Consider the following 72,089-nt stretch of genomic DNA (forward strand, 5'->3'; position numbering starts at 1 on the left):
CCATGGGGAATATTTATAGTCCCCTAGCACCACCTTCTGCCACATTAACATAATTATTTTTTATAATAAGGTGGCCCAAGGAGGCCAAAATCCCCATGCCGTATTTACAGAGTGGTGCAATGCATGCATTGTGCCACTCTGTAACCCTTTGTGCTACGTTATGCCTGCGCCAGGCATAATTTATGCAAAGGGGGCGTTACCCCATTATGTGAGCCAGAAAAATGGTGCAAGGAAATCTATGAGATTTCCTTGCACCATTTTTTACACCACTTTTAACGCCTGCTCAGGAACAGGCGTTAAACAGGAGGCTTCCATTCTTTAGAATGGGCCCCTATCTACACCGCAGGAGTAGCACCAATATTTTGGCGCTACTCCTGCAGAGTACATCACTAGCGTCATGAAAAATAACGCCATTGCCCCTGCCCTGTGCCATGGTGCGCCGTATTTTAAATACAGCACACACATGGTGGCAGTAGGGGGGTGCTAAGGGGCGCAGGGAAAGTGGCACTGCCTTTCCATAAATCTGGCCCCATGTTCTCTTTTTCTTCATCTGTTTATCTTTTACAAAGATATTCATTTTATATTTCTAATTTATTGTTATTAGTAGAATCATATAGTCTGTGATGGAGCCACTATAGGCTATTTGGTTTTTGCTTGCCACCACAACATTGGCCACATACAGTACATTCCAGATCAATCATCCATCAATCTTAAGGGAATGCACATTGAGTTTTCCTAAATCAGCTGATATGTCCACTGTGTACTGGTTGAATAGTTGTGGTGCAAGCACACAAACCTGTTTTAAACCAGTAGTATTGGAAATGTCTAATGAGACGTGGCATCCATTGCTGGTTCTAACTCTCATCCAGGTGTCCTACATCACACCGCAAGTCAAGGAGGTTCCCTGGCTCCACATTCACAACGGCTGCTAGTTCAAACTTCTCACGCACACATACAAAGCCTTACACAAAATTAAACAAGCATTTCTGAACAGCCGCTTACACTTTACACCACATTGCCAGAAACTACGCTTTGTCTAACAATTGCTTACACATACACACACACCACATTCACAAAAGCAGAGCAGAAGGCCTCTCATCAGCCACACCCCATCCTTTCGGGCTGAGGGACCACACCCCCTCACTTGTTGCCCCTCTTGAGGAGTGCCTGTTAGGCTGAGCCTGACAGACACTCTTAATTTTCAGATCAGGCAGCCAGGAGCTAGACATGCACGATTTGCGCAGGCTTCTGGCTGCCTGAGCTGAACTTTGCTGGGCTGAGCTCCCATGGGTGTGACCTTCTCAGCAAAGGTGTCTCGAGGGCCCCCACTCGGTGATGAGGGAAGCGTCACCCATTGACTCTGACCTGGGCGCTTCAGGTTTAAGACCTGAAGCGACCTGGGCGAGTGTCAATCAGTGACACCTTGTCACAGGGTGGGGTCAGCAGTCTCACTGACCCCATCCCACTCTGTGACGAAGTTGGGACTGCTGCCTTCCCTCATTGGCTAGTCCCAACCCTCCTGGGACCTTAGAAGCTGAGCTGAAGGTAAGTGTGTGTGTTTTTTAAATGAATGGTGCGTGCATGTATGTTTGAATGTTTGATAATGAGTGATGTGAATAGATATGCGTGTGCGCGTGTGTGTGAATGAATGAGTGTGAGTGTATATGTGCGTCCCGCACATCCCGTCCCCCATAAAATTACTGGCTGCCACTACCACCCATTCTCCTACATTGCACCCAAAACATGAAACAACCTCCCACAGCCTTCTCGTCACTTCATGATTTCCAAAAGAATCTGAAGACCTGGCTCTTCAAATATTCTGTATGTTTTACATGCTTAAACAGCTGCTCACGTGCCTGGATACCCTTATGGGTGATTAGTGCACCATGCGATTCTCCATAACATAGCATAAAATAACATAACATAACAGAACATGCTAACTGTATTTGTTGCCTTCCATCTTTTCCTCTCGGGGGCAACCTGACTTGGGCTTAGGCCTCAGTCATTTCAATTACTTCTTTAAAAAACACATTGCAAGTTCATGTTTTTCTTTCCTCTGCATGTGCCTTATCGAGGAGGGCTCATTAGTAAGAGGGAGATCATTGTTTATTTTAGAGAACTATGAGATTTAGCTTGGCTAAATACATTTGTCTGTGGTTATGTTGCAAGTAGGTATGAGAAAGGGCCTCCTGTAGCAGGCTGATCAAACTGTTGCTAACTTGAATACCGCACAGCTGTACATTCTTTGTGCAATGCTGGAAACTTGGGGAGTCTACCTGCTGCTAGAGAAGCTTGTGTTCTCATTGGACTGTCTGGAGGGAGCTGGAGGGAGGGAGCTTCTAGAACCTTCTACTGTGTATTAATGAGCGCATCTTCGAATAGTTGAGCAGATTCTGTCCTTACTTCACTGAGAGAAGACCTTTCACAACTCTGCAGATTCCTCTAGCTGAGGGTGTTGATCTTTATGCTTGAATAAGCATTTCATTCCCTGGAACCTTAATTTGGTTCTTCTGATGCAGACACCTTCTCTTTTCACTTCCCCTTGCTACTTTCAAAGATTTATGTAGATTATGGAAGTTCCTTTATGGAACCAACTTACTTTATATTATGGGCTTTGTATCTTGTTAAATTTTGCATCTTCATCATTATGATATACAAATTCAGACTGTACAATCACATGGATATGTACTGCTTTTGGGTACATTGATTTTACTAAAAGATGGTTGTATGTAACCTAGCTACATTTTGCTAATAACCCTTTATGGTCCAGACAGCATCCTCTTTTTTGATATTGTGGAGCTCAAGTGGTTCCACTATTATTCAAATGTGTTGCTGATGCTTGCTCCTTTCATACTCTTTCAGTCGACAACCATAGGTCCATACAACCAGTGGAGGACCCTGTACGATGACCAAATAAGGAAACTTGGGTACAGGAAAATCTGCCCCATCAAGTGGAAGGAGAGGATAGTTTGTCAAGGAGGTGTAGGAAGCTCTAGCAGTCTGTACAGATCTATAACTTGCCCCATTTCAGCCCATGTCCTTAAAATCCATGACTCAGGTTGGAGTAGTGGCGGTGTTTCAGTACTTTTATAGGTGGTTGTGGAGCCCAAAAAGTGAGTAGTAATAGAGTTGAGTACTGCAGATTATGTATGTCAAGCTTGTGATAATTGTGTTGAAATTGTATGTTTTGCATTGTAGCATCTACTAGATACCTGAGAAGGCTGAGAAGCTGGATGGAAAGCTAATGTGCTTCTTCATGTAAACTGCTTGCTTGTCTAAATGCATATGCACTTGGTGGTGAGCTGATGAAGTACTTATCAGACTCGCCATAGTCTAAAATCCTGGGATAGATAAAGTATATTGTACTTCAAATTGTCTGCTAAGGTGTGTAGTGCTGGTCCACCATCTGCCGCACAATTGAGAAAGTGAATAGGAATTGTAACTTGTGAGAGTACTAATAGTGATGGGTGTTAGTAGATCCTGCTGCGCAGAGAAGACGCTCCACTAGTCAGGGTCAATTCCCGCTGCTCAAGATTTCACTTGTGTGAATGACAGCGTTGGAAAGTGTTATCCCCTGTATAACCCTCTTGAGTGAGTGATAACTTTGAATTCTTTAGTGGACAGACAGGAATTATTTGTTATTTGTGCTTGCTTTGGCATCTTTGTAAAAGTTTCACTTGCACAAAAGAAACTGTAAACGAGGGAGAGCCACTGCGAGGTGCTGCAACCTATGTCATCAAGTATTGCGCTGGTATTGGTTGGTTAAAGTATGTGCCATCCAGGTATTGGTCATTATGTCATCAAGTGCCACGCTGTGAAAGGCTCACATTGTAGGTGCCGCGCTGAGACTGGACATTAGTATTATTATTACTCATTGCACTGTGATTGGTTGGGGATTGCTGTTTGTTTACATTGGAAATTATTCATTCTTGACTGTTGGAAACACTGCTCTAACTAAATGTTTTAGAAAATTGAGAGATTTGGTGATGGGAGATGTGAGGGTTCCAGTCCAAGAAGGCAAGGAAGTGACTCTGAAAGGCATTGCAGGTCATTACGTGGCCATCAGTGCCGGGCTGCAAACATGTATTTGGCTTAATCAATGTGTAAGACTTTTCCTTGGTGTGGTCTCCCTTAACTTTTTGCCTCTGTTTCCCAGGTTGTTGATGTCTGCTGGACTCTGATTTTGCTGTTTTTGTTACTCTGAGCACTTTACCACTGCAAACCCATGCTAAAGTGAAAGTGCTCCTTTACAAAATGTGTATGTAATTGGCTTATCCACGATTGGCATATTTGATTTACTAGTAAGTCCCTAATAAAGGGCACTAGAGGTGCCAAGGGCCTGTAAACCAAATGCTACTAGTGGGCCTGCAGCACTGGTTGTGCCACCAACATGAGTATCCCTGTAATTATGTCTCAGACCTGCCACTGCAGTGTCTGTGTGTGCAGTTTAAAACTGTAAATTTGACTTGGCAAGTGTACCCACTTGCCAGGCCTATACTTTCCCTTTTCTTACATGTAAGGCATCCCTAAGGTAGGACCTAGGTAGCCCCAAGGGCAGGGTACAGTGTATGGTTAAGGTAGGACATATAGTAATGTGTTTTATATGTCCTGGCAGTGAAATATTGCTACATTCGTTTTTCACTGTTGCAAGGCCTGTCCCTCTCATAGGTTAACATGGGGACTACCTTTAAATATGATTAAAGTGTAGATTCCTTTTGGGAGCGGAAGGACATGTGGTGTTTGGGGTCTCTGAGCTCACAATTTAAAAATACATCTTTTAGTAAAGTTGATTTTAAGATTGTGTGTTTGAAAATGCCACATTTAGAAAGTGAGCATTTTCTTGCTTATACCATTTCGGTGACTCTGCCTATTTGTGGATTCCCTGTCTGGGTCAGTTTGACAGTTGGGCTGGTTGCACCTCACACTAGACAGTGACACAAAGGGAGCTGGGGTGTAGTCTGCATTCCCTGATAAGCCATATGTGCTAGGAGAGAGGAGAGAAGTGGTCACTCATACCTGAAAGGGCTGTGCCTGCCCTCACACAATGCAGTCTCCAACCCCATGGTGCGTGTCTGGGGCCTGGCCTGGGCAAGGCAGGATTTCACAATCAAGAGAGACTTTGCTTTGAAGTAGGCCTACTTCAAAGGAGAAAATGGGTATAAGAAGGACACCCAAAATCACAGACTTCAGAACACTCCTGGAAACCAAGAGAAACCTCTGCCTGGAGAAGAGCTGAAGAGCTGAGTAAGAAGAGCTGCCCTGCCTGTGACTGTGCTTTGTGGAGCTATCCTGGAGTTGCTGTTTCCGCCTGTGCTAAGAGGACAAAGACTGGACTTTGTGTTGCCTTCCTTCTTGTGAAGATCTCCAAGGGCTTTATTTAGAGCTTGCCTCCTGTTGTTTGAAGTCTCATGGACAGCAAAGACTTCTCTCTGCCAGCACCTGGAGTCTCACTTCACGGCTGAAAATCAACACTCGCCTGCAACGCGACCCGAAGATTGAGGCCCGGGACCGAAGAAATGATGCACAGCATCGCTGACGGAGGCTGGTGAGATTGCAACCCGCGCTGCGTGGTTTTTGGATCATGGTGCGGCTGGATTTCCGACTCAAACACTGCTGGGAATTAAGAAAAATATCAGAGTAAATCTAAGAGACCAGTTAGATAGATGTTATGTGAGATGCAGAACAGCAGGTACGGAGAGGAGACATGATTGAGAGAGCTAAATTATAGCCCATGTAAACAAATGAGAGGCGAAAGACAAGAAAAGAAAGGCACAGGGAGAGAAAGATACTTGTACCCAGAATAAATCCAGTATTGCTAGTGATTTTAGTGACAATTTCATGGAGGATTTAATGGCCTCCCAACCACTTTTCTTTGATGTAGTTCAGCCCAATAAGGAAAACACCCGGGGTAACAGTAATCATGCAGCTTCACTTGTTGATCCCATCTTAATGCAGACAGGAGGACTGTCAACTACTCTGACAGCCTCAGTTGTGGATGTCCCGACTTAGATAAGCCCCATAGCAACAATTCTTATTGTTAATGCCCCTGTAGACCTATCTGAGCAATGACTACTGTTATTATAACAACTCAGGCAGTGGCTGTTCCTGTGGTGGCCACTCCAGTTGTCACAGCCTTCATCCCTGTGTCTATAGGTGATCACAGGAGAATGTGTTACTGCTACTATTCCCATGACTCAAAACTCACAAGTAGTAGTCTGGAATCCTAAACCTTTTGCTGGAGCTGTGGCCTCTGATCCGACTCTTGCATTCACAATACCAACTGCTCAGGGTGCTACTGCGTTTTTCAATCTAGGAGCACAGCCCAGAGGAAGGGCTGTATCTCTGGGAATTGGAGAAACAGAAGAGATGAATCACATTCCCTTAGCTACAATGACATTAAGACCTTTAGACAATCCCAGATTGAATTGGAATTGGATGAGCTTAATAGCTTAATAAAGGAAATTTAGATGTGCCCCTCTTAGATAACTATCAGAAAGATGAGCTTCAATGTTTGAGCAAAGGAATTACACAATATGGTATGAATGCATATGAGAGGTTGTTGCGATTGGCGAATGAGCATAATATTTATATATCCAAGAGTCCTGCATTGACAAGGAGTTTTTGGGTTCATATTTTGATAAGGAAATGATCACTACTATGAGGGTTTCTGTGCAAAAGGTACATACTAGGAAGCTGTTTGTAAGTTTAAGGAAATGGAGCAATTTAGACAAAGTAAGAGACAGATGGGTCAGAAAGGAACAAAAGACAAAGCAAAATGATACTGGGGGACTAAGAAAGTCACTACCTCAGGGAGTACTGAGACACGTATTGTTCCCTCTAAGTGAAGTACACGTAAGAGGATATGTGTGTGTGCCCTGTAGTTAAGGCAATTTTGCTCTATTTACAAATCAGTTCCCAAAGTTGAAGAATAAGCTTAACTTGTGGTACTCAGGTTGATCGATTTCTGACAGTATTGAAAGTTTTATGGAAAGATTTGAACACCTTTTTCGACATTGTGGTTCCCAGTGACTTATGAGCTGAATGTAAGGTCTTGGTACAGTGGCCAAATGTTGTGCTGCCAAGAGTGACTCAGATGAACGCACCCTCCCCTGAGGTGAAGCAAAGGTATAAACAGGTAATTACTTTTTTGAAGGAAAAGGTCCTATAGAAAGAGATTGTCTGGCCGAAGATAATTGGTATGTCCCAGGATGCTTCCCATGAGCGGTTGTTTTGGGTGTTTAGACAACACAGCGGTATCAACAACTCTGAAAGGGTAGATCTGGGCAAATTTTTTGTCTTAGTTTGTTTTCGTGTTTCATCCGTAGACCAGTTGGTATAGTCAGCAGAATGTTATTTGTTGTCAAAATAAGCCACTAGATGAGATACTTTGATATGGTAAGCATTGCAGTGAAGAGCAGCAGACAAAAAAGAAGTTTATGCTGGTTCAGACTATGTTTGCCCAGAAGGGATTTTAGAACAGCCCTTATGTGGCAAATAGTGTTGGTGGTGGATTGCAAGGTGAGGTCAGATGATGAAAGGTGGAAATGGTGTTCCATAAGGTAAGGTATAGACCATGGTGTTCCAAGTATTCCAAATACCTTAATAGATGTGGTCACTTTGAAACTGTTTAATCTATGGCATTATTGGCACAAGTATGGCCCTGGAAGGGACAGTGCCGACTTAACCTAAACCGAATGTCAGATGATTATCAAATACAAAATGTAAACCCAATGCACTTGCATAATGTATAGGTGCAAAGACCACATTATCCCAATATGTCACAAGGTTCAATGAGGCAATTTCTCCAAGCCCTGGTGGTCCCACATATTACAGGAAGCCCAAGAGGCAATGCGAACCAGATTTCAAGAGTTAATCCAAATCCTTTTACGAATCAAGCCAGTTTCCAACAATTCCCGATCTTTGATACTTCTGGTGATGAGGTGTCAGATGATGACTGGGCCTGACGGTTGAGGAAGATTGCATACCTGGCACCGTCTTGTATTTACACCAAAGAGGTCCATTTGAGGAAGGAGAGGTGAATGGCCGCGAAGTGTCCTTTTTGACTGATCTTGTTGGTACCCATTCCACTGTTATAACAGTGGAACTCTCAAACCTCGCTCTCCCTGGAAAACAGATCCAAGTTGTAGGTGTTGCATATAAACAAATTGTAAATCCTGTGTCAGAGAAAGTTCAATTTAAAATAGGTTTCTTTGAAGAAGACCATTTATTCATAATATCTGACTCGAGTCCAGTCAATTTGCTGGACTGTGACTTGTTGTGCAAGGTAAATTGCACAACTTACTGTACCCCAGAGAGTATGTAATGTTTCAGACACATGATAAAGATGTGGATTTTAAGCTAGCCATGCAAGGGACGGGCTTTGGGCTGTTCCCCCTGATGACTGTGGATGATTTGCCCCAAATTTGAAAGACATCAAAGTCTTTCATTTTTCAGGCAAAGATATTGGACTCAATAAAGGTCTGCAGCCTGTTTGAATCACTTTTAAACCTAATGCTGGATATCCCCAAACACCAAAATAAATCTTTCATCAAATACGAGTGTTGGACTTGCCCCAGTGAATGAGTTTATGATACAGAAAGGCATTTTGAAGGAGATTTTAGGGAGTCCATGTAACTCCCTTATGATGGGCCTTCAAAAGCTTAAAGGCAATTACCTCATAGTTCAGGATCTTAGGAAGTTCGATAACATTGTTGTCCTGTGTTGTCCTGTTGTACCAAATCCTACTGTGATATTGTTTCAGATTCCCTGTGATGCCGAGTGGTTCACATCATTGACGTATACCAAGCGTTCTTTTCCATCCCATTGAATAAAAATTTCTTTTGTTCAGATTCCAAAAACAGAATCTTGGCATGGTGCCGAGTTCCACAAGGATATACCAAGAACCCCTCGATCTTTGACAATACTTAGAGAAGAATCTGGAGGCAATCTGAAGGCCCTGAAGCTAGCATGTAACTCACTTCTAGTCCAGAACATTGATGACCTGTTGGTGGTGTCAATGTTGCAAGAGGCATGTGGGGAAGAAACAGTCACAGTATTTATTAATTAAGCTGAAAATGGACATACATTTCAGTAAATTTCAGTAATGCCACAAAGAAGTCCTGAACTTGGGACATCACAGCGAGAAAGGAGCAAGGAAGGTGTTGCAAGAGAGAATCTCTGCCATTAAGGAAATGAAACCCTCCCATCTCACAGAAAGAAGTAAGGATGTTTCTGGGAATGGTGGGCTACTGTTGAGAGTGGGAATTCAACTTTTCTTTAGTGGTGAAGCCTCCACAGAGGCTGACGCACAAGGATGTGTCTAATCTAGTACCCTGGGACAAAAAAAGCATGAATGCCTCACTAGAGTTGAGAGAAGGTCTCTGCTGAGCCCTAGCCCTGGAATGCCAGATTACATAAACCTTTGTACTATTTTTCAGTGAGAGGGAGGGTTGCGTTCTCTCAGTGCTTACCCAAACATGTAGTGATTTCTGAAGACCTGTAGCACATGTTTTAGCCACACTTGACTAGGTAGCCACAGAATTGCCTAGCCGTCTTAAAGCCATTGTGCCACTTGGTGTCGGCATCAAGCAAAGTCCGACTATACTCATGGCCTATCCTCTTATAGTGATTGTTCCTCACTCTGTAAAGATACTTCTCACTCGTGCTAAGACTCAACATCTAATGAGTGGTAGACTGACAAACTATAAACAGCATATCTTGGTGGTTGATAATATCACTTTGGTGTACCCTAAATCCTGTCACATTTTTGCCTCAACCTGGATGGAAGCTGGTGGGGAAAAAGTTGAACATGAGTTGATGCCACTGAACTATGCACCAAGCCAAGACCTGATTTTAAAGATGAACCTCTTGCAGGGCCTGATTATGTTCTGTTCTTGGTTGGCTCCTGTTTTAGAGATGATGAGCGAAATTTGAGAACTGCAAATGCTGTTTTCACCTTAGAGGGTGTGGCGGAAACCTTCCGGCTCCATGATGTAACTTCTGCCTAAGTGGCTGAATTGGTTGTTCTTATTAGAGATTGCTGTGTGACACCAATTGAAAGATACCATATTTATTGCCAGTCAGCAGGGCTTTGGTGTCATTCATGACTCTGGACAGTTGTGATCACAAAAAGAATTTATGAACTCTTCTGTTGTTCATGACTTTGGACAGCTGTGATCAGAGCAGTGGCTTCTGGCATCTTCTGTGACCCCTATCCAAAATTACAATTGTATTATGCGACTGTTGGAGGCATTGCAGATGCCTTAAGAAATTGCTGTAGGTAAATGTGCAGCTGACAAGAGTGGCAATGATTATATTACAGCTGGGAATCCGTATGACGATAAAGTTGCCCAGTATTGTGCTCATGGGTCCTGTGCGTTTAATGGGGAATATTCAAATGAATCTGAAAATTAGACCTATTTCAATTTAATGATAAGCAGGAATAATTTAAGAGATTGCAGCAAGAAGCACCAGAGACTGAACAGCATGGCTGGGTAAGAGCGGGCTCTGTGAAGAATCAGGATGAGATCTGAGTTATAGCCGATGGAAGACATATGCTGCCAGATAGTTTGTTGTCCCCAATGGTAAGACATTTCCATGGTCCTGCGCATAGTGGTAGGGATGTCATGGTATGACTGGTCAGACAGAACTGGTTTAATACCCTGTTTAGAGTGATGCCAGAGAACGATTGTCACTGTTGGGTAGTCTGCCAACAAAAGAACATAGGCAGTTGAACGCCAGCAATGTTGAGTCATATAGGAAGATTAGGAGATCTCTTCAACAGAATGCAGTTGGATTTTATTGAAATGCCCATCTGCAAAAGATTGTGATATGTCCTAGTTGTGATATATATCTTCTCTAATTGGATAGAGGTCTATTCCACTAGAAGAGTTGACAGTCTGTTGCCAAGTAACTGTTAAGAGAATGAATACCTTGTTTCAAATTTCAGGTTTTTCTTCAGTCAGGCAGTGAACTCATTTAAATAATGAGTTCCTGAGAATGCTGTGTGTAGCCAAGCAGGTCGGACAATGTCTGCACTGTAGTTACAAACCTGAGGCATCTGGCATTGTCAAGCCAGTGAATGGGAACCTGAAATCCCACCTGGCTAAGGTGTTTGTCTCTACCTCTCTGAAGTGGCCAGATGCTTTGTCTTTGGTTTGATGAGTCTTCCTTGCACTCCCAATCAACAAACAGGATTGCAGCTTCACAAAATCTTCATGGAGCAAACCATGACATTGCCTGCTGTGCCTGTTAATGCACTTTCGAATACATCAGATGATATGGTTCTCAACTACTGCAAGCGACTGGCCGTTGTGGTGCGTTCTGTCTCTCACTAGGTTGAAGCTGTAACTGCCCTCCTGAATCAGGCACAGCGCTACAACCTCAGTCCTGGTGAATGGGTCCTGGTGAAGAAGCATGCCAGGAAGTTGTTCTTGGAACCTGTTGCCGTGGCCTGTTTTTAGGTGATTCTGGTTACCAACACCGCTGTTAAATGTGGCGGACTGCTTATTTTTTTGAAAGCTAAAATACATGTCTCATTGATTTGGAGTGGAATACTTTTCATGTTGATGTCAGTAGAAATATACTATACTTTGGGCGACCTTTATTTTTTAACTTTTGTTACTGAATTTCTGAATTCTTTAAAAACAATCAGAGGAACCAAGTGTGTTAATGCATTTGCTGTAGCTTGCAAGGAAGCCAAAAATAATGTCAAGCAATCTTTTGGTGGTACCACAACTAAACCAGTGGTAATTAGATAGTGTGATTGATTTATGAAGGCAATAGCTTTGAAAGGCTTCTTCACATTTTGATAGACGATTGTCTAAATCTGGTTGGCCAATGTTTCCTATGTTTATTACCATGGAATTCGCCCCACGTGATCTGTTTTTTTTATTGGGTGAAGTTACCATATATAGCTACAGGTTTACCTCTAGGTTGCTAAAGGACAATGTGGTAGGTGGTAAGTCAGTGTCTCAGTCTTGCACTGGTTAGAGGGTGATTGTGTAAATTCTTCAGATAGCCCCAAATGCTCCTGAGTTGGATAAGACAAGTTTGTTATTCCAGTGTTGAAGGGAGTCCTAAATGAAGTTGAAAGTTTGACCATTTGATAAATGCTTCATTGATTTAGGAGCCCTAGCAGTCTTCTTTTTTTCACCATTGTACTTGTAGAGGTTCTCTGTTTACCTGATCTCATTTTAAATTAACAATATGTGTTAGTAGCAGCAATTATTTGTAGGCGTGATATAATTGGGTACAACATTTAACAAGATCAGCTTTATATTTTATATTCTGTAAGTTCAAGGGTATTTCAAACAGTTGTCTCAGAGTTTTCTCAGCCACAATTGATAGAGAGCTTGTTGGGGGCAGCTATAATTTTGTTTTCAGTTGAATCCCATAAAACAATATGGCCCTCATTACAACCCTGGCGGCCGTTGATAAAGCGGTGGTAATACCGCCAACAGGCCGGTGTTAACAAAAATGGAATTTTGACCACAGTTGAAACCGCCAACACAGACAGCCACTTTAACACACCGACTGCCATGGCAGTAGCAAAAAGCACCACAGCCGTAACCGCCAACAGCCAGGCAGAAGACAAGGTTCCACCCACTGTATTACAAGAGGCCTATCCGCCACCTTTTCCACGGCGGTACCAACTCCATCAAAAACACGGCGGAAACAGTGTTCTAAAGGGTAATGACTCACCTCTCGACACTCAAGGAAGAACCAGAACGCCATGGAGCCCGAGCTGCAGGTCTGCCCCATGCTGGTGTATCTGCTCATACACCAGGAGCACCAACGCCGGCGACGACAACCAAGGTGAGTACTGCACCTAGCACACAGGGGAGGGGGGGAGGAAAAAGAGAGTGACTCACACACGCAACACGCAACAACCCCACCCCCAACACCATACACACAAACACATGCAACAACCTTACATATACACCCGTAACCCTCAGGAATAACACAAAGACAAATGGAATGGAGTCAAATGAGTGTAATATTAGAAATACTTAGAAATACATTCAGAAACCAAAAACAGTATTTACGATATATACAATATATACAATATATACAAAAGGAGGGACAATGCCCACTCAAAATGTCTGTGGCCCACTGGGTCAAAACACATAGGCCAAGGCCACACTTGACTCCTGCCTCAATACGGAGAGAACACTGCAGGGGCATCAGGTCGGAAACACGCAGGCACCTCAGGGGGATGGGGAAGGGGGGCACCTCAGCCAGAAGATGGTATAACGCCCCATGCTCCTGGAGGGGGTTCCATGGCCACTGCCTGGTCCTGGGGAGTGCAAGACCACAGTCTCTCAAGTGGGAGGTTTGCCCACTGCTTGGTCCTGGAGAGTGCCAAACCACAGTCTCTCTAGTGGGTGGTTTGCCCACTGCTTGGTCCTGGGGAGTGCAAATCCACAGTCTCTCTAGTAGGTGGTTTGCCCACTGCTTGGTCCTGGGGAATGCAAAGTTTCCCCACTGCTTGGTCCTGGGGAGTGCAAGGTCACAGTCACTCTAGTGGGTGGTTCGCCCACTGCTTGGTCCTGGGGAGTGCAAAGCCACAGTCTCTCAAGTGGATGCCTTCTTCCACTGGTTCTGGAGGGAGTTGTGTGCCCAGTGTCCTTCATCCTGCCAAGGAGGGGCTGAGTGGAGGCTTTCTTTCACTGGGTCTGGAGGGGGCTGTGTGCCCAGTCTGCTTCATCCTGCCAACTAGGGGCTAAGTGGATGCCTTCTTCCACTGTTTCTGGAGGGGGCTTTGTGCCTTTTGATGCAGCACATGGGGAGTGCAAGGTCACAGTCACTCAACTGGGTGTCAGACCAACACGATTTACTGTGGGTGGGATGCAGGACACACCATGGAGGGAGGACTACAGTCCGGTGGGGACGGCTGTACAGTGGTTGCAGTGCCGGTGCTGGTGTCGGTGCTGCCAGTGGTGGGGGGAGGCTCCAGCCCTTCCCCTGCCGCCTCGGACGGCTGCCCACTGGGCCTGCTGCTGCTGGCAGTGGTGCTGCTTGCGGCAGTGCAGGTGGCGGTGCTTGCGACGGTGCTGGCCACTGTGCAGGTTTCAGTGCTGCCTGTGGTGGGGGAGACTCCAGCCCTTCCCCTGCAGCCTCGGACAGCTACCTACTGGGGCTGCTGCTGGCAGTGGTGCTGCTTGCGGCAGTGCAGGCGGCAGTGCTAGCTGGTGGTGCTTGCGGCGGTGCTGGCAGCGGTGCAGGTGATGGTGCTGCCAGTGGTGGGGGAAGGCTCCAGCCCTTCCCCTGGAGCTTCGGACGGCTGCCCACTGGGTTTGCTGCTGCGGGCAGTGGTGCTGCTTGCGGCGGTGCAGGTGGCGGTGCTTGCGGCAGTTCAGGTGATGGTGCTGGCGGTTGTGGTGGTAGCCTCCAGGCCCTCACCTGCAGCCTTGGATGGCTGAAGTGCCCTGGCTGGTGTTCTGTGCCCCTTCCTGCCCTTGGCAGATGGTGGTGCCTCCTTGCTCCTGCCAACTGGAGCCCTTGCCTTGGCGTTGCTGGCTGGTTGTGCCTCCTTCTCCTTGCTGTATGCTGTCCCCTTTTTGCCCTTGCGAGGTGGGGGAACCTTCTTGGCCTTGGCAGGTGTTGGCGGCACACTGGCTGGGCTGACGGGTGCCTCCTTAGAGCCTCTCAGGGCTGCAGAAACCACAGCAGACGTGGACTTGGTGGCTGAGGTGCTGGGCTGGGTTCTGGCCACCCTGGCCCGAGCTGAAGGACAGGGTGGGGGGGAAGGAGGAGTAGGGAAGAGGTCAATGTTGGCTAGGAAAAGATTCTTAGGGACATTGGGGCGGGAAGAGGGTGAAGGTTTGGGAGTGGAGGAAGAGGTAGTACTTGTAGGAGGTGTCAGTCTGCTGTGTTTGGGTGTAGGTGCATGAGCTGGATGCTGTTGTGAGGTGGATGGCTGTTGGGTGGGTGTGTGCTTGCGTTTGTGTACCTTTGGAGAAGGGGTCACAGACAGTGGGAGAGGACACAGAGAACGTCTGCATGGATGTGGGGGTGGTGACTGCCAGTGAGGGGTGTGTAGTGATAGGCCTGCTGGTGATGGAGGTAGTGGATGAGGATGTAGTGCATGCAGGTGAGAGTGGAGACGCTACTGGGAGGGAGGAGGGCGACGATGACGAGAGGGACACAGTGGAGGCAGTGGATGTTGGTGTGTCTGCTGGGGATGGTGCTTTGGTGAGTGCCTGTGAGATGAAGTGTGGTGCTTGTGTTTGTCTGAGCCACTTCTGTGTGTTGATTTTGGGTGAATGCAGGTCTGAAGGTGTGCTTGGGATAGGTTGGGGTTGAGGGGATTGGGACTGGGTAGAGGAAGTTTGAGGGGGGAGGCTGGATACAGGGACAATGGCTGCCATCAGTGCGGAGGCCAGAGCCTGAAATGCTCTCTGTTGGGCCACCACGCAAAAGTGAATGCCCTCCAGGTATGCATTTGTTTGTTGCAAATGCCTTTCGACACCCTGGATGGCATTCAGTATGGTTAACTGCTCAACAGTGAGGGATCTCAGGAGCTCAATAGCCTCCTCACTGAGGGCAGCAGGGCTGACTGGGGCAGGGCCTGAGGTGCCTGGGGCGAAGGAGATGCCCACCCTCCTGGGTGAGCGGGCACGGGAAACATGCTGAGGGGCTGCTGGGAGGGCGGTGCTGGTACCGGGGTGGCGGCTGTACCTGTTGCTGGGGTGGGCACAGAGGTGTCTGCCACCGCCAGGGAGATTCCATCGGAAGAGGAGTCGCTCTCTAGGGTGTCCCCTCCTGTCTCCGTCGTAATGCTCCCCTCGCCCTCCGTTCCACTGGTGCCCTCACCGTCTATGGATTCGGCCTCCAGGCCCATGTGGGATGCAGCTCCCTCCGTCGCCGGTGCCTCTGATCCTCCGCCAGAAGATGCTAATGCACACAAGGACATAGTCACAAAACAAGAAGGGGGGGAGAGACGGAGGATACACTTGGTCAATGCCAGCAACAACACTACAGTTGGTGTACACAACACACAGGGATCAGCCCTATGCACTACGCCATGCACTACCAGTTACAAAGCTACAAAGCTAGTCACCAGCCCATGGGGTACAATGCCCAACGAAATTGGCTGCACACCTGAAACCAACAGGACCCTGCCCAGTATTAAATGCCCACTAACACTATTGGGGTTGGAGTGCTTCAGAGCCTGCCCAACAAGGGACCTACCCTGCCAGTTCGCCCTGGCCTAGGGGCACCCACAGCCACATCCCCCATCCAGGTACAACCTTAATGCGTGCAAAGTCATGATTCCGAATCTGTACTCACCCCCTTGTGGCTGCTGTGATGACTTCAACCGCCCATCCAACGCCGGATAGGCCACCGCCAGGATGCAGAACATCAAGGGGGGTCAGGGTACGACAGGCACCCCTTCCTTGTTGGGAGCCAGCCCCAGCTGGGCCACCACCGTCTTCGTTGACCAGCAGCGCATGTCCTCCCACCGTTTGTGGCAGTGGGTGCTCCGCCAGTCAAAGACCCCCAGGGTCCGCACTTCCTTGCCGATGGCACGCCAAATACCCTTTTTCTGATGGGTGCTGACCTGCAGGAAAATATGCATAGAAAAAAGGGATTAGTCATACCGTCTGGACTGTTATACTCATGGCCCACAGTATCCTTCCCATCCCCTTACGCACAGACATTGACCACCAGACATGCAGCACTCTGCCCAGGACCCCTACACGAGACTTACACACACAGCATTCCACATATTCATGGCCCACGCATCATGCTCACAAAGTACTCACCTGTTTCTCTAGAGGACCATAGAGTAATGTATACTAGGGTAGGATCCCATCCACCAGTCTCTCCAACTGCTCCGAAGTGAAGACCGGGGCCCTTTCCCCAGACACTCAAGCCATTGTCGCTTCCAGACACAAGTCACAGCAGCACTTGCAGTGTAGGTCCTCTCCTGTTGAAGGTCAGGTAGCAAGTGAGTGAACAGATAGAAAATGGCGGTCACATCTGCGGCGGTGCGTACCACCACCACCGGCATACATCGTCATTGGCTCCTGGAGCCCATAGGGCCTAATGATAACCAATGCGAAGTTGTGTGGCAGTCATCGACCACCGACCGCAACGGCGCACAACGCCAGCGGAATTACCTCATTTCCACTTGTCCCTCCTCAGGTCAGGCAGCCGCCATTTCAGGGGGACACAGGCCATGGCACCTAACTGCATCACAGCAGACATTGGCACATCAACTGACTTTCGTATTCACATACTGTTTCTGTAAAGGAAGAAATACATTATTATTTTCACACATGTGTGAATATGACCCTCTGCTCACTGTTTTCAACCCTAGAGTTCAACCGCTGAGGAGGAATAGGAGATGGAGACATCCCCTGTGTACAGACCCCTGGTGGACCTGGTGACAATGGAGGCCAACACATTATCCATATCTACAGACTTGATAGGGCCACAATCCAAGAACTGTGTGCCCAATTGGAGCCAGACCGGATTTCAGCTATCCGCCAGCCCACCGGTATCCCCCATCTACTGCAGGTCCTGTCAGTGCTCTGTTTCCTGGCAAGTGGTTCCTGCCAAGCAGAAGTGGTCATGGCATCAGGGATGTCTCAGCCGATGTTCTTCAACGTGTTGACGAGAGTGATATCTGCCCTGCTGAAACATATGTGCAGCTACATAGTATTCCCCCAGGTGGAGAATTTGGCCACAGTGAAGGCTGACTTTTATTCCCTGGGACACATCATTGGTGTGCCACTGATGGTACACATGTAGCATTTGTCTCCCCCACCCCCCCCGGGAGAAATGAACAAGTGTTCAGGAATAGAAAAAGCTTTCACTCTCTGAATGTGCAGATGGTGTGTTTGGCAGACCAGTACATCTCCCATCTGAATACCAAGGCCCTCATTACAACCCTAGCGGTTGGCGGAGAAGCGGCGGTCTTACCGCCAACAGGCTGGCAGTAAGAATTTTGGAATTATGACCATGGCGGTTACCGCCATGGTCATCTGCCACTTTTCCGATAAGACCACCAGGGCGGAGACGACCGCTGGGCTGGAGACATGGGTCTCCAGCTCGGCAGCCGTCACAATACCGCCGGCGGTATCATGACCCGGCTGACCGCCATGGATTTCATGGGGTTGGGAACCGCCATGAAAGCCATGGCAGTGAGCACTATCAGTACCAGGGAATTCCTTCCCTGGCACTGATAGGGGTCTCCCCCACCCCCCACCTCCAACCCCAAGTCCTTCCCGACACCCCCACCCCCCTGCCACACCCCAAAGGTGGCAGGACCCCCCTACCCACCCCCAACATCACATTACAGATTCACACCCGACACGCACGCAGGCACCACCAACACACATACCCGCACACACACCAACAAACATGCCAACAGCCACACACAGTCACACACACACACCCACATTCAGACATACACGCACACATCCATACAGACATATATACAGACAGACACGCACACATTTCCAAACACACAACACCCCCGCATGCATACACACACTCACACACCCTCTCTACACACTCACACACACACCCCCATGCACGCACACAACACACAATACCCCCCAGCCTCCTCCCCTAATGGACGATCAACTTACCTGGTCCGTTGATCCTCCGGGAGGGGACGGGATCCATGGGAGCTGCTCCGCCGCCAGCACCCCGTCAACAGAACACCGCCACGCCGAATCACAGAACATGATTCGGTGGGCGGTGTTCTGTTGACGTGGCGGTGGAGGTAGAGCAACCTCCACTTCCCCGCTGACCGCCAGTATGGCTGCCAGCAGTCATAATGCACCGAGCGGAAAACCGCCTGCACTGGCGGTCTTCAGCACGGCAGTCCCTCGGAGGTCTTGTAAAAAGACCAGCGAGGTTAATGACCCCCCAAGTATCTTGGCTCTGTGCATAATGCCTTTTTCTTGAAGAATAGCAGCATTCCATATGTGATGTCTCAACTCCAGAGGTACTGGGTGTGGCTAATAGGTGAACCCATGATCTCCACCCTGTTGATGTAGGTATATGGGTATGGGTTTGGTGCTAAGGGTGAGTGTGTGTCTAACAGGCATCCTCTAATATTTGCAGGTGACTCTGGTTACCCCAACCTCTCATGGCTACTGACCCCAGTGAGGAATGCCAGGACAAGGGCAAAGGGACCTTACAATGAGGCACCTGGGCGAACAAGGAGGATAATTGAAAGAACCTTTGGCCTCCTGAAGGTCAGATACCGGTGCCTCAATCTGACAGGTGAATCCCTATACTACTCACCCAAGAAGGTGTGCCAGATCAGTGTTGCATGTTGCATGTTGCATGTTGCCTTGAGATGCCAGGTGCCTTTTCTGCAGGAGGATGAGCCTGGAGATGGTCTTGTGGCAGCGGTGGAGCCTATGGACAGTGAGAATGAGGAGGCAGAGGAAGAAGATGTGGATAACAGAAGTTCACTCATTCAACAGTACTTCCAGTGACACACAGGTAAGACACTGTAACTTCACTTTCCATTGCAGTTTTGTGTTAGACATTGGACATGGCAGCCTGATTTCCCTATGTCTATGGCCACTAACTGTACCCTTTGGCATCTCTATTTTCAGATCTCTGTGCCCCACTCTGGCTCCTGGTGTGTTTACTGCTGCCCACTACAGGCCATACCTATGTATATATAACTTTACATACGAATTGCAATGTTTATAGCTTGTTAAACTAATACATATTTCAATCATTTGACAGGCTCCATACTTGTATTTGTTCCAAGGGTGTTTAATTAAGTGCTAGTAAGTAGAAGGGGATTGTCAATGGGCTGGGGAGATGGTGGAGGAAAGTCCGGAGTAGAGTCCAGTCTATTTGTATCACAGGTGCATTGTCCAAGGGGGCATAGGAAGTGGAGCAATGGCAGTTGAAGGTGGACAGGGTGACAGAGTGGGACACAAGGGTAACATTCAGGAGAGTCTTCTTTCCTGGCAGGTTCTTGGCAATGTTCTCTGGCTTGTGCCTGGATCGCTGGGACCGTTTGCGGGGTGGTTCTCCTTCTGCAGGGGGTGGGGTCCTGGTGGCCTGTTGTTCCTGTGGCGGGGCCTCCTGTCCACTAGCGCCAGTGGAGGTGGAGGGCTGTTCTTCGGTGTGGCTAGTGTCAGGGGCCTGTTGGTGTGCCACTGCCTCCCTCATGGTTTTGGCATGTCTGCCAGCACCCCTGCAATGGTGACCAGGGTGGTGTAGATGTCCCTCAGGTCCTCCCTGATTCCCAGGTACTGACACTCCTGCAGCTGCTGGATCTCCTGAAACTTGTCCAGTATCTGGCCCATCGTCTCCTGGGAATGGTGGTATGCTCCCAGGATGTTGGTGAGTGCCTCGTGGAGAGTGGGATCCCTGGGCCTGTCCTCCCCCTACCGCACAGCAGTCCTCCCAGCTTCCCTGTTGTCCTGTGCCTCTGTCCCCTGAACTGTGTGCCCACTGCCACTGACCAAAGGTCCCTGATCGTCCTGTGTTTGTGGGGTTTCCTGGGGTCCCTGTAGTGGTGGACACACTGCTGATTGATGTGTCCTAGGGACAGAGGGATAGGCCCACCGGGTGGGTGCTGTGGTGGTGTTTCCTGAGGGGGGAAGATCTGTGGAGGTTTGGGACTGTGGCAGGATAACCGACTGTCCAGAGGTCCCTGATGGGCCAGGTTGGTCATCGTGATCCAGGCGTGCAGAGCTGCTTTCATTACTGTGGGCCTCTTCTGTGGGGGGACTGGATGTTGGTGGCACCTCCTATTCAGTGACGTTGAGTGGGGGTCCTGTGGGGACATAAATGCAATGTTATTGTATCTGCGTGTGCCATCTTGTGCATGGATATGTTTCCCTCTATGGTTGTTATTAGAAAGGCACCTTTGGGTTGTGTGAGATGCTATTGGTTTGGCTAAGTGATTGTCACTAGTGTGCATGCTGTGGTGATGGGTGTCCATGCAGGTCTGTGATGGGTGTCCATGCATTGGTGTTGCATGCAGGGCTTGGTATTGGGATGGGTGGGTTGTGATAGTAGGGTATATGTGAGGTGGTGGAGTGATGGGATTGAGGGTGAGGATGGGGGTATGTGATGGAATGCAGGTAGGGGGGGTGAAAGTATTAAATATTTGACTTACCAGAGTCCAGTCCCCCTGCTACTCCTGCCAGGCCCTCAGGATGCATGATTGCCAAGACTTGCTCCTCCCATGTTGTTAGTTGTGGGGGAGGAGGTGGGGGTCCACCGCCAGTCCTCTGTACAGCTATCTGGTGTCTGCATACCACGGAACGCACCTTCCCACGTAGGTCGGTCGACCTCTTCCTGATGTCATCCCTTGTTCTGGGGTGCTGTCCCACGGCGTTGACCCTGTCCACGACTCTTCACCATAGCTCCATCTTCCTAGCAATGGACGTCTGCTGCACCTGTGATCCAAATAGCTGTGGCTCAACCCAGATGATTTTCTCCACCATGACCCTTAGCTCCTCCTCTGTGAACCTGGGGTGTCTTTGTGGTGCCATGGGTGTAGTGTGAGTGGTATGTGTGAGGGTGTGTGGGGTGATGTGTTGGGATGTGTGCTGTGAGGTGCCTGGATGGTGTATGGATGATGGTGTTATGAGGCTCATATTCAGTGTGTGCTCAGTGAACAATTATCATCCCAACTGCCTTGCGCCACCCAGTACACCTCAGACCAACTCGGTTGCCTACCTTACTAAGGAAATTAACTATTGAGTGTCCCTGGTATGATAAGTAGCCCATCCAGGGAAGAATACTTGAGTACAAGGAAAAGGAAAAGGAAAAAGAGCTACAACCAATATTTAATACTATCCAAGTAATATACAAAACAGAAAAACAATAAAATAAATTCAAAAATGATATTTATTACATATGTATGTACATGCAAAACAGACAAAAAAATCTAGATTATAAAATTATACAAATATTACACAGGGAAGTAAACAAATACCAATCCAAATAATCTATAAATACATACACATATAGGAACATTTATTGACAAAAACAAAGTGCCACACAAGACAAAACAGTGAAAATAATAAAACCATGACAATTGACAAATATATACCTCTAAATTTCATAAATACATTTAAATACAAATTGGATATATACAAATTCTCTTTTTGGAGCCGTAATAACGCTCACAGTGATATCATTCTATTATTCCAATCATAGTTATGTCTCAATCTTATTTAATAATAACTCAGAAAAACAGAAAAAAAATTGGCACCATAAATTCAGAAAACATCCATCCAAACAAAAGTAGGAACCAAGCCTACGCGCGTTTTGGCGGTAACCTTCTAATTTATGAGGCCGCCTTCACCAGGGCAGTTCCTTTTCAGTGCTTCACAATATAAAATACTGCAGATTTGATCAATTCTATTGTCCTTCCCATTGATATACATCCTAATGCAAACAAAATACAACAGGATAATTAATTTAATCCAAACTCTTGAGATACAGTGAGCCACCAGTGACTACCACCAGATCAAGACCAAGACCAAAGATAAAAAAGAGAAAATAAAAAAAATAATAAAAGAGTGTAGGTAAAGAAATTATGAAAAAACTAAAATAAAAATAAAAAAGACCAATAAAAAGTGAATTCAAGGAATCCATGCATACATACAGACCACCCGTGAATATAAAATACCAACATTCACTTCACTTAAAGTAAATACCAGACGCAGATGCAAATGAGTTTTCCAGACACGATGAGAGAAGAACTCAACTTTCTAATTCCAATGTCGAATCACAAACAACTCCTTATGCAAAGACAACCAAATTTCAAGAATTACCAATCCTCGTTTTTACAAACAGAGTAAAGAATTGAGTAATCACAGTCCAACCCTAGTTGAAAAAGAAGGTATGGAACACAATCTTCTATCAATGAGCGTAGTAACTTTCTACTTCACCTACTAAAATAGTTTCTATGATAAGAGATGTCTCAGGGCATTCTTCACATCACTTTCATACATCCTAGCCCTTCCATCTACAAAGAAAAGAGAAGAAACAGGAAGCGACAAATATCATCCAGGGAAACTAATTACCAATAATCTTTTAACAGATTGTCTATTATTCCACCTTCTTTTCAATTAATGAGTCTGCACAATTTAAACACATGACTTCCTTAAAAAACTTAGGGGCCCCATTATTTCACAACTACAGTATTTAGCCATAATGCTAAAGGATAAACCACTCCATCATAGAAAAACTGTACCTCACTTCTCCAAATACAGCAGTATTACTGCTTCCTAATATCATGACACAGAAACGGATTTAATCTGTTCACTTTATGTTCTTAGGACTGCATGGTTTGCTGCGACTACAAGTTACCTCCTTTTGAAATATGTCCTCTATCTACTACGGCTCCGCTTTCAGATCGTTTCATACACATACAGGAAATTTAGTTTGTATCGGCAAAAAATGACCCCCCCTTTTTTAAAAAAAAATCTATTTTTTTAAAAAATCATACCTTATAATTGACAGGTATCCTCTGTGCGGAATTACGAACGCCAGGCTAAAGATTGTTAGATGAAGGACTCTCCATTTTAAAGTCAGGCATCTCGCTCTGACTTGCGATCAAAGGACCGCGAGACGTCTCGTATTAACACAAGATCACGACTCAGAGGGAGGCAGCAAACACTGTCAGCCATATTGGAATGGTCAAGAGTTCTAAAATCGCACCATTAAACACAAAAGGAAAAAGAAAACAGCAAAGGACTTCGCTGTTCCCACAAATTATGAGATAAACAATACAACCAACACAAACGTCTAACTACACATATAGATACATTTTAGAATACACTAATAGTCTAATCCCATCTATAATTACCAAATTCTTCCGCACGGTCTCAATTTCTAGGGGGAAAAACTTGCTGTCGGCCATCTTAGAATGGTCAAAATTTTCTAACTAAAAAACGATGAAAAAGAAAAAGAAAAAATACAATTCGCTAATAACCAGACCTGCCAGGAAAACAATTCAACCAAACAAAACATAGACACAAGCATGAATTGGTTCCAAAACAAATTTGCTCTCATATTCCCCCCTGGGACTCCCAATCAAAGCCTATCGGCTCATTTTGACCAAAAGCACTGAAGGAGTGAGTCCTCCCGAACACCTATACGTACAAACGAGGAGAAAAAAAGCTGTACGTACTAGTGACAGACTATCTTGGTTTTAAAATAAAATATACTGAATACCAAAAGCTCGAACTGAACATAAAAAACATTCAAACTAGGGAATTTTCCCAAGGAATGTACTCATTTAGTCCATTACAATGGGTCTCCAAAGTGAAGATCCAAAAAACCTCTTGTTTCTTTCTTATTTTTTCCCTTTCTTCACCAGGGACGTCCTTGATTTTTTCCAAAATCGTCCAAGCCAGATCATCCAAGCTATGTTTTTCTTTCAACCAATGTTGTACTAGGGGAGCTCCCTCCATCTTATTACGGATATTGGATAGATGTTCTGAGATCCTAACTCTGATTTCACGTCCAGTCTCTCCCATATACCCAGCCGGGTAGGGACAGCTTATCAAGTATATATTATTGACGTTTTACAATTTGTCTTGTCAAACAGTTTGCATTTTTTTCGGTTCCAATCCAGCGAGTCACTTACGATTGCTTTTGGACATGTTTTACAGGTCCCACATTTGTGATTGCCTCTAACTGGAGCTAGTCCAGTAATGGACTTTTGACAAAATTCCTTATCTTGCGATAAGGCTGCCTTCACCACTTTGTTATGGATATTCTGATTCTTCTTGAACACCAAAAGGGGTCTTTCTAAGGGTACTGTAGTTTGATCGCAATTCAGGATTTGCCAATTGTTGTTAATCATTTTCCTGATTTTATTGTTCATGTTAGAATGTTGAATAACACAAACTAATTGTGGTTTAGATCCTTTCGTACGTTGTTGGAACATTTTTTCTACTTTTGTCCTAATTGTGTCCTACCTTACTAAGGACACAATAGTTACCTTTGCGGCCAGCTGGACCATCAGGGCTGGCAGGGATCCGGTACTAGTGTTGGGAGCTGGAGTATGGCTGATCAGGGGCCATAGGGCCAGCTCATGCACTCCATCTGCATACATGTCAACATTTTAGAAGATAACAGTGAGAGATTTTAAAAAAGTGAGCAGGAGAATGTATTTCCCCCATTGACTTCTATTGAGGCCGGAATCAGGTTGTTGTCATATATGGGACTTGCAAGAGTGCTGCAACAGGATCAGATATTAGTAATGCAAATATGTGTTTTTCCCTACCTATTAGGAGCACAGAGAGAGTGTGATAAAAATGTTGTGCACTGGCCTGCAAGAACAGGTTACTGGCAGTGCATACTCTGAGTCACACAAGACCAGTCCCTGTCAGCTGACGCCTGCAGAGAAATCTGTTTTTTTCTTGCAGGAATCAGGAGCTGGGAGACTAGCCTTGTAATTGGTAGTCTTCTGTGTGAATCAGGAGGGTTGGCATGTATGCATCTGCTTTCATAGCCACAGGCACCAGGATGTGGTGTCATGCTGCTGGTGTCATGGCAGACTGGTGCGCTGGCGTTCTCACTGATATTGAAACATTTCAAAATGTTGCTGCTTGTTATGTTGTGGGACTGGTGGGATTGGGTTAGCCCTAAATATCAGACCTCGAGAAGGGGATTTGCAAGGGACTTCCTCCTCTTTCACTGTAGTGGTTTAATTTATCACATGGGCAAAGGTAATCAATAAAAATACCCAGCTACTTCCTGCCAGAGGTCAGACAGCACAAGCAGTGTCCAAGTAATAATATGTCACTGTTACCAGCACCTTGACGTAGTGACATGTGGTACGGCCTACCTGAATGCCATGGTAGCCGCACACCCAACAAAACAACTGGTAACAAGGGCTACCGACACCCATGTATCCCCTCATACTGTTCATGGCCTCTTGTCTCCATTTGTCACCACTGCTGAGAAAGCCCCTGCTCATGCGACCTCCCGCCCATGGCTGGCACATCAATGTCACACAGCTGCAGTCCTCTTCTACGCCCTGCAGCTGGCTCTCGCCACTCACCGCTGGACTGGCCCACAAACTCTTAGCAGTGCAGACTACCTTAGGGGAAGCTCCAGCCGCCGCCTGTGCTTCTCCATAGCTCACGCAGCACCCCAGATGCTAAGGGTTGGTAGCTTACACGGTGCCCCTGCCACTGAGGCCTGGCCATCAGTTCTCTTTGCACACTGCCCAACCTGTACACCCGGCAGCATTTGTGGTTCGCCTCCTGAAGGCATCACAGGCCAGAAGCCACTTGAGCCTGCCCCACCAGAGAAGAAGGTGCATACACCCCTACTTGGCCCTCCTTTCCTGTTGTGCCATTTGGTTGCAGTGCTCCTGCCACCACACAATGCAATCCAGACAGCCTAGACTCACCTGTTGCCATTGCACTAAAGGACCTTCTCCTGTTGATGAACCTGACACCCAGCTGCAGTTGTTTACCTCATCCCCAAGGATCAGGTGAGAGGTGGGACATATGACTGCACGTGAGGAGTAAGGAGGTCAGTACACCCACAGGACCCATCGCAAGTCGCCCTCACCCCAATTTTCATTTCCCACCTGGCCCAAAGACCCTGGATGTCCATGGGAAACATACTAACCCTTGGCCGCTCCAAAGAAATTTCCAAGACATGCGCTGCACACATGGAGACAGCCTTGCAACAGCCAATAAAGATTGAGCACGCCAACACTATTGCCACTCCAAACACAGTCAAGAAAAAAGCCCGCTCTAAGACACCAACAGCTCCAAAGGTCTGTCACTGGTGTGGAGGCCAATACCCACACCAAGGTGCATGTCCAGCACAAGGGAAAAGGTGCACATCATGTGACAATCTAAATAACTGTGCTAAAGTTTGCCGGTCCTCGATTTGTAAGAAGCCACAAAGACCCAAGTCGGTGAACACCATGGAAGTGCCGGGGACTGTGGACGAAGAGGAGAACATGGACGACAATGATACCGAAGGGGCAGTACATATCTTACATTCCATGCAATCTGACAAACACATAAGGTGCTGCATTCCCAAGCACATTGTCACAGTTGCAGGCCATCCCATCTCTCTATTAATCAACACTGGTGCCACAATGAATATCATGGCGCAAACCGTGTTCCAAAATCTCCCATGCCAGCCGGTGCTATGTCCCACCATGACGCAAGTATATGCATTTGGCTCTCAACCCCATTGCCGCTAGCCGGTGTTTTCACAACCGACATCATCCATGAAGATTGCACAACCAGAGCCAAAGTGTACGTCATACGAGGGGCCCTAGAATGCTGTTGAGCTGCAAGACGGCTCAAACTGGTCATATTCACATTCACTGTACTCCTGTCAGCCGTTGATGCCCTAGTGAGTGAATTTGTGAAACTGTTTGAAGGAATCGGATGTCCTAATGGTCACATGGTTCACCTTCATGTAGATAAATCAATACAGCCTGTTGCACTTTGTCATCACTAAGTGGCATTCCATCTTCTCCCGAAGGTTAAGAAGGAGCTCAGAACACTAGAAGCGGCAGACATCATCGAGAATATCAACTATTCAACCCCCTGCATATCACTGATAGTGGTCGCTAGGAAACTCAAGCACCCGGGGAAGTTTGGATCTGCATAGATATACGCTTTCCCAACAGGGCGAGATGGAGGGAAAGCCACCTAACACCCACTATTGACAAACTAGTGGCGGAAGTGAGCTGATCTAAGTGGTTCTCCTAAGTAGACATCCAAGCAGGTTACCACCAGCTAATGCTACCACCAGAGTTAATGGCTTTCATGACATTCTCCACTCACATGGGTTTAAGAAGGTATAAGCGTCTCAGTTTCGGGGTGTCCAGGGCTGCGGAAGTGTTTCAGAACACCATCTGGGGGGTTCTGACAGGGCATCCCGGCATCATCAACTTCAGCAATGATATTCTTGTGCACACTCCATCACTAGAAGAACATCTCAAAAGTCTGCGAGTGACGAGTGACTTTTCAGCACCTTCTGGATAACAAACTCATAATCCACAAGGAAAAGTGTGCTTTCCTCCAAAAGGAGATCAGTTTTTTTGGATACCATTTCTCGGAGATTGGAGTCAATGTCACAAGAGTCTGAAGTTTCTTGGGGATGGTAACATATTGTGGCCTTTCATTCTGAACCACACGGCCCTCACAGCCCCCCTGCATGAGCTGACCAACGCCATGTGGGAGTAGGGTCCAACTCAAGGAGAAGCCTTCCGAGCCACCAAATGAGCACTCTCAAAGCACACCACACTAGGGTATTTTGACCCATGTCGTGAGTCTGAATAGTCAGTCGACGCAAGTCCCACAGGTCTCAGAGCGGTGCTACCTCAGGAGCAGGACAATGGCGGGTGGGACCCTATAGCCTATGCTAGCTGGGCGCTGACAAAAACAGAACAGCAATACTCCCACATCAAAAAAGAGGCTATTGCAATCCACTGGGAATGTCGTCATTTCCACCTGTATCTCTAGGGACCCCTTTTCACAATCCATACCAGCCACAAGCCACTCCTTCCACTGTTCCCTAGTTCTTCCTCCAAGCCACCACCAAGAATTGAAGAGCGGATTCTTCATTTGCAAGAATATGACTTCTCTGAGGTCTACCAGCCAGGAATCCAAAACCTGGCAGATTATCTGCCTTGGCATGCAAGGCTTACTACTGTCTGTGAAGAATCTGACATAGAGGAGATTGAGGAGCATGTAAGACTAATGGTCAGAAGATCACAGCCACCAGCAATCTCCTTGTTGAGGATTCTGGAAGCAACACAAGAGGATGAGTGTCTTCATCTGGTGCTGTCTGCTGTAATGCCAGGTAATTGGGACAAGATGAAGAAGAACCTGTCATTTCACACCACTGAAGCCGAACAAACGATGTTGATTCTGCAACATGTTCGCCAAGAATTGGTTACGTCACTGGAGGGGTGTTTATTGCAAGGGCCTCATCTAGTGATCTCTAGACAACTTCAACAGCAAATACTGGACCAGGCACATTCATCTCACCAAGGCGTTGTCAAGACAAAAGCCAGCCTCCTGTGCAAAGTGTGGTTTCCCAGTCTCTACAGCATGGTGGAGAGAACTGTTAGTTGACACTCTTTGTGCCAAGGAGCTGGCCCTGCTGTGCCACCAGTTCCCATCATCACTTCCATTCTGTGGCATTCAGGCAGCGCAGAGTTTGATGGTCTCCCTGATGACAGACACATGTTGGTGGTGATCGATGAATATTCCAAATATCCAGAGGTAGAGGTTGTAGAATCCCAGACCGCCCACCGGATCATTTCTCAACCGGAGAAGATCATGGCCACCCACGGCCTCCTGCATGAACTCCGAACAGACAACAGACCTCCTTTCTCCAGTCAGGAGTTTGCAGAATACCTGAAATCCAGAGGCATCCACCACCGAAAGACAACGCCTAGAGGGTCCCAGGCAAACAGAGAGACAGAACACTTCATGAGGACTGCTAACAAGGTACTTTGCATTGTATTGGCTGACGGTCAATACCTGGATTGTGCACTGTATGTCTTCCTACAGGCGTGTAGGCTCATTCCCCACATCACCACAGGAGTCTCTCCAAATAAGTTGGGCATCAACCGCCAACTCACAGATACCATGCACCATGTGAACATGCCTTCTGCGATCCAAAAGGAAGTTTCTGACGCCCTGAGTCAATGAGAAGAAAGACCCAATGTCCTCCAAGTGAAGAGCATGCCACCACCAGCTGAGAATTGGTGATGCTGTTCTGGTCAGAGATTGACACCCAGGGAGCAAATTTTGCTTGCCTTTTGAACTACATTGATGGAAGATTGCCAGAATACAAGGGACAATGATCACCTATATCAGGGGTGAGGAGACAATCACCCAAAATGTTGTTTTCTTCAAGCATTACCAGTCTTCCATCTGTAACAAATGTGAGAATTCTCCAGCCTCATGGGAGAGGAATCCCAAGCAGGACATTGACCACCCTGAGGAATTGCTCTGCAAGAAGATCCCCATGGGGCTGAACAAGAGTGAAAACCACCAACCTTAAGCGATCAAGACCTCAACCGCAGATCTGCAGACAGACAGCCCCAAAACAAAGCACCCATTCAACGCAAAGGAGCCTCTAGATACGATCTCAAGCCACGTCCAGCTGTTTCCATGGGGATACAGGACTTTATTCTGCACTGAATCAACACCGTCGGTGGCTATGCACGAGTGTACTTGTGTACCGGTCATGTTTTATTTTTCTTCTATTTTTTTCTTTTTTTCTTCATCTCACGTGTTCCTTTTCTTTTCTTTTCTCTTTTTTATATGTTCTATTCCCTCTCTCCTACTTTCCAATGTTCTCATTCTTTCCCTGGGCCCATAGAAGTTCTTGTTGTTTTCTTTTTATGTTCTGTGGGGAGGGATGTTATGTCATAGGACTTGTGGAATTGGTTTAGCCCACAATATCAGATTGAGATGATGAATTGGAAGGGACCCCCTCCTCTTTCACTGTAGTGGCTTCATCTATCATGTGGGCAAAAGTAATCAATAAAAAGACCCAGCGACTTCCTGCCAGAGGTCAGAAAGCACAAGCAGTGTCTAAGTAATAATTTGATGCCGTTACCAGCATCTTGACATAGTGACACGTTGTGAGGCCTACCTGAACGCCAAGGTAGCCACACACCCAACATAACACTGCTAACTGCAAGGAAAGATCACAGCCTGAGTTTAAGAGCCATGGGAGGCGGGAGGTGTACCGCAGTGTTCTCAGTTTGATGCGGCGTCCTCCCTGCTCTCTCCAGCTGATTCTGGTTCAAGCAACAGGGGTTTCAAGCACTGATAGAACAGAAAAGGCTTTAGATTTCATGCAGCCGAGTGGTCACTCTGGCTGCTAAAATTCAGGTCTTCAGTTCACTCCAGTTTCCATCAGCTTCCTTTGGCTCCTTTCAACAAGTCTCCCTCCCCCCAATATCCTAAGAGTCTGGCGCCCAGGTGAGAAAACAGTGGCAAAAGGCAATGGCACCAGCAGCTGTACAGGAGAAAGTAGGAACAGCCACGAAGAGGCAAAGTGGGTGGGCATGGTCTACTTAGCCTGTATCCTCACAGCATACAGCCAGAGTATAACAATCAAACAAAGGTTTACTTAAACTGTCTTGGTCTTGGGTCCTCTAATTACACAATGGCTAGTACAACATAATCAACTTAAATGCACAAGCAACTCAAATCTCTACTTTTTTGTGGTACCTACTCCTGAAGTACAGTTGCAATCACATTTCTTTTCTTCTACAAGATGAACAACCCAAAAACATAGGCCCTCATTACACCCCTGGCGGTTAATGCCGCCTACCGCAGTGCTGACGGCTGCCAACATAATGTGACCGCGGCGGTAATCTGCTACGGGTATTATGACCCACACGGAGAAATTCGCCACTATACAGACACCCACACAAGTCCGACACACCAAAGGTCAGTAATAAACTGGCGATAGCAAAACCCACACCATTACGCCAACAGGAACACGCCCACAGTTTCACGACCCATAAATCACTGCGGCAGTCTTACAGCTGTGGTAAACTATTGGAGGTACACACTGCTGCGCTCAAAATACACACACACTTACAAAACTACACCTCATTGGACAATTCAAACTATACACACCTGACACACATACGCACACCACACCCACACACTCACAACAATTTAAAACATACACCCACATTATCCACAAACCTTTCAACGAAAAAAAAGATTGCAAACAGAGAGAGACACAAGGCAGGAGCACCCACTCAATCAGAGGCACAAAACACCATCACCCATACCCCATCCACGCACCTCACACTAAACACACCCCAACACATCACCCCACACATCCCCACACATACCACTCACACCACATCCATGGTGCCCCAAAGACACCCCAGGTTTTCAGAGGAGGAGCTAAGGGTCATGGTGGAGGAAATTATCCGGGTAGAGCCACAGCTATTCGGATCACAGGTGCAGCAGACGTACATTGCAAGGAAGATGGAGCTATGACGGAGAGTCATGGACAGGGTCAACGCTGTGGGACAGCACCCAAGAACAGGGGATGACATCAGGAAGAGGTGGAACAACCTACGGGGAAAGGTGCGTTCTATACTTGCTCGACACCAGGTAGCTGTACAGAGGACTGGCAGTGGACCCCCACCTCCTTCCCCACAACTAACAACATGGAAGGAGCAAGTCTTGGCAATCATGCATTCTGAGGGCCTCGCAGGAGTAGCAAGAGGACTGGACTCTGGTAAGTCAACTTCCTATTTCTTTAACCCCCTACCTGCATGCCATCACAAACTCCTACCCCTACCCTCACCCCATCACTCCACCACCTCACATATACCCCACTATCACAAACCACCCATCCCAATACCAAGCCCTGCATGCAACACCTATGCATGGACACCCATCACAGACCTGCATGGATACCCATCACCACAGTATGCCCATCATAGAGATTCACCCAGGCCACAAAACCACCACGAACACAAGGCAAAGCTGACAGGGAAATCACAGCCATGTAGGGAAACACACCCATGCACAAGATGGCACACACAGTTACATTAACAATGCATTTGCATCCCCACAGGACCCCTACTCAACGTCACCGGAGAGGAGGTGCCAGATACAACCAGTCCACCACCTGAAGAGGCCCATAGTGATGACAGAAGCTCTGCACGCCTGGATCAGGATGACCAACCTGGCCCATCAGGGACCTCTGGACAGTCGGTGCCCCTGCCACAGTCCCAAACCACCATAAACTCCCCCCTCAGGAAACACCAGCACAGCACCCACCCAGCAGGCCCATGCCACTGTCGCCAGGACACGTCAATCAGCAGTGTGTCCTCCACTACCGGGACCCCAGGCAACCCCACAAACACAGGATGACCAGGGACCTGGGGTCAGTGGCAGTAGGCACACGTTTCAGTGGACAGAGGCACAGGACAACAGGGAAGCTGGGAGGACTGCTGTGCAAAAGGAGGAGGACAACATCCTGGGAGCATACCACCATTCCCAGGAGACCATGGGTCTGAGGATCAGAGATGATCTAGCAAACATCTACACCATCCTGGTCACCATTGCAGGGGTGCTGGCTGACATGGGCAAGACCATGAGGGAGGCAGTGGCACAACAACGGGCCCCTGACACTAGCCACACAGATGAACAGCCTTCCACCTCTGCCGGCGCTAGTGGACAGGAGGCACCGTCACAGGACCAACAGGCCACCAGCACCCCACCCCCTGCAGAAGGAGAACCACTCGCAAACGGTCCCTGCAATCCAGGCAGAAGAGAGAGAACATTGCCAAGACCCCCGACATGAAATAAGACTCTCCAGATTGTCACCCCTCTGTCCCACTATGTCACCCTGTCCACCTTGACTGCCATTACTCCCCTTCCTATGCCCCCTTGGACAATGCAACTGTGATACCAAGAGACTGCACTCTAACTGGACCTTCCTCCACCATCACCCCTGCTCATTGCACATCCCCCTCTACTTATGAGCACTGAAATAAACACCCTTGGATCAAATACAAGTACGGAGTCTGTCAATTGATTGCAATATGTGTTAGGTTAACAAGCTGTAAACATTTCAATCCATATGTCCAGTTATATATACATTAGTATGACCTGTAGTGGGCAGCAATACACATAGCAGGAACCTGAGTGGGGCACAGGGATCTGAAAATAGAGATTGCAAAGGGTAAAGTCAGTGGCCAGAGACATAGGGTAAGAGGCTGTCTTGTACAATGTCCAACAGTTAACTGAAATGTAAATTGAACGTACAATGTCTTACCTGTGGGTCACTGGAAGTATTGCTGAATAATGTTGCTCCTGTTGTCAACAACTTCTTCCTCTGCCTCCTCTTCCTCACTGTCCACAGGCTCCACGGCTGCCACAAGACCATCTCCAGGCTCATCCTCCTGCAGAAAAGGCACCTGGCATCTCAAGGCCAGGTTGTGCAACATGCAACGATTATCTGGCACACCTTCTTAGGTGAGTAGTACAGGGATCCACCTGTCAGATGGAGACACTAGAATCTGGCCTTCAGGAGGCCGAAGGTTCGTTCCATGATCCTCTTTGTACACCATGTGCCTCATTGTAATGTTGTTCTGCCTTTGTCCTGGCATTCCTCACTGGGGTCAGTAGCCATGAGAGGTTGGGGTAACCAGAGTTACCTGCAAATATCGAGGGATACCTGTTAGACACACACTCATCCTTATGGGCAACCCCATACCCATACACAAATACATACTGGGTGAGGACCTTGGACTCACCTATTAGCCACACCCGGTGCCTCTGGAGTTGGCCCATCACATATGGGATGCTGCTATTCCTCAATAGAAAGGCGTCATGCACAGAGCCAGGGTATTTGGCATTCACATGGGAGATGTACTGGTCTGCCAAACACACCATCTGCACATTCATAGAGTGATAGCTTTTTCTATTCCTGAAAACTTGCTCATTTCTCCGGGGGGGAGAGGGGGGGGGCAAATGCCACATGTGTACTATCAATGGCACCTATGATGTTGGGGATATGTCCCAGGGCATAAAAGTCAGCTTTCACTCTGGCCAAATCCTCCACCTGGGGGAAAACGATGTAGCTGCACATGTCAACACGTTAGAGAACATTGGCTGAGACATCGCTGATGCCATGGCCACTGTTGTTTGGAAGGAACCACTTGCCAGGAAATGGAGCACTGACAGGACTTGCAGAGATCAGGTCTGGCTCCAATTGGGCACACAGTTCCTTGATTGTGGCACAATCAAGTCTGTAGGTAATATGTCTGTCCTCCATTGTTGCAAGGTCCACCAGGGGTCTGTACGCCGGAGGATGCCGCCATCTCATATTCAGCCTTAGCGGTTGGAGCCTATGGAAGAGAACAGTGAACAGAGGGTCACATTCCCACATCTATTGCACTAATGCTGTTTTTTTCCCTTTACTTTGAATCCGAAAATCAGTTGCTGTGCCAATGTCTGCTGTGACGCAGTTAGGTGCCATGCCCTGTGCCCCCCTGAAATGGCAGATGCCTGACCTGTGAGGAGGGACAAGTGGAAATGAGGTAATTGTGCTGGCGTTGTGCGCCGTCGCGGTAGGCAGACGATGACCGCTAGGCAACTTTGCATTGGGTATCATTGGGCCCTATGGGTTCCAGGAGCCAATGGCAATGTACGCCGGCGGTGATGGCACGCACCACTGCGGACGTCACCGCCATTTTCTATCTATCCACTCACTTGCTACCTGGCCATCAACCTACACTGCAAGTGCTGCTGTGACCTGTGTCTGGAAGCGACAATGGATCAAGTGTCTGGGGAAGGGAACCCTTCCTTCACTGCGGAGGAGTTGGAGAAACTGGGGGATGGGGTCCTACCCCAGTACACGTTACACTACGGTCCTCCAGACAAACAGGTGAGTACACTGTGAGCATGATGCGTGGGCCATGAATGTCTGGAGTGCCGTGTGTGTAAGCCACATCGGGGGGGGCTGAGGGGTCCTGGCCAGAGTGCAGCATATAAGGTGGTCAATGTATGTGCATCAGGGGATGGGTGGGATCTGGTGGGCAATGAGTGTCACAGTAAGGACTGGTGACTAATTCCCTTTTCTGCTATAATTTCTCTGCAGGTCAGCACCCACCAGAAAAAGGGTATTTGGCGTGCCATCGCCAAGGAGGTGCGGACCCTGGGGGTCTTTGACAGGCGGAGCACCCAATGCCGTAAACGGCGGGAGGACCTGCACCGCTGGGCAAAGAAGACAGCGGAGGCCCTGCTGGGGCTGGCCTCCCAAAGAAGAAAGGGTGCCCGTCGCACCATAACTCCCCTGATGTTCTGCATCCTGGCAGTGGCCTATCTGGAGTTGGATGGTCGCTTGAAGGCATCACAGCAGCCACAATGGGGTGAGTACTGAATCTGACTCCTGCTGTGCGCGCAGTAAGAGTTACCTGGGTGGGCAGTGGGGGCTATGGTTGCCCCTAGGCCAGGGCGAAGATGGCAGGGTAGGTCCCTTGTTGGGCAGGCTCTGAGGCACACCTACACCATTAGTGTTAGTGGGCATATACTACTGGGCAGGGTCCTTTGGGTTTCTGGGGTGCAGCTGATGGTGTTAGGCATTGTACCCCATGGGCTGGTGACTATCTTAGTAACTGGTTGGGCATGGCCTAGTGCGTTGTGTACGCCAATGGTAGTGGTGTTGCTGGCATTGACCAAGTGTATCCTCTGTCTCTACCACTCCCTTTTTGTTTTGTCACCCTGTCCTTATGTGCATTAGCATTATCTGACGGAGGAGCAGAGGCACCGGTGACGGAGGGAGCTGCATCCCACATAGGCCTGGAGGCCAAATCCACTGAGGGTGAGGGCACCAGTGGGATGGAGGGCGAGGGGAGTACCACGAAGGGGACAGGAGGGGAGACCACCGACAGCAACACCTCCTCCGATGGAAGTTCCCTGGCGGTGGCGGACACCTCTATTGCCCACCCCAACAACAGGTACAGCTGCCACCCCCCCACTAGCACTGTCCTCCCAGCAGCCCCTCAGTGTGTTTCCCGTGCCCGCTCACCCAGGAGGGTGGGCATCTCCTTCGCACCAGGCACCTCAGGCCCTGCCCCAGTCAGCCCTGCTGCCCTCAGTGAGGAGGCTATTGACCTCCTGAGACCCCTCTCTATTGGGCAGTCAACCCTACTGAATGCCATTGAGGGTGTAGCAGGGCATTTGCAACAAACAAATGCATACCTGGAGGGCATTTACTCTGGCGTAGCGGCCCAACAGAGAGCATTCCAAACTCTGGCAAACTCACTGATGGCAGCCATTCTCCCTGTCTCCAGCTTCCCCCTCTAACTTCCTCTACCCAATCCCAATCCCCTCAACCCCAGCCTATCCCAAGCACACCTTCTGACCAGCATTCACCCAAATCAATACACAGAAGTGGCTCAGGAAAACACAAGCACCAGACTTCATCTCACAGGCACCCACACAAAGAACATCCAGAATCAGACTGGCTCTACCCTGATGATTTCCTCCACCATGACCCTTGGCTCCTCCTATGTGAACCTGGGGTGTCTTTGTGGTGCCATTGGTGTGGTGTGATTGGTGTGTGTGAGGGTTTGTGGGGTGATGTGTTGGGGTGTGTGATGTAAAGTGCGTGGGTGGTGTATAGGTGATGATGGTGTGTGGCTGTGATCTTGTCTGTGGTCTTGCTATCTCTCTTGCGGCACGTGTTTTTAGTTGTAAAGGGTTGTGGGTAATGTGGGTGTGTGTTTTATAGTTTGTGGGTGTGGTGTGTATATGAGTGTCAGGTGTGTGTAGTTTGAATTGCCCAATGTGGTGTTATTTTATGTGTGTGTGTGTATTTTGAGTGTGGCGGTATGTATCACCAATGGTTTACCGCGGTTGACTGTCCGCCGCAGTGATTTGTGGGTCATAATGCTATGGGCGTATTTCTGTTGGCGTAACAGTGTGGGTTTTGGTACCGCCAGTTTATCACTGACCTTTGGGACGGCGGACTTGGGTGTGTGTCTGTATAGCCCACCCCCTTAGCAATCTACGGGCCTCTGACTGAGCTATTTTAAAATTTATTTCTGCTATCTTATCGCAATCTTGTATAATTCCGATCCCTGGATATCTTAACTCCTTCTTGATTCACTTACTCTCCTTTGAGGAGTTCCAGACCATTACCTTTGTTTTTCAGAGTTTACCAGGTATACTGACAATCTCCCAAACTCCTGCGTCAACTTTCTGATAGCTGATAGATTCTGTTCTAAATCATATGTATACACTATGTCATCCACATAAAAAGCTACCTTTTTCCCAGTCATTATACCTAATAGGGCTTATTGATGACTCTTTCCTAAGTCGACTCACTAAAGGTTCTATATACAGGTTATATAACACTGGGGAAAGTGGCAGCCCTGCCTTGTGCCTCTTGTAATTTTAAACTTTGCTGTAAAACCTCCATTTAGAAGAATTTTGACAGTGGGATCTTTATATATTTGATAAACAGCCCTACAGAAGTTGCTACCCTAGTTACTTTGATTTAACACGGAGCCCAAAAAACTTAAAAACCCAGTCAAATGCATTTGAGGCATCCAGTGTTAATACTGCTAGGAGGAGGTTGAAGGTGGAGGCTATGTCGATTTCCCCATTCAGGCTGAGGGTTAATTGATGGAGATACCTCCTTGTCATGAAGCCTTTCTGATCTTTATGTATTAAACAGCCTACAACCTTACCTAATCTTGTGGCAAAATAGTTGCAAAGATTTTATAGTCATTATTTAGGAGTGCAATTGACCTGTAAGTCTCACATCTTAATGGATTCTGTCTGGTTTAAGCACTAGAGTAATTGTTGCTTCCCTGCAAGAGGGTGACACCTCATGCCCGTTGTTAAAAATCTCAATACTGGAACCACCATTCCCCCTTTTTATAAAGCTCATAGGGTAACCCATCAGGGCCCACTGCTTTCCCATTTTTTCCACCTTTAAGGGCCTGCCAGACTTCACAGTGATCTATCTCACTATTAAATGTCTCTGCTTGAAAGTCTGAGTGTTTCTTTGGAGGGATGGTGTCAAGTCATTCAAGCACTCTGTCACTGTTCTCTCTATATTCAAAATGTGCTAATATACTAGCCTTCCACCGCTTCCTAATTATCTCATCCATTATTCTTACCAATTAGTTTTTAGTTTCCAGGAGTCCAACAGCTGTCACTTCCCTCTGTTTTTCTTGAGTTGTTCTGGATTATCAGTTGTTCTTCTAATTTCCTCATGATTCCCTACAGCTGCCCACACTCAGGCCCTCATTACGAGTGTGGCGATGTTAAGACCGTCACACTCATGTTGGCGGTCTTACTGCCACTGTTCCGGTGGTAAAGACTGCTGCATTATAAGTTTGACAGTTTGGCCGAAGTCAAAACGCCAGAAGGCTGCCAGTTCCGCCTGTGCATTCGGACGGCATGGCTAGCGGTGAGCTCCTCTGGGATGGCGGCATGCCTAAAACCACCGGCCATATTACGAGGCAGCAAACCACCAGGCTTTTTCGCAGCAGTCGCTCCGCCATGAAAACCCTGGTGGTAATGCACCCAGTGACAGGAATCATCATTCTTGTCACCAGCCCATGCATCAACACACTTGCAGACACACATCCCCACACGTCCACACACTTGCAAACACACACCCCACCTGTCCACACACTTGAAGACACACACCCCACCCAACCACACGCATACATACAGACACCCCTACACAAACGCATGCATTAATCCAAACACCCCCACCCAACCACATGCATACATGCAGACACCCCCACCCAACCGTAGATATACATCCAAACACTCCCACCCAACCGCATGCATGCAGACACCCACACCCAACTGCAAACATACATACAGACACCCCCACCCAACTGCACACAAACAGACATGCACCCCCACCCAACCGAACACAAACAGACGCACCCCCACTCGCTTGCACGCATACGTACCCCCTCCACATACATTCACACACACACACCCTCCACATAAATTCATACACACACCACCACGCACGTATACAGTCACACACACAGGCATGCACACCCATTCTTGTACCCACACACATGCTCGCACACATACACGCACACACCACACACATGCACCTACCACACACACACCCTTTCGGTCAGTCCACCCACCTGTCTGGGCCTCACAGAAGCCCACGTCGAGGTGGTCGTCTAGGAGGGGTGGATGTCGGGGGTTCCACTGCAAATGCTGCACCACCGTGCAAGAACCGCCATGCCATATTACTGCTCGTAATATGGCAGGCGGAGCACTTCTGGCATGGCAGTGCTGGTGCTGGAACCACCTCTCACCTGCCGTCGGGCTGACTGTCGGATTTCCACCTGTTTATGGGCAGAAATCCATTGGTGACACCTAATACGGCGGTCACTGGACCGCCATCACTGGTGGTCTTTTGGTGGCTGCCAGCACAGCGGTCTTGCCAAAAGACCACCAAAGTTGTAATGAGGGCCTCAATCTTATATGCTGTATTTCTATGCCATGCAATGCTGTTTAATGCCGACCTTAAAAGTGTCACAAACCAGATTTAGGGGCTTCTAAAAATTTTTAGCTGCATCTTCTCAAAAGGTGTTAACAACCTCAGTTTCTAGGCGCAGACTGCAATCCAGTGTCCACCTAGCCTGTCCCTTCCCTTGGGAAAGCTTGAGCTCTAACAATACGGCTGAGTGATCAGATAGGTGTGCCAGTAGATGTGTAATACTGAAAACTTCTTTGACCAGTTGTTGGTCAACTAAAAAATAGTTGATTCTAGAGTCATGGCCGTACTTTTTATTGTGAAATGTGTATTCTCTCTTGCCTCCCATTCTTCTACTCCAGATGTTGGGCAACCCAGGCTTTGACATCATTCTTTTAATGTGTGATTGCATCTTAGGGGCATTAGAAGGTCTCTTCTGATGACTTGTGAAGGCAGCTATCTAGAAAGACATTAAAATCACTGGCCATAATGATAGGGGCATAGAGTTCCAGTAAACTTTTGTGGACACTTTGTTATATTAGTATTGTCCCAATTTGGGCCGTAATGCCCCACTAAAGTGTAGTTGTTTCCATACATACTCATTTTAGAAGTTAATCAACTTCTAGAGTTGTCAGAGGAGTATTTTGTTATGGGGGCTTGGATGTTATCCTTAATCAGGATAGCTACTCCTTAGTGCAGCCCTCTGAGGTTCTACAAATTCATTGATGGGGCAATTTTTGACACCTAAAGAGATCTAAACTTTCTTTACAACATAAGTGTGTCTCCTGCAAAATAATGATCTGTGCTTAGGAGTCTTGTAAATATTGCAAGATTCTTTTTAGTCTATTTATTGACCGCAGCTCATTTATATTCCATGATAATATTTACACAAGGGCTTCCTCTCCTCTATACCCCAAATATTTTAATTTAGATTTTGTCCTATTGACCAACCAGCTAACCAAATTTGCCAAGATTAACACCATGTTCAAAATATAAAAAAGGATACTGAGGAACTGGTTTGTGTTTTTCCCTAATGCTCCCCACCCAGTGCTACTCTCTTCCTACTTCTTCCACCCTTCTCTCCCCAGGTGAACCCTCCCACTTTCTTCCTAGATATTCCACCTGTTCTTTGGGAGTCCCCAGGAAATTTAGCAGGGAAGCACGGCACAGAGAGCACAGAGGGGTGAAGTATTAACCGAAAAAGAGAAAAAAACTGTAACTAATGAATGACGCATGCTAACCAACACTTAAGACATACACAAGAGGGCAAGGGCGCCACATATAAATCACTCAAAGGTGGTGAAACACATTTCGGTTGTGGGTAGAAGAAGTAAGAAAAGTACAAACTCATACACTTACCTAATAAGGCTTCATATTTCTTTCCTCCATTTCTCTCTCTCTCGGACTTCATACCAGCTTACCCTGGAGCCACCAACATACCTAGGAGGAAAAACAGAAGAAACATAAATAAAGAAGAAAGAATAATAAAAGAAAGATAACAAGACGCAAGAGTACAGATATAAAGACTTTGCAGGTTTTATTTGTTTCGGTTTTTTGTTTCTGTTTCCTCCTTAATGCAGAGAATTATTGGATAACTTGAAGAAGAGAAAAATAAAGCCTTATAGAACCTGAGTTGCTCTAACTGGTGGAAATAACTATTACTAAAATACGAAAAAGGAACAATTTCTTCCTTCATATTAGTGTAACTGTCACAGGCACCTAGTTTTTTAAACTCTGCAATACGCCATGTTCTCCCCTAGCCACTTTTATTTTGGTGCTAAGTAGAATGAATGGCCTTTCAAAAGAAGGATTTTAAGTTTTCAAATGAAATCTGTGGAGGTGGGAGGGAAAGATGCCTTTCCACCTTTTGCTTTATTTTCTACAAGATGTTGCCCACAACCAAGAACAAATATATGACTATTGAGCCTCAGACAAATTGCCTAACCTTTAAATGTACCTATCAAGAAGCTTTTCCTTCAACTAGGCAGTCATTTTTAACACTCCCTAATCTTATTTACTACCTCAAAGGGGGATATTTCATGTTACTAGAGGCTGTTTTACCCTGATAAAACCCCCAGTATTTGTTTTAAAATTGGGTTACTAGTTGACTGGGGTGTGAGGCCTAGTCAGGCAGCAATAACAATCCTAGTCAAGGCTAGATACAAGCAAACCCCAAATTAACCCACCTGTCACTAAGCAGTCAGGCTTAACTTAGAGGCAATGTGTAATGTATTTGTGCAAGACTTCAAACAGTAAAACAGTGAAAGTGTCACACAAAAAGTATCCCACACAAGGTGAGAAATATAGAGCACAATTTAATAAATAAAATAAGACCTATATGACAAAAATCCAATTGGTAGAACCAGAGATATTGAATTTTGAACATTTCAGTAAAATTAGTGCCAAAAGGCGTGGGCTGAGTCTATCTAGACATGCCGAACCAGGACAAAGTCACGCGTTCAGGCCGATCACGATTAAGCACAGGCTAGCTACAGGGACCCAGTTAGACCCCCAGAACATTTTACCTTTAATCCTGGTTTAAGGAGCTTTGCGTGGATGCACATCAAAGATGCATCCAACAGCCAGAAGGTTGGTTCCAAGATGCATCAAGGCTGCAAGGCGAGGGCCTGCATTGTAGTCGAGGATCCTGTGGACAGGGCGAAGATGCGGTGCACAGTCAAGGAGATAAACCGGTTCCAAAGAACTTGCGGGGCTGCGATGCCGAGTTTTGCATCGTCATTGAGGCTGTCATCAATGAGGGATGTGAGGACCAGCCCTTAGATGCATTATGCAGTGGCGGGTCCGATGAGGTTGCAATGTGGGTCTTTGCCACAGGTCCAGTCCACGCAGCGGCGGCGATGTATTGCTTCTGCTCAGGTTTGTACCATGCAGCAGAGGAGATGCATTTATTCCGCTGGATCTACAGGCTGGCAGATCATCTTAGGCCCACTTTCAAGGGACCAGGAGTCCAGTGGCACCACTTGGCAGGGTGGACTCATAGAAGACAGTGTCCAGGTGCAGAAGCAAGGTTGTTGGAAGCCTGTTATGTGCCTAAGGCTTCAGATCTGGAGGCTGCCCAACTAGCCCTTGGAATCAAGCTGCATTCAAGAGATGCAGGGCCAGTCCCTCTCACCAAGTCAGGAGGATACTGGGCAGCAGATCAGCACAGTAAAGCAGGAGTCCAGCTGAGTGCAGTCCAGCAGCATGGCAGTCCTTCAGCAGCACAGCAGTCCTCCTTCCTGGTAGAGTATCCACAAGCCAAGAAGTGTACTGAAGAGTTGGTGTTTGAGGTCCTTCTTTTATACTCTAGTGCCCATGTTCTGGAAGGGGGGACGCTTCTAGTCAGTGGCCTTGAAGTACATGTAATTTCTTGCCTCCCCTGCCCTGGCTCCAAGCTAGCTGAAGTGACAATGCAGGGTTGTTAAGCCCTTTGTGTGAAGGCAGAACACAGGCCATTCAGTTGTAAGTAAGGCTGTTCTCAGCTACGGCCTCGCATCCTGCCAGTAGATGGCCCAACCCGGTACACCTAATCCCTCTATTATGTGACTGAGAGGAATTCACAAAGTCTGTCAGTTACACTCAGTCATGTGACCCAGGCCTGCAACAGGCACCAACTGGCTAAGGCAAGAAAATGCTAACGTTTTAAAAGTACCATTTTCAGAATTGTAACTTAAAATCCATCTTCACTATAAGTTTGGTTTTAAACTGTGCTTCCAGAGACACCAAACATGAACTAATCATCTCTTCTCATTTGGAAATTACACTTATAAAATGTAATAAGATAACTCCAATGTTATGCGATTGCAAGATAGGCATTGCAGTACTGAAAAACAAATTTAAGAGTTTTTCACTACCAGTACATTTAAAACATAAACGTATGTGTCCTAATTATTAAATACATTGCACCCTGTTAACTTATGTATATTAAAAGAGAAGGTTTGGGTCTGGCAAAAGGTTTATTTTGCTGGGTTGAAATGTCAGTTTAAAACTGCACACATAGGTTCTGCAATGAAAGGCTCAAGACATGTTTAAAGGACCACTTAAGTGGGTGGCATAATCAGTATTGCAGGCTCACTAGTAGCATTCAATTTACAGGCTGTGGGCACATGTGATGCTACTTTCCTAGGGACTTATAAGTAAATGAAATATGCCAATTGGGTATGAGTCAATGTTGCCATACGTAGAGGAGAGAACACATGCACTTTTGCTCTGGTTAGCAGTGGTAAAGTGCTCACAGACCTAAGGCCAACAAAAACGAATTCAGCAAAAAATAGAAGGAGGAAGATAAACGTTTAGGGCTGACCCTGCAAAGAAGGTCAAATCCAACAATTTGATACACCAGTGGGTGACAACATCAACTTAGTCTCTGGAATATGCACTAATTGTTCATTCATTAGTTGGCAGTAGGCTTACCAGTCGGCTATATCTTCTTTCAGTTGGAGACAGTTTTGTTTTTTATTATATTTCACATGTTGTTCACTTTGTAAATGCTGTGTTTATTAATGAATAATCATGAAGTTTGAGTGTTGGGTTTGCATAGAAAATGTAGTAACTTAGAGAAAATAATTCCCACATTTGAAGTTGTGCCAACTTGAGTGACCGTCAATGTTCACGAAGTTTACTTATTAGTGGCTTATTAATATGAAATGTTGAGCTTATGTTTGATTAATGTAAAATATGTCATATTAAGGGTTATGCATTATGTATTAGCTTAAATTAATTGTAGGCCTTAACATAGCGAGGACTGAGCCTAGTTGCAGAGCCTCATGTCAAGGTGCATTTTCTGGCTTTTTATAAAATGGTTGTTTAGAGAATTAAATTGTGATTTTCCACTGTACTGACCATGTGCTCGTAGCTGAAGTTAGTTCTCATGAGGAACTGCTTGCTCAAAGATGCTGTACTTGCTAGTGAAACAATGCATATTGTAGTATGTGTAAGACTGACCTTCCCAGGAGAAGACAATGGATGCACTGACTGGAGTATAAGTTGCAACAATATTGATACCTGACAAGCCGAACGATGGGAACAGGAGAAGAGGAGCCAATCATCGACATGAGAACCATGTAGTAGTAAAACTGTAGATTAGGGGTTTTAGTTTCATTGGACTAAATGTAAACATGTGATTCTTTGACCAATGAGGACATGTGAAGTAGTTTTAGGAAATCTAACTTAGACAGACTACACAGAGGGGAGAGAGCCCACTTTTTGATTATTCCTTTCCAAACTTCAAGAAGAGACTTTTGCTTTTTTTGAACTTTGATGCTGAATCCTGATGTCTTGCTGACCAAACTGATGTCCTATTGACGAAGACTGTCACAGAATGCTGAACCATATTGTGGACAGGTGTAAAATGACGTCACAGATTGTTATGTCTATTTGCTTTTGTTTCTAGGTACCAACCGCTAATTTTGATAGAGCCACAGTTGGATGTTTTTCCAAATTGGTGTTGACTAAATTGTTTTGCATAAAGTCCAAACATGCTATTCTAATCTGATGTTAGTTAGGGTTCTCACTGATGAAGTTTGCTACATGAAATAATAGTTGATGTCTTTTCTTTGCTGAATCTAAATGTATGTTATTTCGTTTGCGCAACTATTCGTATTGTTAATTTGTACTGTAACCTTAGAATGTGTAGTGGCTCAAGCTTTGATTAGATTGCGATTCTTTCGCCGCTTTGGTCAGCCGGTATTGTTCCTGTAGGTTTATCATTTGATTTTGAGACTATGTTACGTGACATTAGCATGTTAATGTAGCGAAATAAACATTCTAACTTTTATATAAAGGTGTGGTTATTTATGACGGCAAGGTCATGGTGTGTGTAATTTACTGACTCCTATTGATTACTGATGTCATTGATTGCTATTTGCTGCTGATTTGTATTGGTACGGGGTTCATGGTGGGGAAAACTTGAAGCGCAGTCAAAAGGTCCCACGGCCTATACGTGTCTCCCTTGTAAGCTTACTTAATAAGGTTTGATGCGCTAACAACTTCATCATTTGCAGTCCAATAGAGTAACAAAACGGGAGCAACCCCACCCCACAAGGTATGCTGAAGGGGCCCCCACACTCATACCAACAGGGACTGCGGGGATTCCTTCAGTATGGGTAAACATGGGAGCTCCCATAGCGCCGCTGCGGCCTCTGGTACCTGCCCGATTTCCACATATTAGATGTGCACTGCACCACCCCCTTAATTTACATCATGTAAAGATCGCAAATGTACTTTGTAACCATGAACTATGGTCGCATATTTTGTTAACTATTTAATGTTCGTTAACTGAATGAACATTGCTTCTCGAGCCATGCTCCAGTTGAATAATATTTCTATCTGTATCGCATTTCAGTACTGTTCCATTTCTTTTCACGTAGGTATTCACCCTGGTTCGAAAAATATATGGAAGTCATTTTATGGGTGGCATTTACATTAGCAGCGTGCCTACGTCCAAAAAAACTTATCCAGCAATTAATTGCACTATTGCTCGCTGGAAAACCAGATAAATCTGGTTGTCTGCCTTATAAATTACCATATTTATTGGATCTTTAAATAGGAGAAGAAAGAGAGAATAAGAAAAACAAAAATAATAACCCTGCGTGGTCTATGCCAATCTTTTTTATCTTCATACTACACCCAATAAAATATCCTTTCCAAACATGTAACCTTTATTCACCTTGAAAAAATTTAAGATAGTTCCTTTTCAGACTCTGGAGTATTCCCACTAGTTGATTAATATTCCCAATCACCTCAAACCCATCAAAAGACAAGTCAGATGGCTGGCCCTATCTGTTTTTGTATACATCAATGGGAAATATATGACACACAAGGTATACATACGTTTATTACACTGTCCATACTCATCCCTATAATTCTGTCTCTAAACTTTAGGCCAGTTAAATCATTAAATGTACTTTCATAGTGATATTTCTATGAAATATGTCTGGGGTACAAAAAAAAGATGATTGGTGGCTGTGTAGCACACAGAGATGAGTAACCATTAAAAGATACAGCTAATTAAGGTTATGGTCATGTACATTAAAATAGGTTTTCTAGACAGACGTTTATCTTTTGCAGTTTCCCTCGTCTGGCTTAACCTCCTTAAATCGTTGTCATTATAACCACTGTTTAAATTTCCTAGCGTTCACATGAAAACCTCATACATTTTGTGTCTTGTAGTTCTCGGTTGCTTTCATTGAAAGTAATAGACTTACACACCAGGTAGCTAAATTCCAGCTTAAACGCCTTAGTTTGTTCATTGTCCTGATGTCATGAAGTGAGACGGCCACCCTAAATCTTCCTCCTTCCACCATCTCATCTACCTCCCTCTCTCACTCAGCTCACATAGATCTCACAGATCTTTACTTTGCATGGTGTGCCAAGGAATTTGGATATTTGGTTGAGAGAATTATCACATTTGAACGTTTAGAGGTAGGGCATATTGCGGGCTTTCAAAGATGTACCATGCTCCCTAAGCAAATGAGCACCCACAAACTTGTAGGTTTCTAATATTCAATGTCCCTTGAAGAAAGTTCCCCAACTTGAGAACAGTGGAAAATGTACCCATGTCAAGAGCAGAGGTATGTGTGTTTTCCGTCTAGAACTAGCACTGGCAATGCCAATAGGTCTGGCTTTTAAACGAAAGGACCACCTCTGTCAATGATGGCTTTAGTTGTTCAATAATCCATCATACCTGCACTCTGTCTCTCAGCTCAGCCCTCATGCATCCATTCAACCACCATCTAACTCGTTCTTGTGTTCATCCACTTACTGAACCACAATACATTCACACATAAAATCAAAAAAAGATGCAAGAAAAATTTAAGAATAAAAGTACAACATTTAAAAAAACTGTTGGCTAAACATGGAATGCAGATATTTGTTACATTTACGTGGTGTTTTGTTGTTTTGAAGTTGCAGCATGGTTGTCATTTTTAGAACCAATGTGTTGGTCATTTTGTAATGATAAAACAGCAAAACTATGTCCAAAACCATTCCATGACGGTTGTCTTGTCTAGAGGCTGTGATCTCGCAGTGCACTGCAATGAAATGAACAGTATGCAAGTAGCCTGTTTGCACTGTCTAGAGAGCTGTACTATGCTCTAAAAATTGTGAAAACAGAAAGCTGAGAAGGAAAGAAAGGAGAAGAAAAGATGGAAATCTAAAGGAGTAGCCCACCAGTCCAGGTGGATATTAATATAATCAGAAAAGTGCCATCAGGGCAATTCAGCAAATGTCTGAAGTGGCTGTCGCGTCCCCCCGTGCTGAATATTATGATGGATGCAAACAGAGAGCTTTAGCCAGTGGCTCTATTGTCCTGTGCATGACAATACTTTTATGATCAGATTTCTTCCCTTCTCCTCTTTTTATTATATATATATATATATATATATATATATATATATATATATATATATATATATATATATATATAGATATATATATATATATATATAGATATATATATATATATATATATATATATATATATATATATATACATATATATTCTTACTCTCTCACTAGAGCCTCACGCTTATTGCCTTCATAAACCATAAACCCCAGTGGGAGCAGAGTGCAACGTTAGTGGTAAGGAGCCCGATGCACAATCTATTACAGAAAACACAATTTTCCACTGACAATATCAATGTGCTCACTCCAGGGTCCCTGTGCCCTGTCTGTGAAATGCACTGGGTAAAAACTGTATTTTTTAATATTATTAGCAGAGTCATGTATAACTCCACTTTAACCTTCGTTTTTTTCGGTGAATTCTAAAGTTTTTTATGTAAGTTTAAATCCTACTGCCTTGCTCACATATAACTCCACTTTAAACTTCGTTTTTTCAGTGAATACAAATATATATGTGTATGTATGTGGGTGTATATATATATATATATATATTTATATATATATATATATATATATATATATACATATATATATATATATATATATATATATATATATATATATATAATACGAAACACTTGCCAACAGGCAGTGTAATAACAATTTAAACAGGCTTTGACCACAATGTAATCACAATCCATCGTCAAAAGCATATTGCCTTCAATACGTGTTTTTCACAATAAGTATATCTGGCCTGCTAGCTTTCTCCTAACTTTTCACAATAAACAGAACAAGCATATGAAATCTGACATAACATTTCCCAATAAACTAATAAGGCGTACAGCCTTTACCATTAGTTAATACCAAAACCAATTTGTGCTAGCAACCATCATGCATACAGTTTTAAAATTACAAATATGTTCAAAATTACAGGTGACAAAACAATACACAACCCTCTCAAAAGGGCATAGCAAGAATTACCACATTTAATATCTTCTACTTCCAGAGTTTATCACAGAGAATGACAAACGGCAAAACCCTTGCCGACTATGCTAATCTGTAAAACTTCTTGCTACACAATACCTGTCTACAACCAGTAATACAGTGTGATAACAATTCCCTTTAATTACCTTTTAGCTTTTAAAGATGCTTTTCACAATGAATAAGCCAAACCTACTATCAAAACGATTTATAGTAAAGAGAGCAGACCTATGGCTTCAGACATAACTTTTACAAGTGAACCAATCAGGTGAGCACCTTTTATCGATCACTTTTCACCGTAACCAGCTCAGGCCTACTCCACTGTGCGTAAGCCTTCCAACAAGGTAACTATCAGGCACACAGTCACAAAATTAGAAATGTAAAATTATAACTGGCAAGGAGAAAACTATGGGCCTTATTTACGAGGCCCGTGGCGCAGGGCAGTGCAGCAAGTGCCTTGCTGTGCCACCCTGCCCCACCGGAAAAGGGCAGAAATGCACCATGTCTACAAGATACGGCACATTTCTGTCCTCTCCCCCTGTGCTGGCACACAAACTGCTGCCTAACGCCAATGCAGACACCCTTGCACCATGGTGCAGGGATGACTGCTTTGTGGGGATGATTGTTTTTGAGTGGGAAGGGAAACCTTCCTGCACCAAAATAATCACAAGGTGTTTTCCTCTTTCTATGTGTGGTGCAGAATGCAGCACACATAGAAAGAGGAAAAACATGGATAAATAATTATATTTCTCCATGTTGAGTAATTCTTATGTCACCCCTGAAGTGGCACAGGAATCTGACGCATTCCTAGACTTGTACAATTGGGAATGCATCAGCTTCCTTCCATTTCCATGGGTGTTGTGTGGGAACACCTCAAGCAACACTCATGGAATTCCACTGTTATGCATGAAAGGGGTCCATATTTACAAGGCCATGAAAAACCACGCAAGGTGACTTTGCGTGGCCTTGTAAACATGGGCTAGCACACTGCACAACCTGAGCATTAAGAAAATGACATTCCGGTGGTGCAGTGTGCCGCTAAAGCCTAATAAATGAGGGCCTCTGTCTCCTTATGGGGCATATCAAAGATTAGAACATGCAAATTTTCTATTCCCATGGTTTTTCGGAGAGGGTAAGCTACACTAAAACCCTTGCCTGCTACGGTAAACTGTGAGATTCCAGGTAATTAAATGCCTCACTGCAGATTTTTGAAGAGTAATAAACCACCCTTAAATGTCTAGTGACTTTAACACATCCTTTTCACAAAAAATAAGTCAGGTCTATTGACTTTATCATAATTTCAGGCCAGAGAGGATCAAACACCATATTTATCAAATTATATAGGAGACATTGTTTAATAGCATTGCAGTGAGATTTGTGTGACAATAAAGGGCAAGCACTATCCCTCACAGTGGCATGTGTGTGACAAAAAGGACAAACACCTGAATCAAGCAGGTGGATAAACAAAGGGTCACACATGCCTGCAGGATAAGCACTTTTTATGTGGAAGTACACAGCTTTTGACATATCAAAGGATGTACTCAGATAGACCATCATCTAGGTGCAACTACAGTGCTTCTCTGAAGTACCCCCAAATGATCTTTTTTTTGATCACATAAGATTTAACAACAACTTACCTGTCACGCCAAATCTAAATACGAATGTAACTACCATGTATTTAATTAGATGAAGGGGTTGTTTCAGGGAGGAAATTACTCCCTGTGGAGTATAAAAAAAAGAAAAGGCTGTTTGCGTCATGTGCACATTTGGAATTTTCCACCTGTTAGAAATTCCACTTGAATAAACATTACAAATTGGAGTATACTAAAATATCTATAACTACCATACATTTGCTGGAGACACTCTTGAAAATGTTAGAAATCATTAAAAAGCTGATACTTTGTTCTGGTGTGGGCCCTGAATATTGAAATTACAATATCGAGGGGGAGACAATATCGAGGTCAAAATATTGAAAATAAAATAAGAGGGAAGTCTAGATTGTCCACAATTAACTCCACATGTATGTACTTAAACAGTACATATATCTTCAACCTATGTAGACGTATGGAAATTTGGAGTTGGGAATAGTAAATTAATAGTTACCAATATGCACTTACCTTTCAATATATAGTCCCGCCATATTCGGCCCTTAATATTCCTGTACCACGACATTGTTGATGTTGATATTCGGTAGTGCAACCATATGTTCTAAATGGGGGAGTAATCCTACAAAAGCAACTTTATGATTTTAACAGTGGGTTAAACAGTGGGTTTTGTAGCCACCACTCTTTAGAACTGTTTAGTTTGCTTCCGCAGGAATACTCTTACATCGTGAGATTTCCAAATTCCAGGAGTTCTCAAGTTAATCCTCATCAATTATAAAGTTCCTTAATCGCTCCCGTATGTTACATTTACTCATACACAATGTTCATACACAATGTTCAGCAGGTGAAATATTCTAAATGTGCAGTTGTGAGACCAATGTATTTTTGCACAAGTTCCTATATTTCCAAAGGGAAATATGTATCCTCCTGGAAAAGCCCTTTCCTCTACATCTCCATCAAACATGAGGGTTTTATAACCTATTCCCAACGTGAAAATATATATTAACTTCTGTATGAGTACATTTGAAGAAATCGCCGTGGTGCAAAACTACCTGCCCGATTTCTGTGAATTCCCAGAAACGAATTGGTTTGTGGGTGTTCAAATTAATTCCTGATGGGCCAATCAGAATCAATGGCAATCCCACCTCCGCCCTAAGTGCATGAACGTGGCAATTCTGCAACACCAGTAGTATTTTCGTGTTCATAAGTGCACCTCACGAGCATAAAATCCTACCAATCTGCAATCTCGATTTTTGAATCAGGTTTTGTAGATCCAGTTCCCTCAAAACGCTTATTTGCGCCACAGACTTTAACTTAGGCTCACGCAATACTTTGTGAATCGGGCCTTGAGTCTACTTTACAGTGGGGGAAGGGGACGGAATATTGCCATCTTGAATGTAAATTTATTACAGTGGGTTTCTTTGCAGGGAACCGCAGCATTACATTAAATCTGAACACGTAGCCTCACGGTGGAAAATCCTGACATGCGGAAATACCCCTACCATTAACATGATGAGCGCCTTGGAGAGAAAACCAACAAAGTAACCTATTGTACTTTTGCTCTTAGAATTTCTGATGTCATATTCCGGTGACAGATGATGTATTTGAAAAGTTAAAAAGTTGTTTTTCTAAACTTTATATAGCAGCTCTGCCATGTTTGCTTAGGCATGTTCTTACTCAGTACAAGAAATACAGATAAGGGAGGCTGCAGACTGCAAGAAACCAGTACCTCAGCATTTCATAGAGCTGAAGCCTGTGTATCAGGTCTATTGGAACCTGAAAGCTGCATTGCCACTTTTAAGAACATTCCAATTTGTCAAAATTGATTTGTATGAACTCATGAGTTTCCCATAAAGCCCTGAGGTTTAGCAGAGCCTACTAAATCCTGGGTGATCGTCCGCCTGGTGGGAACAGTGGTCAAGATAAGGACAGATGTCCTGGATGATAAAAACGTAGGGCATGCATGGGAGTTTGAACAGCATGCTCTACCACTGACGCATATTCCTCACAATGGAAAACACAAGTAATTTAAGAGGTACATACTCGCTCGAGCAGAGATTGACAGACACATGACCTCATCAAAAAACACCTAGTATTATACACTATCATGAGACTAAGTAGCATCACAAGGTATGCTGTGCGTGGGGAGCCCCTAAATTTATATACCCCAAAATATTACCTCAATGACTTGCCCACTGATCGATGAATTGGAGATGGTGGTAAACGTCAATTTCTTGAGTCAAGAGATAAACCACACTAAAGCATATGAAAAATATAGTTGAGTAATGGCCAACTCAGTGATTACATTTTAGCTCAGGAATAAAATGTTAAAGATTTATTACAAAACTTCAAAAGATATAGGGGGTCATTCTGACCCTGGCGGCCGGTGGCCGCCAGGGCCACCGACCACGGGAGCACCGCCAACAGGCTGGCGGTGCTCCCACGAGCATTCTGACCGCGGCGGTTCAGCCGCGGTCAGAAGCGGCAAGTCGGCGGGCTCCCGCCGACTTACCGCTGCTCAGGGGAATCCTTCATGGCGGCGGAGCGCGCTCCGCCGCCATGAGGATTCTGACAGCCCCTACCGCCATCCTGTTCATGGCGGGAAACCCGCCATGAACAGGATGGCGGTAGGGGGTGCCGCGGGCCCCTGGGGGCCCCTGCCGTGCCCATGCCAATGGCATGGGCACGGCAGGGGCCCCCGTAAGAGGGCCCCGCAAAGTATTTCAGTGTCTGCCTTGCAGACACTGAAATACGCGACGGGTGCAACTGCACCCGTCGCACCCCTGCAACTACGCCAGCTCAATTCTGAGCCGGCGTCCTCGTTGCAGGGGCATTTCCTCTGGGCCGGCGGGCGCTCTTTTGGAGAGCGCCCGCCGGCCCAGAGGAAATGTCTGAATGGCCGCCGCGGTCTTTTGACCGCGGTGCGGTCATTTGGCGGCGGTACTATGGCGGACGGCCTCCGCCGTCCGCCATAGTCAGAATGACCCCCATAGTGTAGAAATTATAAATGAAAAAGCATAAAGTCATTGTCATGAAGGTTCTTAGAATTTTTCTGATTTGAGCATTATTCACATTTGCACATTATTCTGTAATGCCCTTTTCTAAGAAATAGAAACAGAGCATCTCTAGTAGCACCAGAAAGTCTTTTGGCTCACCCCCAAATCAGGAGTTTATATAGAAAATCTTCTCATAGACTAACCTTAATTCTGCAGAATCATCGTAGTGCGAGCAAAAATATTATATTCATAGCAAATCACAGCACAATTTTATGAAACCTTACATTGCTTAGCCTATAAGCACCATCCCACTATAAGAATATTGATTCAGCCCACTCTATCCTAATGTCATCCACAGATGGCAGGACAAACTTATTACATGAAAGACAGCAAAGCATTTTGAATCAATAGGGTACAGTGAGTTAGCTAAAGGTCCTTGAAAACGAAACATTATTGTGACCAAACCGGAACGTTTTCATAGAGAACAGCAAGAACAACGTCAATGAAAATAAACAAACATGACTCAGTATGACTGTATGCTGCAGAAATAATAAACAGTGTACATGCAGAAGGGGACAACCATTTTAGACAAGATGGCATTTAGGCCTTAATTGAGACCTAGTTAACAAGAGCTATGAAAATATACTTTGTATGTCAACGAGAAATTTGCTAAAACATCAGGTCACTGTGTACATATAAACTCAAGAACAGACCTACATTCTGCATGTTATTAGTAATGCACAAAAGTATATAGTACACAAAAAACTCAAACCGTATAAACCAACAGCTGGCTTTATTAGCTGTACCCAAAAGAAGATAAACATTATCACAACTATATGCATTTCTAACTGCAGACTCACAGAGTAGCAAGGATTTTGTTTACACTTTGACTTTGTGGAAGCACAATCATAAATTGCCACTGCTCCCTCCCCACCAGATTCTCTGTTCCGTACACCATTTAGAGGTGGGGAACTGCTGAGTGAAGCCTCAGATGGCTCTACCATTGGAAGCCTGTCACTTAGTGGCTGATCCACCACAGTGGTAGAGAAACTTTATTTAGGGTTCATCTACCTCCACCAGGTTTCCTCGCCCATTTCAATCATGTGACGGCAGGAAGAAAACTCGCTGTGCATGAGAAAAACTCATATATTTTTCTCAAAAATACTCCTACAATGGGAATTTGTTTTAGAAAACCAATAAAAATCTCAGAGGATCAAAAAACATTCTGTTTACCTTTGGCATGCCTACAGTGCATTCATGCCCCGGTGGATGCACAATAGAAACATAGATCTCTGTCAGACGGGCAGATTTCTAACTATGGCCCTTTGTGTGTTGAAAAGGAGAATTGAGGGGAAACGTGCCCTGGGCTATCTCAGTGTAAGTTGAAGGGCAACATTAGGGATTTGGTACTGGGTCAGGGTAAAGACATGGAACAACTGTTGTACAGTAAACATAGTGGACGAGGAGCACCCTTCGGCATTCACTGTGGTAACATGTATGCTAAATAACCAGTAGTTTCAAGAAAATGTTTGAAGGGAAAGAACAAAGGATAGTTGGTGACTAACTAAGGCTAAATATTCTCTAGCTCTTTCTTTACTTTAACCTCCATCAATTTCTATCAATTCCCCTTTTCCTATTATTGCTTTTTAGTTATGTCAGATTTCTGTGAGATTAGGTTTTGGTATAGCTGCTGCTGCAGATAAGATGCTGCTTCTCTTGTTACAGGCAGTGAAGTCAAACATAGGAGAGTCAGAGGAATATAGTCTGTAGAACATGTAAGATATGTAGTGTTGTCCTCTCATCTGCTCCTTTACCTCTGCAACTCAAGGAATATAGAAATTGGACATTGAAGCATGCTCTGCTAGCCCTGCCAGGGGACTATATTTTATAGAGTCTCTGTTTGGTGGGAAGTTGGGAAAATTCCTTGAAATTTGCAAAACTAGCTTTTGTGATTGAAAGAGTTAGAACAGGTTGCTTGAAACGGCTTAACTGGTTAGGAACCAGTGAGATTCGAGGATAGAACTGTATATAGAGTTATCAGCCTCCATCAAGTGCCCATGGATAAGGTCAATATAAAGGCTACGGCTCAACCAGTTACAGTTGTCAATTTCTTCAGGAGTCACAAAATGCGTGCTGTCTAGGTATGGAAGTGAATTTAGGTGGTCTAGCGAGGTCAAATCTAGGTGCGGGTTCATTGAAGAGAGACTTTTCACTGGATAGGCATACACCAGACACTTGAAACATAATCTGAATGAGACGTTATCACTGCCTGCCTCCTGGAAGTCATCATTTGAAGGGTCTATCATTGTAGGTTCTGAGCCAGTCGGGAGTTCTCGTTATTGCAATGAATCTAGACTTTGGTGGTACAGGGGTGTCTATCAACTCTTCTAGACAACCACCCGTGGCCTGGGAGGAGACCCATCAGGATGCCCTCTGGTATGGCCCGTGCCCGGCACAGATATGAACCTCGGCCATGTTTGGGCAGCTTTGAGACCACTTATCTCTCTTGTTGAGAGAATGCTGCCTACTCAAGGCCATACAGAAGCTTATTGAATACAACATACAAACGGCAAGAAGATTAGGGAAGCAACATCTGGCAATGACATATCATGTGGTAGTCAGTCAGTAAATGTTCATTTAGACAAATAAGGCCTGATTACAACTTTGGAGGAGGTGTTAATCCGTCCCAAAAGTGACGGTAAAGTGACGGATATACCACCAGCCGTATTACGAGTCCATTATATCCTATGGAACTCGTAATACGGCTGGTGGTATATCTGTCACATTTGGGACGGATTAACACCTCCTCCAAAGTTGTAATCAGGCCCATAGTCTTTAACCCCTACAGTGCGGGCGTCAGCCACTGGCCGACACCCACACTACCTCCCTGGTGCGGGTCACGACCAGTGGGTGACACCAAGGAGGGGGTTAAAAAATCCTCAGGTGCATCGCATTTTTTTAATTTAAAAATACCCTGGAAGGCACGGAAGATCTTCCATGTCTCCCCCCACCCCTCTGTGACGTCAATGCACTGCGAGGTGCGCTGACGTCACTATCTGTTCTCTCCACCGTAGCAGGAAGCGGCCTTGCGGTAGAGAAAACAGCCCCATACGGCCTTCCCGAAGTTTGGGAAGGCCTTGTTTGAAAGGGGAGAATCTCCCCTTTGAAACAAGGCCTACCCGAACGTGTTTCCTGGCCCTTGATGGCCAGGAAACCCCCACTAGACACCAGGGATTTCACTTGGGGGGGGTTGGACCCCATGGCAAACGGGCCGCCCCCCCTTTCTGGGGTATATATATTTTTTTTAAGGTATATTTACCCCTATGGGGCGCAATCACGCCCGATCGCGCCCCCTAGGGGTTTAATTTTGTTTTTTAAAGGAGTAAAAAAAAAAAAATTGACAGGGGGTCGTCCATGAGCAAGGCGACCCCCTGTGGGGGCAATACATTTCTTAAATAGTTGTATGGTTTCCCTGGGGGGCACTGTGACCCCCAAGGAAACCATACAGCTATTTAAACAAATATATATATATATATATATATATATATATATATATATATATATATATATATATATATAGCTCTATATATAGACATATCTATGTAGATATATCTATCTATATAGATAGATATATCTATCTATATATAGATATGTATATATAAATATATATATATATATATATATATATATATATATATATATAGATGTCTCTCTCTCTCTCTCTCTCTATATATATATATATATATATATATATAGCGATCACTTTTGTCAACGTGTGTGTGGTTTCCCAGGGGGCTGCAATCGCCCCCCCAGGAAACCCACACCCACATATAAAAGTGATCTATCTCTCTCTCTCTCTCACACACTCTCTCTCTCTCTCTCCCTATATATATATATATATAAATCTATATATATATATATAGATATATATATATATATACATATATACACATGCACATACATCAACTGACGTGTTATAACTGTAGCTTTTAGGCAGCAATAAAAAAGTCAAGTAAGTCTTGTGATTATGTTTCTGCTACAAAAGGATCTGACTTTTGTCTAGTGGCAGTTTTGATGCCATAAAGTAGCGCAGAAGGTGTATATGCCTACTGCAAAGATCAAATCTGTATTTTATGTAAATAGCTGAGTACATTGGTAAAGTCAGCCATTACCTGTGCTATAATACAAATTAAATGTATGTGCTGGGGCTATGGAGAGAGGAAGGGCACTTTTGCTGGGTGGTAGTGAGGGAATCCGAGGAGTAGGTCATGGGAGCACCAATAATGATTGTTGGACTGGGCGCTAGAGGCGCTAAAGACTGTGATGATTGGTATGTGACAAGGTGAAGTAATAGTGTGTATTTTTTTGAGTGTCTTGAAAGAACGTGCTGATTGAGGGAAGAAGCGAAGGTAAGATGACCTCTACTGTTGCACATATCACACACACCAGCAATTTTGTGACTGTCTACGTAGGCTAGTGTTTTAGAGCAACAGTTTAGCCAGTAGCAGAGATGGCATCTCATTGGAAGACTGATGCTCAAGCCCTCACTCAGGTTATAGAGGACAGCTCTGACATAGGATCAGAGACTGAGACAGCAGATACTGAGACAGCATCTGAGGGATAGGACAATGGTGCAGACTCTGGGAGTGATTTTTCAGTTGTTGGAGTCCCATTTGATAACTCCTCTTCCAGTGATTATGAAGGAGGTGATGAGGACAGTCCTGCTGTCCCTTCGCAAGCACAGTTTGTGCAGCGGGACAATAGCAGGTTAGCCCAAACCAGAGAGCAGGTGCATGCAGTGGCAAGCAAGAGCGAGTGCTCTCTTGGGAGCTCCCCAATTTAGTTCAGCTCCAAATTCCACTGCCCTAATCGTATTGTGGAGACGTCAAAATTATATATTACAGAACAACCTGGTTTTGTAAGGCAGGCACCTGCGTTTTTAGTCCTGGGCTCTGCAGCCTTAGAGGGAAACCTACCAAACCCAGACATTTCTGGAAACTAGACATCCGGGAAGTCCACAGATGTGTGACTTGTGTGGATTCCCCAAAGTTTTTTTACCCAGAATATCCAGCAAAAAGTGAAATGTTGAATAAAAACTCAATTTTTTCTTGCATTTCTGTCACACAAACTACAGGAATATGCTGGGATCCACAAAATTCCTACCACCCAGTGTTTCCCCACCTGTCCTGATAAAAACGCTACCCCACTTGAGTGCCTGTACCTATTGCCTACGTCAGGAATGGATCACCCCTGGGTCAACAGTTGCCCTCATGCAAGGACCAACATTGACCGTTGTGTGATCTATTACTGTCGCTGGCACTAAGTCTACCCACACAAGTGAGGTACCATTTTTATCGGGAGACTTGGAGGAATGCTGGGTGGAAGGAAGTTTGTGGCTTCTCTCAGATTCCAGACCTTTCCATTCCCGAAATGTGAGGAAAAGGTGGATTTTTTGCAAAATGTGGAGGTTTGCAAAGGATTCTGGGTAACAGAACCTGGTGAGAGCCCCACAAGTCACTCCATTCTGGAGTCCCCTAGATCCCTAGTTTTCAAAAATTTATAGATTTGCTAGGTTTCCCTAGATGCCGGCTGTACTAGAGGCTAAAGACCACAGCTAGGCACTTTGGAAAAAACAGGTTAGTTTTCTTTGGGAAAATGTGATGTGTCCATGTTGTGTTTTGGGGCATTTCCTGTCATGGGCACTAGATCTAACCACACAAGTGAGGTACCATTTTTATCAGGAGACCTGGGAGAATGCTGGGTGGAAGGAAGTTTGTGTGTCCTCTCAGATTCCAGAACTTTGCAGCACCGAAATCTGAGGGAAAAGTGGGTTTTGTTGCCAAATTTTGAGGTTTGCAAAGGATTCTGGGTAACAGAACCTGGTGAGAGCCCCACAAGTCACCCAATCCTGGATTTCCCTGTGTGTCTAGTTTTAAAACATGCACAGGTTTGGTAGGTTTCCCTAGGTGCCGGCTAACATAGAGGCCAAAATCCACAGCTAGGCACTTTCCAAAAAACACGTAAGATTTAAATGTAAAAATGTGATGTGTCCATGTTGCATTTCCTGTCGCGGGCATTAGGCCTACCCACGCAAGTGAGGTACCATTTTTATCAGAAGACCTGGGGGAACACAGAATAGCAGAACAAGTGTTATTACTCCTTGTCTTTCTCTACAGTTTTCCCTTCCAAATTAAATACACTGTGTGATAAAGAGGTCTATTTGAGAAATGCACTGTAATTAACATGCTAGTATGGGCACCCCAGACTTCAGAGATGTGCAAATAACCACTGCTTCTCAACACCTTATCTTTTGTCCATTTCGGAAATACAAAGGTTTCCTTGATACCCATTTTTCACTCTTTAAATTTCACCAAATAAATTGCTGTACACCCGGTATACAATGAAAACCCATTGCAAAGTGCAGCTCACTTATTGGCTCTGGGTAGCTAGGACTCTTGATGAACCTACAAGCCCTATATATCCCCGCAACCAGGAGAGTCCAGCAGATGTAACAGTATATTACTTTTGATAATATGACATTGCAGGAAAAAGTTACAAAGTAAAATGTGAAGAAAAATTGCTCTTTTTTCACCTCAATTTCAATCTTTTTTTTATTTCAGCTGTTGTTTTCTGTAGGAAAACCTTGTTGGATCTACACAAGTTACCCCTTGCTGAATTCAGAATTTTGTCTTCTTCACACCCATTTCTGTCACCAACTGGAAGGAGGCTAAAAGCACCAAAAATAGTAAAAATGTGGTTTGTCCAAGTAAAATGCCACAATTGTGTTGAAAAATGTGGTTTTCTGATTCAAGTCTGTCTGTTCTTGAAAGCTGGAAAGATGGTGATATTAGCACCGCAAACCCTTTGTTGATGCCATTTTCAGGGGAAAAACTCATGCTTTCTTCTGCAGCCCTTTTTTCCCATTTGTCTGAAAATAAAACAGAATTTTAGCTGTAGTTTGGCTAATTTCTTGGTCTCCTCCAGGGGAATCCACAAACTCTGGGTACCTTTAGAATCCCTAGCATGTTGGACAACAAGGACGCAAATTTGGCATGGATAGCTTATGTGGCCAAAAAGTTATGCAAGCCTAAGCACAAACTACTCCAAATAGCCCAAAAAAAGGGCTCGGCACGGGGGGGGAAGGGCCGAGAGGCCCAGCAGCTATAGGGTTAAAACAATTAAAACACTCAGCATTTAAACATCCTAAAATGTGCACACATCAAAATCTTCCTAAAACATTTAAGATCTATTGCAGATTAATCACATAATTCATAAAATCATACTGAAAATCAACTTTCTAAACATCTCTAACTTCGTGCAAACCAGTGGTACCACCATACACAATTAAGATCAGCGTTAGGCAAGGCTCCCTCTCATAATCCTATTAAAAATCCCTCACAGCAATCATAAATCTCCCTATTGCTCAAGCAACATCCAAATAACGCATGTCGATTATCAATGTAACTGCGATCGCACGATTAAAAGTACCAAATTTTAAAAACAAGGGTTTTAAAATGGATTTCTGCTGGGGCAAGACTTTTAAACAATCCGTTAGGATGTGCAAAACATCACATTTAGCACATAGGGCACAAGCATATCTACTTGTCACATCCATCATTGTCCTTTTTATCTTATCTCTGTTGGAGGTCAGTTGAGTGACTTTAATAGGAGTGATTCTTCAGCAGCTTGGCCTCTCACTGATGTCCTCAAACATGAAGTAGTTCCAAATGCTAAAAAGTTGCAGCACTGGTGTCTCACCCCAGATTCAGCGTCTAAGTAACTGTCCAGTAAGATAATCTGATTGTGTGGAACAGGAGGGAGACTGTGGGGATAGTATAATAGTTTCAAACTGGACAACTTAAGGACTTGGTCTACTTGGGGCCTGACATACGACTTCACATGCAAGAGCTCTATTAGACATATAACCTGGCAAACCGGATTTGCTTTAATGTGGCCATATACATACAAAAAGGGAGAGCCAAAGAGGTGCTGGACTGAACTTCTAAGTACCAGACGAAATAGAGAATAAATCCAGGCGACAGTATTCTGAGCCTATAAAACAACAGCAGCTAAACACGATGAAACACCCTCAGGCTCTGAAACACAGAACGTGAAGAGAACAAAGTTCTACCTTAGATTAAAGAGGTATGAGTGACATTCGGTCCCAGCGAATTAGAGGAAGTGTCCCTTTATGATTGTTACAGATATGTGAAAGAAGAGTCACTTGATTGACAGAGTCAGGAAAAGTAGAGGGTTACAGCCGTTTTATCCAGGTGATGCCCCAAAGTTTAATGTGATTCTCAGAGACCCCTATCCTGGTGATAGGCACACAGAGGGTGGAACTGCAAGTAACTAACACCACCGTCTGCCTGAACTCCTATAATACATCATGCCAGCAATTATGAAATGACCCAAGAATCCAAGGAATGGGTCAAAGGGAGGAATAGGAAGGATGTTCTTGAAATGGGCAAAATCACAAACTGATTCGACTCCATAGGTCAGAAGGGGTGCGATTCACACTTCTTGGAGTTAACTAAGAAAGAAGCAGAACTGGCAGTGGACCTTAACCCAGTGCCAGCAGTGTGAGAGACCACTGTAAGTGACTGACTGCAAAGAGTGCTCTGGTCAATTACATCTATGACTGACTTTCAATTAAAGGAGAAGACGTGATTATAGGAAAAGATTCTGAAACAGTCACCAGAATTTGCATTAATAAATGATTGCCAGCAGAAGACATTATTCTTGTGGGCACAGACAAGTCCAACCTGATTGACTATATGCTAAAGGCTTTTCTTTGGAGAAATAATCATTTATCTAAAACAGTTCTGAATAAGCAAATGGCAAGTAAATCCATCATGGTTAATCAGCTTGGAGCACTTTTAGCATCCTTGTCTTTTGGCTCCAGTATACGTTCAAGTGAATTGGCCACTACGCAAAAGTGCCCAAAGCAAAATATAGATCAAACAATAGTAAGCCCAGCAGCGGGTCAATGATTGTTATATCAAGCTTCTGTTTTTCCCCACTTACCCGCAAAGTTACATTTCACCAAAGATGTCCACAATGCCCTAAGAAAGCATGGTTTAAGTGGCCCAGATCTCAGGTTAATTATCTTATAAGCCCAGGTCTTACATAGTAGAATTATCCATCTGGTACATATCCTGCTGTGATGTCCCCCTTCCCCAGTATGTAAAGCAATTGCTAACATGTCAGAATTATCATTGCACCACAATATGTAAAACATGTATTGCAATGACCTTTCCCAATATAGAGTCAGTATTTCAATCTCTATGGTCTCCCCCTCTTAAATTGGAAAGTACCACTGTCCAAAAGGTTTCCACATTCTCACTAAAAGGCAAAACTCCATTGCCATGCTTGGTGTTGTCTTGCTCCTCATGTTCCTAATTGTCCTCCTTTTCTTCATCCTCTTCCTCCTCCAGACAAAGCATTTAGGACCAGATGTCTTTGGTTCAGAATAGATTTGGTAAAAAGAATCACAAATTGTGCACCAGCTTTCACAGAATCAATTTATGTACTAATAAGGTGGTTCGCAAGAACCCTATTAGTAGTGGGTCACACTTCGACCTACCGCATGAATTTTAATGAGACGGGTTGGAAATTACGATCACTTATAAATCACAGCCATCACAAACATGATGTCAGCAGACCAACACATCTGTAATTGTTTTTAAATAAAGCATTATTTTTATAAAATACACTTGCCTACTCTTATAAAATATTTATTTTCAACATTCATAAAATGAAGGGGTTCCTTGTGGACCCAATTGGTGTGTAGTTACAAACCCAGATTGTGATTCAGTAATGTGTTATTGAATCACAATTCGGGTTTTTTACATACCAAAATGCATTTTATCTGGACTGAAATGGTCTGATTCCGAGAATTGAGCCATTTGCTAATGCAAAAAAAGCTTAGTTTACCTGCCTCAGAATGAGCAAGGCCGTTTTTCCTTCCAATCGTTTCAATTATTATTCAATTTCCCAGTAGACCCCAACTCTTTCCTTTTGTACTTAAATGAGTCGGAGACAGAAGTCCGAAGGCATTTTGAGTGATCAATTCTTGGTGGTCTGGACCAAACAGACAAGCTGATGCTACAAACCAATTTAATCTTTATACATTCCTAATCGACTTTTTCTGTGCATGATAATGAAATGATATCATTTTTATGTTTTTTCTTTAAAAGAAACTAATAAACATGCTTATTGACCTTATATTTTCTCAGCTGCCATTCTTTGAGTTTAACTAACATGAATTATTGTTCAGATTTTTTGTTTAATTTGTATTACAATTGATTTTAACAAGCGACACATTGAAACATTTAACATTCATACATGTATGTTTAAGTCAATAAGATGAATGTTTTGCTACTCAACATGCTAACGTTTGGCATTGCTTTCTCTGTATTGGCTTCCTGCTTTTTCTTTAATATAACCTATAAAATCCGACCTTACTAGGGGAATTGTAAGCAGCAGGATGCATGCTATGTCAGGTGAAAGATAAGCAGGTGAATTAGGGGGGTGAGTGCTCTCTGCCCTTTTGGGGGCAGTGTATAGCGCCTCGGGCAGGCAGGATTAATGTTGGGATATCTCCAAGCAACAGCAAAGTGACTACCCTAGCAGGACTGGTTGTGATTTAGCAGGAAAGGACAGGAGAAAGGACAAACATTGCCACCGTCAACAGGATGTTTTTTAAGCAAATGGCAAACGAACACTGATTAAAGTTGCTCCACTTCGAAGGAAAAGAAGTACTTAGATGTGGTGGACTGACCACTTCTTTTACTTCAAGTAAACAGTCACTGAGGACATAACTTCAAAGGAGACTTTGCTTGAGGATTTGTTTTGTGTGGGACGTTTGCAATTTCCTTCACAGATAAAAAACACCATTCAGACTGTGATAGGCAGTGCTGGAATTGGAAAACATTTACTCCTGGTACTCATAAATTTAGGGTCAAGGTGTGGGAAAAAAAAATCTGCCACAAAGAAAATGGCAACAATGGCAAATGTGACAGTAAATCTATTCTAACTTACTTAATCAGTCACAAGGAGGCTGCTTGAAATAGAGAAAGGCAGATATTCCTTGTCCCAGAGTACCTGTTTGCTGCTGAGAAGTGCTTGTATTCTCCCATTAAACTAATTGGAGCAGTGCTGAGGAGTGCCGGTGCTATCCCTTCCAAATTAAAGACGTTCAGGACCTGAGTATCTGATAGTATCTGCCCCATGGACGGGTAGCTTGCGGGTCGGTCCCCTTTAGACCCCCGGCACTTTCTTTGCAACCCCTGGACTCAGAGGGGACAAAATCAGTGCCAGGAATACAAGGGCTGCTCATCCCTATGGACATCGGTTGCGGCTCCACTTTCCTTGTTGTCTGTCAACAATTTATTACAATAATAATGAATAATGTTTTATTATTCACTATTACTGTAATAAAGAATGGATTACAATTAGCTGGAATATGACCCTCCCTAGCAGTTAAGGGAAGTAAATGATGCTTTTAAATATATCTGGGGTGGGGGCTTGCAGGTGAGAGTGTGTTTAAGTGAGAGAGTGTGTGTATGTCTGTATGCGTAAGCGTCATGCGTGTGTGAATGAAAGAAAATTTTACATGGTATGTGATGTCACTGCTGCTACCCCGGGCATTTTGGTAAATTAACGTCCATGACCTGCCCATTTGAAGCTCTGCTCCTGCAGAGATCTTTCTGTGTCTAGCAATTTGCAGATGAATATAATATTGGTAACATAAGTGTAGTGGTTCATTTGTTCCATGACAGTTCTGTGTTTTGTCCAGTCACAGTTTGGACTAATAAAGTAGCAGAGAAAGTTAATATGCCTACTACATAGCACTTTGTGTAACATGCATACCATACATTTGAATTTTATGTAGATAGCTAAGTGGGTTACTGCTGAAAGAGAGAACCTTTAGCTACTTCTAGTGCCTAACGTTCAATCCTAATATAGTGCCATGAGCAATGAACCAGCATTAAGGAGCTACATGCAAAGTGTACGTCATGCATTTGGATACTTATTGCTTTTTTTTTCAATTTGTTTGATAGTAATAAAGTCTTGCTGGTACAGAAAAATCCAATCACTGCTCATGTTTTAAATCCTGACTTTGGCGGTGATTCTAACCGCGGCGGGCGGCGGTCGCCGCCCGCCATGCGGTTACCGCCAAATGACCGCACCGCGGTCACAAGACCGCAGCGGCCATTCTGGCTTTCCCGCTGTGCTGGCGGGCGACCGCCAAAAGGCCGCCCGCCAGCACAGCGGGAAAGACCCAGCAACGATGAAGCCGGCTCCGAATGGAGCCGGCGGAGTTGCTGGAGTGCGACGGATGCAGTAGCACCCGTCGCGAATTTCTGTGTCTGCTAGGCAGACACTGAAATTCTTTTTGGGGCCCTCTTACGGGGGCCCCTGCGGCACCCCCTACTGCCATCCTGTTCCTGGCGGGAGACCCGCCAGGAACAGGATGGCGGTAGGGGGTGTCAGAATCCCCATGGCGGCGGAGCGCGCTCCGCCGCCATGGAGGATTCTCAAGGGCAGCGGAAAGTCGGCAGTACACCGCCGACTTTCCGTTTCTGGCCGCGGCTGAACCGCCGCGGTCAGAATGCCCAGCGGTGCACCGCCAGCCTGTTGGCGGTGCTACCGCGGTCATTCGCCCTGGCGGTTTTTACCGCCAGGGTTAGAATGACCCCCTTTGTCTTTCTCTTGACCGTGCACTGTGAACATATAGGGCCTGATATAGAGTTTGGCAGAAGTGTTACTCCGTAACAAACGTGATGGATATCCCACCTGCCGTATTACAAGTTCCATAGACTATAATTGAACTGTAATATAGCAGACGGTATATCTGTCACGTTTGTGACAGTTTAATTTCCTCTGCAAAACGCTAAATCAGACCCTTAATCTCTCCAAGTTTGGGTGATATGTGACTTCTATACCTTATAACCCTCAATGTCTTTTGCATCATTTCTTGTACATTGGCTAACAAAATTGTATGCTTGATTGTCTCTTTGTGTGTTATGTAAAGTGCTCTGACACCCTACACTGGGATGAGTAGTGCTAAAAAGAATGAAATAGAAATAAATTAAATCCTTATCTGTGTAATTGTTTGTAATCTTGTAATGCATGCACAACTCTTACATGGGGGGAGGGTTTGAACAAAAGTAAAAAACCTGCTTCCAATTCATAGTTTCTCTAAAGTATTCATGATGTGATAAGCGGTGTACCTTTGTATCCTTCAATTGCATTGGAGTCCAGGGGTTAGGCTCTAGATGGCTCCCAGACAAGTTGATACTTGAATAAAAGAAAGGCTACTAGCCCTTTAAATGAAGCCTTTGTTTTAGATCCAGCTGCAAGTAAAAATGAAAAGGACCCTCACATCCTGCATGTTGCTGCTCCGAACAGAAAGCAGACACAGTGTGGGCACTGATTAATTATGTCCCAGTGTTAAAAAATGTCACCAGAACAAATCCAGCAGATTTTAGTAGGTAGGATGGATCCCAGATCAATCTCAGAAATAGCTGCCTGATCACAGATCCAACAAGATCCCCTGAATTTCCTGTACTGGTGATAGGGCAAAAGCAACTTTGCTAAGAAGCAATAGAAGGAGGTTTGAGAATATATGAAAGCACAGTCCCTAACCTGAATGAATTTTACTCTAATTCTATCTATTTGCATAATGTTAATTTAAGTTTAATTTGACTACATTTCAGTATTTTCATTCATTGATACTAATACATGTAGTTACACTGAATCTATCTGAATCAAACATATTTATGTCAATTAATTAAAATACTGCTACTTTTTTACTCTAGTCATCCATTAAATTAATATAACTGTATTCTATAATACTAACAAATTAATGTTGTTAAATCAAATTAAATTTATTTGAAAGACTAATAATTTTCTTTGTAATCCTTATTTATAATTGGTGGCTTGAGCTGCTGGCTTTGGAGCCTGTGAAACCAGGTTGAAATCTGAGCCTCAGCTCAACATCGTGTGATTCTGGGCAAATCTCTTAGGCCCTCATTACAACCCTGACAGTCGGTGTTAAAGCGGCGATAATACCGCAAACAGGCCGTCAGTAATAAAAAATGGGAACACGACCACGGCGGAAACCGCCAAAACATACAGCCACTTTAACACTACGACCGCCACGGCGGTAGCAACAAACACTGCAGCGGTAACCGCCAACAGACAGGCGGAAGTCAATGTACCACCCACCCCATCACAACCCGCCATCCGCCAGCTTTTCTGGTGTGGAGCCAACGCCATCAAAAGCACGCCGGAAACAGTATTTGGAAGGGAAACCACTCACCTCTCGACATTCAACGAAGAACCAGGACACCATGGAGCCCGAGCTGCAGGTCCTCCCCATGCTGGTCTACCTCCTCATCTACCAGGAGTACCAATGCGGCGACGACGACCACGGCGAGTACTGCACCTAGTACACAGGGGGGGGGGAGGAAAAAGAGAGTGACACACACACGCAACATGCCACACCCCCACCCCACCCTCACCCACAACACCATACACACAAACACATGCATCAACATTACATTTATACCCCGTAACACCCTGGAAGAACGCAAGGACAAAAGGAATAGAGTCAAAACAGTGATATATTAGAAATAGTCAGATATACGTAAGAATTTTTTTAAACAGTATTTACAAAAATATACAATATGTACATAAGGCGGTACATTATCCACACAAAATGTCTGTGAGCCACTGGGCCAAAACTCATAGGCCAAACCCACACTTGACTCCTGCCTCAATACGCAGAGAACACTGCAGGGGCATCAGGTCGAAAACACACAGGCACCTCAGGGGGAGGGTTAAGGGGGGTGCACCTCAGCCGGAAGATGGTAAAACGCCACTGCTTCTGGAGGGGGCTCCGGATGTCCTGGGGAGTGCAAGGCCACAGTCTCTCAAGTGGGTGGGTTGCCCACAGCGATGTCCTGGGGAGTACAAAGCCACAGTCTCTCAATTGGGTGGTTTGCCCACTGCTTGGTCCTGGGGAGTGCAAAGCCACAGTTTTTCTAGTGGGTGTCTGCCCACTGCTTGGTCCTGGGAAGTGCAAAGCCACAGTCTCTCTAGTGGGTGGGTTGCCCACTGCTTGGTCCTGGGGAAAGCAAGGCCACAGTCTCTTGAGTGAATGCCTTCTTCCACTGGTTCTGAGGGGGCTTTCTGCCCAGTGTGCTTCATCCTGCCAAGGATTGGGTGAGTGGATGCCTTCTTCCACTGGTTCTGGAAGGGGTTTTGTGCCCAGTGTGCTTCATCCTGCCAAGGATTGGGTGAAGGATGCCTTCTTCCACTGGTTCTGGAGGGGGCTTTTTGCCCAGTGTGCTTCATCCTGCCAAGGATAGGATGAGTGGATGCCTTCCTCCACTGGTTCTGGAGGGGGCTCTGTGCCCAGTGTGCTTCATCCTGCCAAGGATTGGGTGAGTGGATGCAAAGCTCCACTGGTTCTGGAGGGGGCTTTGTGCCCAGTGATGCAACACTTGGGGTATGGTAGTTCACAGTCCCTCACCTGGGTGTCTGAGGCACGAGATTTGCAGGGACCAGGTTGCATGATAGTCCATGGAGGCAGGGCTAGACTCTATCCGGCGATGGCTATGGCTGCAAACTGGTGGAAGTGCCGGGGCTGGTGGGGGTGCTGCCAGTGGTGGAGGGAGGCTCCAGCCCTTCTCCTGCAGCCTCGGACCACTGCCCACTGAGGCTGCTGCTGCTGGTAGTGGTGCAACTGCCAGCGGTGCAGGTGGTGGTGCTTGCGGCCCGGCCTGCGGCGGTGCTAGTGGCGGTGCAGGTGGCGGTGCTGGCTGTGGTGCAGGTGCCGGTGCTGCCAGTGGTGGAGGGAGGCTCCAGCCTTTCTCCTGCAGCCTCGGACGACTGCCCACTGGGGCTGCTGCTGCTGACAGTAGTGGTGCTTGCGGCGGTGCAGGTGGTGGTGCAGGTGGCGGGGCTTGCAGCGGTGCTAGCAGCAGTGCTGCTGGCGGTGCAGGTGGCGATGCTGGCTGCGGTGCAGGTGGCAATGCGGGCGGTTGTGCTGGTACCCACCAGGCCTTCACTTGCAGCCTTGGACGCCTGAAGTGCCTTGGCTGGTGTTTTCTGCCCCTTCCTCACCTTGGCAGATGGTGGTGTGACCTTGGGTCTGGCAGCTTGAGTCTTTGAGGTGGCCTTGCTGGTTGGTTGTGGCTCCTTCCCCTTGCTGGATCCTGTCCACCTCTTCACCTTGCCAGGTGGCGGAATGGTTTTGGACTTGGCAGGGGTTGATGGCACACTTGCTGGGCAGACGGGTGCCCCCTTTGAGCCTTTGATAGCTGCAGGAACCACAGCAGCGATGATTTGGTGGCTGAGGTGCTGGGCTGGGTTCTGGCCACCCTGGCCCGAGGGGAAGGACGAGGGGGAAGGGGTAGGGAAGAGGTCAAAGTTGGCCAGGAAAAGCTTCTTAGGGACACTGGGGCAGGAAGAGGGAGAGGGTATGGGAGTGGAGAAAGAGGGAGTGGTTGTAAGCGGTGTCTGCCTGCTGAGTTTGGGTGCAGGTGCATGGGCTGGATGCTGTTGTGAGGTGGATTGCTGTTGGGTGGGTGGGTGCTTGTGTTTGTGAACTTTGGGAGGAGGGGTCACAGACACACTGGGAGAGGACACAGGGGGCATGTGCATGGATGTGGGGGTGGTGACTGCCAGTGAGGGGTGTGTTGTGATGGGCGTGCTGGTGATGGAGGTAGTGGATGAGGATGTAGTGCATGCAGGTGTGAGTGGAGACGCTACTGGGAGGGAGGTGGACGATGAGGAGGAGGGGGACACAGTGGAGGCAGTGGATGTAGGTGTGTCTGCATGGGGATGGTGTTTGTGTGAGTGCCTGTGAGATGAAGTGTGTTGCTTGTGTTTGCCTGAGCCACTTTTCTTTGGTGATTTGGGTGAATGCAGGTCTGAAGGTGTGCTTGGGATAGGCTGAGGTTGAGGGGATTGGGACAGGGTAGAGGACGTTGGAGGAGGGAGGCTAGAGACAGGGACAATGGCTGCCATCAGTGCTGAGGCCAGAGCCTGAAATGCTCTCTGTTGGGCCGCCACGCCAGAGTGAATGCCCCCCAGGCATGCATTTGTTTGTTGCAAATGCCTCTCGACACCCTGGATGGCATTCAGTATGGTTGACTGCCCAACAGTGAGGGATCGCAGGAGGTCAATAGCCTCCTCATTGAGGGCAGCAGGGCTGACTGGGGCAGGGCCTGAGGTGCCTGGGGCAAAGGAGATGCCCACCCTCCTGGATGAGCGGGCACGGGAAACACGCTGAGGGGCTGCTGGGAAGGCGGTGCTGGTAGATGGTGGTGGCTGTACCTGTTGTTGGAGTGGGCACAGAGGTGTCTGCCACCGCCAGGGAGCTTCCATCGGAGGATGAGTCGCTGTCTGTGGTGTCCCCTCCTATCCCCGTCGTGGTGTTCCCCTTGCCCTCCGTCTCACTGGTGCCCTCAGCGTCGGTGGATTCGGCCTCCAGGCCCATGTGGGATGCAGCTCCCTCCGTCGCCGGTGCCTCTGCTCCTCCACCAGATGATGCTAATGCACACAAGGACAGGGTGACAAAACAAAAAGGGGGGGGGAGATGCTGGTCAATGCCAGCAACAACACTACCGTTGGCATACACAACTAACAGGGAGCAGCCCAATGCACTAGGCCATGCACTACCAGTTACTAAGATAGTCACCAGCCCATGGGGTACAATGCCTAACGCCATTAGCTGCACACCTGAAACCCACAGGACCCTGCCCAGTAGTAGACGCCCACCAACAGTTCTTCAGAGCCTGCCCAACAAGGGACCTATCCTGTCATGTTCGCCCTGGCCTAGGGGCACCCACAGCCCACATCCCCCACCCAGGTAAACCTTAACGCGCGCACAGACATGAAACTGAATCTGTACTCACCCCCTTGTGGCTGCGGTGGGCAAGCGCCCATCCAACTCCGGATAGGCCACTGCCAGGATGCAGAACATCAGGGGGTCAGTGTACGACTGGCACCCCTTCCTCGTTGGGAGGCCAGCCCCAGCTGGGCCTCCGCCGTCTTCCTTGCCCAGCGGCGCAGGTCCTCCCACCATTTGCGGCAGTGGGTGCTCCGCCTGTCAAAGACCCCCAGGGTCCGCACCTTCTTGGCGATGGCACGCCAAATACCCTTTTTCTGATGGTCGCTG

Source organism: Pleurodeles waltl, chromosome 2_1, assembly GCF_031143425.1.
Source record: "Pleurodeles waltl isolate 20211129_DDA chromosome 2_1, aPleWal1.hap1.20221129, whole genome shotgun sequence".
Lineage (NCBI taxonomy): Eukaryota > Metazoa > Chordata > Amphibia > Caudata > Salamandridae > Pleurodeles > Pleurodeles waltl.